This window comes from Silene latifolia, chromosome 1 (assembly GCF_048544455.1).
Source record: "Silene latifolia isolate original U9 population chromosome 1, ASM4854445v1, whole genome shotgun sequence".
Taxonomy (NCBI): Eukaryota; Viridiplantae; Streptophyta; class Magnoliopsida; order Caryophyllales; family Caryophyllaceae; genus Silene; species Silene latifolia.
In genome coordinates, this window is record NC_133526.1 from 172,060,854 (window position 1) to 172,132,942 (window position 72,089).

The following is a 72,089-nucleotide window of genomic DNA, read 5'->3' on the forward strand; positions in this document are numbered from 1 at the left end:
GTGTCTTATTTTGCATATGCTATTATAGACTATAGTGACATAATGTATCACACCAATACTTGAAAAAGACGTTTTTCACTAAATTATTGGGAAACCTCTCTTTCGTGACCCCCTAAACTTTCACTAATAAACCTTGCATGATATTCATACATGGGATTTACGATGTTAAGCGGTATCATACGATATCATACGAATTTACGTGTTTTCGTATGATTCCATAGCATAGTGTATTAAACTCCGATTAAAAGCAGTGACAAAATCCACTAAAATAGACTCCTCGAAACACACACACTACTTTGGTAATGTTCTCTTCCTCCTCTGGACCGTTGAACAATTAAACAAACTTCCAGCAAACCCTAACTCAAAATTCCACAACAATGGCGAAAACAAGAAGAATCGCCATAGCTTCAGACTATCAGCAAACTAGAGAGCAAAGGATTAAGCAAAACCGTGACCGTTTCCAGAAACTTGGCATTGTTGATCTCTGTCTTAAACTCAAGCCTAAGCGTCCTCCTAAACCTTTCAAATCCCCCTCTCTGGGCCCCACTCAACCCAGCCGTCGTTCCTCCAGGTTACACTTTACTGTTGTTTAATTAGCTTTTTGTCCATTATTTGCAGGGGCGGACCTAGAAATGAAAATTTTGGGTGCAAATTTTCCTCGTATTTTTTTAGAATTATGCTAAAGTCGGACTTTTGTTGCAAAACTCGATAATTTTAACTATTTTTGGGAGTTGGGTTGCGAGTGTAACCCTTTGCTACTTGCTAGCTCTTTGTGAGAGGTCTGTCTGAAGTGACGGATTTTGTCCGTCTTCAATGAGAATTTGTGGTATTAATGAGTATTTGGATTTTTTTGTTAATGTGATGTTTCATTACCCCAATTTTATCGTCCCCTTTTTACTTTAGAAGGATTTAAGAAAAAGTGATAAACTACATACTCTAATGTGGTGGAGACGGTGTTAATTTGAGGGGTAATATTGGATGTTGAAACATTTTCCTTACTCGTGATTTGTATTCACTCCGTCCCAGTCTATTTTTTCGCATTTTTATTCTTTGTGAGGGATTTTAAAATCGAAGTCAAACGAATGATTGAGAGAGAGAGGAGTCAGTTATCATTCATTTGATTGATTTTCGTTTATAATGGATTATGGGTATTTTACAGTCGTGATAACTGCATATAACTGCATAATTAAAACTATTCACTTGAAGATGTTGATTGTTCTGTTGGCAATCTTTTCTCTCGTTTCTTTTAATTTGGAAATGGTAATTGTTCCGTCTTATTGATTTAGCTTAATTTACTGTTAAATAGACTGCAAAATCCTCCACCTGTTCCGAAAAGAAGCAGGGACATTGTATTAGAAGAGGGAACAAAGCCGGCCGAGGACCCTAACAAGCCCAAGAGGCCACTTAGTGCCTTCTTTGTTTTCATGTAATTTTCGCTTTGTTGCTCTACTATCCCTCTTATTGGTTAACTGTCGTGTGCTTAGTTTCATTGCTGTGATTCTGATGGTTGTTGTTTTGTCTATATTAGGGAGGATTTCCGAGTTCAGTATCAGCAGATACACCCCGATAACAAATCTGTTGCTGCCGTGAGTCCCATTTCATTCTTGAATTGACACATGATTTTAATGTGATCTATTATTTGTAAAATGTGTACAGCTTTTGTTAACCAGATCGGTCTTTTGTTTATAGGCTGGGAAAGCCGGTGGAGTTAAATGGAGGTCAATGTCTGATGCTGTAAGTCTTATAGCTGTTGCTTGTATTTCGGAATTTGCTGTTGTGCATTCAACTGAAACACTTGTATACTGATTTGTGTTGTGTGTTTTCTAACTTTAAGGAAAAGGTGCCGTACGTTGAAGAAGTGGAGAAACGGAAGGCCGACTATGAAAGAATTATGAGTGCTTACAAAAAGAGACTGGTGCATTGCCCTTTGAACTTGGTGCTCTTATGCTTTTGGAAGTTTGTAGCTCGAAGTGTTTATGATTGTGTTAAAAACGATTTGGAATGTGTTGAAAATGTAGGCTGAAGGTTCTCAAGATGAGCGTGAAGACGAGGCAGACAAATCCAAGTTTGAGGTTAATGATGAGGATGTAGAGTATAACAGTGGCAAGGTAAATAAACTTTTGAATGTCGCACCCCAATTACAAATCTATTGCTATTGTGAGTCCCGTTCATTCTTGAATTTGCAGATGATGTGAATTTGATCTATTATTTGTTAAATGTGTACAGCTTACGTTAACTAGATTGGTCTTTTGTTTATAGGTTTGCAAAGCCGGTGGAGAGGAATGGAGGTCAATGTCTGATGCTGTAAGTTTTGTAGCTATTGCTTAAATTTCGCAATCTGCTGTTTTGCATTCAACTGAAACACCTGTACTGGTTTGTGTTATGTGCTTTAGGAAACGGCGCCTTGCATTGAAAAAGAGGAGAAAAGGAAAGCTGAGTATGAAAAAACCATGAGTGCTTAACTGACTGATTATATCATATTAGAGACTTTTGCTAGTTGGGTAATTAGATATGTTTTATTGATTTAGCTTAATTTACTGTTGAATAGACTGCAACATGGTCCACCTGATTCGCCCGTGAAGCCTAAGAAAGATAAAACAAAAAGAAGCAGCGATATTATGTTAGAAGAGGGGGCAAAGCCGGAGTTTGATATTGAGAAGCATGATAAGTTGTTGGGGAACACGGAGATACCCTCAATATTTTCCATGAACAGGTAGGCTGAAGATGGTACCAAAATTTATGATTTTTGACTCAAACATGTTTTGCTTGTAATTTAGTCATTGTTTAGTCTTATGATCTATTTGATCTATTTTTTACTTCGATTTTCAAAACCTACAAGTTTAACTCGACTTTTGCATTATGTTTCACTCCCCATTTGTTTTTCACTTTTCTTTTTCTATATTTTCACATTTTTTAGGTGTGTGATCACCCATGGACGGTTCTAAGGATGATTCATGTCAGTCAACCGCAAATCATTTCGGGATTAAGGCTCTGTTGTTGTTGTTGTTGTTGTTGTTACTCTTCTACCATAGCAACTTCACAGCTCTTTACATGCCAAATCAATGATTCGAAAAATTGGGGTAGATTGGAAACCCGAGATTTTGCTTTTGATCTTTTGAGTACTTGTTCTTTATAAGTTGACCTCTTAAATTTAGAGTGACAGTTGTATTATTCTGATGATGCTATATGCACTTTTAATGCAAGATCTGTCTATAATCTGTCTTGTATGACGATTGATTTCGGAAATTTTATTCAGGCTTTCTGTGAAAAAAGGTGCTGCTAAGAAGGGGAGGACAGCCAAGCACCGTAAGAAGCCCAAGAGGCCACCTAGTGCCTTCTTTGTTTTCATGTAATTTTCGCTTTGTTGGTCCACTATTCTCCTTATTGGTTTACTGTCATGCCCTTAGTTTCCTTGCTGCGACTCTTATGTTTGTTGTTTTGTTTATATTAGGGAGGATTTTCGAGTTCAGTATAAGCAAAAACACCCCGATAACAAATTTATTGCTACTGTGAGTCCCGTTCATTCTTGAATTTGCAGATTATTTGAATTTGTTCTATTATTTGTTAAATGTGACAGCTTTTGTTAACCAGATCGGTCTTTTGTTTATAGTTTGCGAAAGCCGCTGGAGAGAAATGGAAGTCAATGTCTGATGCTGTAAGTTTAGTGGCTATTGCTTAAATTTCGTAATTTTCTGTTGTGCAGCCGAGTGAAACTCTTGTATACTGATTTGTGTTGTGTGTTTTCTAACTTTAAGGAAAAGGCGCCTTATGTTGAAGAAGTGGAGAAAAGGAAGGCCGACTATGAAAAAAACACGAGTGCTTACAAAAAGAGACGGGTACATAAGTACATTGCCCTTTGAACTTGGTGCTCTTGTGCTTTTGGAAGTTTGTAGCTCGAAGTGTTTATGATTGTGTTAAAAACGATCTGGAATGTGTTGAAAATGTAGGATGAAGGTTCTCAAGATGAGCATGAAGACGAGGCAGACAAATCCAAGTCTGAGGTTAATGATGAGGAGGTAGATTATAACAGTGGCAAGGTAAATAAACTTTTGAATGTCGCACCCCCTTTACAAATCTATTGCTATTGTGAGTCCCGTTCATTCTTGAATTTGCAGATGATGTGAATTTGATCTATTATTTGTTAAATGTGTACAGCTTATGTTAACTAGATTGATCTTTTGTTTATAGGTTTGGAAAGCTGGTGGAGAGAAATGGAGGTCAATGTCTGATGCTGTAAGTTTTGTAGCTATTGCTTAAATTTCGCAATTTGCTGTTTTGCATTCAACTGAAACACCTGTACTGGTTTGTGTTATGTGTTTTAGGAAAAGGCGCCTTACATTGAAAAAGCGGAGGAAAGGAAAGCTGAGTATGAAAAAACCACGAGTGCTTAACTGACTGATTATATCATATTAGAGACTTTTGCTAGTTGGGTAATTAGATATGTTTTATTGATTTAGCTTAATTTACTGTTGAATAGACTGCAAAATGGTCCACCTGTTTCGCCCGTGAAGCCTAAGGAAGATAAAGCGAAAAGAAGCAGGGATATTATGTTAGAAGAGGGTGCAAAGCCGGAGTTTGATATTGAGGAGCATGATAAGTTGTTGGGGACCACGGAGATACCCTCAATATTTTCCGTGAACAGGTATGCTGAAGATGGTACCAAAATTTATGATTTTTGACTCAAACATGTTTTGCTTGTAATTTAGTCATTGTTTAGACTTTTGATCTATTTTTTACTTTGATTTTCAAAACCTACAAGTTTAACTTGCATTTTGCATTATGTTTCACTCCCCATTTGCTTTTCACTTTTCTTTTTCTATTTTTTCACATTTTTGAGGTGTGTGATCACCCATGGACGGTTCTAAGGATGATTTATGTCAGTCGACCCCAAATCATTTTGGGATTAAGGCTCTGTTGTTGTTGTTGCTTTTCTACTATAGCAACTTCACGGCTCTTTACATGCCAAATCAATGATTCGAAAAATTGGGGTAGATTGGAAACCCGGGATTGATTGCTTTTGATCTTTTGGGTGTGTTTGGATAGCAAAAGTGGAGGGAAAGGGAGGGGAGGGGGAAGGAGGAAAGGGAAAGGGAAAGAAGGGTAGGGGAGGGGGAATGGAGTGTGGTGTTTTGATACAATTTCCCTCAAAATCTTGCCTATTGTGGAGAGATTTTGTTTAGGCTTGGAGGAGGGAAATTCGATCCCTCCAAATCTCTCCCCCTCCATTTCCCTCCACCCTAATTCCCTATCCAAACAAGGGATTTTAAATCCTCTATTCTCCCTCCCTTTCTTTTCACTCCAAATCCCTCAATCCAACCACACCCTAGGGTGTGTAAGGTGTGTTTGGATAGCAAAAGTGGAGGGAAAGGGAGGGGAGGGGAAAGGAGGAAAGGGAAAGGGAGAGAAGGGGAGGGGGAAGGAGGAAAGGGAAAGGGAGAGAAGGGGAGGGGAGGAGGAATGGGGGGTGATTGTTTGGATACGATTTCCCTCCAAATCTTGCCTATTGTAGAGAGATTTTGATTAGGCTTGGAGGAGGGAAACTGAATCCCTTCAAATCTCTCCCCCTCCATTTCTCTCCATCCTCATTTGCTATCCAAACAAGGGAATCTAAATCCCCTACTCTCCCTCCCTTTCTTTTCCCTCCAAATTTCTCAATCCAAACACACCCTTAGAGTACTTGTTCTTTATAAGTTGACCTCTTAAATTTAGAGTGACAGTTGTATTATTCTGATGATGCTATATGCACTTTTAATGCAAGATCTGTCTATAATCTGTCGTGTATGACGATTGATTTCGGAAATTTTGTTCAGGCTTTCTGTGAAAAAAGGTGCTCCTAAGAAGAGGACAGCCAAGCACCGTAAGAAGCCCAAGAGGCCACCTGGTGCCTTCTTTGTTTTCATGTAATTTTCGCTTTGTTGATCCACTATTCTCCTTATTGGTTTACTGTCATGCCCTTAGTTTCCTTGCTGTGACTCTTATGTTTGTTGTTTTGTCAATATTAGGGAAGATTTCCGAGTTCAGCATAAGCAGAAACACCCCGATAACAAATCTATTGCTACTGTGAGTCCCCTTCATTCTTGAATTTGCAGATTATTTGAATTTGTTCTATTATTTGTAAATTGTGACAGCTTTTGTTAACCAGATCGGTCTTTTGTTTATAGTTTGCGAAAGCCGCTGGAGAGAAATGGAAATCAATGTCTGATGCTGTAAGTTTAGTGGCTATTGCTTAAATTTCGTAATTTTTTGTTGTGCAGCCGAGTGAAACTCTTGTATACTGATTTGTGTTGTGTGTTTTCTAACTTTAAGGAAAAGGCGCCTTATGTTGAAGAAGTGAAGAAAAGGAAGGCCGACTATGAAAAAAACATGAGGGCTTACAAAAAGAGACGGGTACATAAGTACATTGCCTTTTGAACTTTGTGGTCTTGTGCTTTTGGAAGTTTGTAGCTCAAAGTGTGTATGATTGTGCTAAAAACGATCTGTATTCTGTAATGTGTTGATAATGATCTGTAATGTGTTGATAATGTAGGCTGAAGAATCTCAAGATGAGCGAGAAGACGAGTCAGACAAATCCGGGTCTGAGGTTAATGATGAGGATGAGGATGATGACAGTGGCAAGGTGAATAAAATTTTTGATCGTAATCAGTTGTTTTTTCATTCGAAGCTTTTCTCAAATGCGCTGGTGTCTAATTGTACCTTGATTGATGATTTGAAGGAGGTCGAGAATGATGACTAGGCTTGCCGATGCACATAACAACAGGACGATTAAGGCTTTTCAAGTGGTTCATTTTGCAGTATGATCCTCGGATTATAGGGAGTTCCACATTATCAAAGCTTATTTATCCAAGTGATTTGTATGTTCTTACAACATTCAGTCCCGCAATTCTGATCATATTTTCTACCTAAATTGGAGATATTGCCAAAGTAAAGCGTTAGCATAATGCAGGGATTGGAGGCTGTCTAAGATGCTTACTACTCTGTTGTCTTCTAAATGTTCTAATATATGCCTAGAGACCTTTGTTTTTGACATCAATATCAAGGGAAGAGTATGGATCATTTTTGGTTATTGACTTATTGTTATTGAGGAAAATGCCAGTGTTCTCCGGGAGAACGTCCTCTCTACGCTCAAAGAAGAATGGCCAAATGAAAATGAGAAGGATGGCCCTGCTTTGAGTGTAAGGAGGACGTTCTCCCAGTGAACACAATTATTTCTCTTTTATTGGATGCCAAGTGGTCAATAATTGACGTGAAAGATCAGACCATTACAAGCATTCCTAATATAGAATGATAAACAAATGATATGAGCGGAAAATAGAATAGATTAACAAATAATCGGTGATGGAGCGAGGAGGAGCTATCAGGAACGCTCTACATGGTAACCCTGTGTTTTTTCAGATTCTACGTGGTAACCTTACCTTTTCAAAACACACACATGGTAACTCTCTACTCTATTATTACACATCAACCTGACCCTGAACTTGTATTCCGTCAATTTTTCCGTTAAGTAGTTAACGGAAAGTGACATGGAGGATTTAATTTTGAGTTTTTTCTACATGGTAACCTTGTGTTTTAAAAAAAAATCTATACTATAACCCTATTTTTGTTCAAAACACACACGCTTAAAAACATACTCATTCAATTAATCATTTTTCTCTCATTTCACTTGATTAACCTATTTGCTTTTGATACGCTCATGCTTGGGGAGTTGGGGCATGTTAACGAATTGTTTCCACCTCCTTCTACTTGATATTATAAATTTCATTATTCAGGTTGTTTCCAACGCCCGAACGATTGATCATTTGCCTCTTTGTGTTAGAGGCCTAGTCATTTGGTCAAAGTCCCTCAGTCAACGAATGGACGAGTTATAAAGAGGGAGACTAACTTATTCACCTATTAAACAAAAGGAGATATACAAAGTGACTAAGTGAGCTACCCGAAGAAAAAATAATTCTATCAAACACATTCCTCCGATATCCGTCATATAAACGAGTATTGAAATATCTTCTTTTGATATTGAAAAAGCCTTTAACAAGATCCTCTAAATTTTAAAGTAGGAAACCCCCAAGGAGCGAAAGGAAGGAGATTTGGTCATTCAATGGGTGATATTTGCCATTTTTAGTGTAATCGAGTGACAATGAGAGAAAGATGATTAATTGAATAAGTATGTTTTAAGTTTGCGTGTTTTGTACAAAAAATAGGGTTAACGTGTAGAATTTTTTAAAACACGGGTTACTATGTAGAAAAAATCAAAATTATATCTGTCATGTCACTTTCTGTTAGCTACTTAACGGAAAAGTTAACGGAATACAAGTTTAGGGTCATGCTAATATGTATTAATAGAGTAGAGGGTTACCATGTGTGTGTTTTGAAAATGTAAGGTTACCATGTAGAATCTGAAAAACACAGGGTTATCATATAGAAAAACTTTTTTTTTTAATATCATTACTCGCTCATACAGTAAGTGGATTATACATCTGATGTACTACCACCAATTATATAGTTTCTGAGCATTATAATAAAGTTTTTTAGTTTTGTTTTAAAAATTATGAGTTTTACTATAAAGTTTTTGAGTTCATTGACTTAAACATTAAATTCAAAAAATTACAATAAAAGCTCAAAAATATTCATATAAACTTGGTTAAATTTGATTTTTGACAGAAAAAAAATAAAATCTAACTTATAAACTTTAATAGGCTCAGAAAAAATTGACATATGCTCAAAACCAAATAAAGTTTAAGATAATAAGCTCAGAAGAAATACACATTATACTCAAAAAACTATAAAATCTAAGGTAATACATTCGATGTATATTCCTTTTTCTCATCGCTCATACTCATTATTGAAAATTTATCATCTCCCGTCCCTGAATGGATGGAGTAGTATTTGTCAAGTTTGGGCAAGTAGTTGAATTGGGTAAGCATCTGCATCGGGCCTCTTTGCTCCTTGAGCTAATGACTAGTAGTAGCAAAATTAGTGGGCCTCATTCATAAATTAATTAAAAAGTTATATGGCCCGTTTACAATTAAATTGAGGCAATAAAGGTTTAGCTTAAATGCGTGGTAGACGATTATACGTCCTCACGTTATTTATTCCCTTATCTAAATATGGGCAATTCTGTCATTTCACTACAAACATAGTCATTTTGGAGACTTTAGGCAGTAGATGAAGGAAACGTGTAGGCCTTGTGTTTTAGCAAAGTTGGGGGTATTTTCGTAATTGTATATCTCATTGTATCCTTTCTTGATCTGATTCTTTGGTAGTATTAATTACGATTAATATTTTAAACAAAATATCTTAACAACCGATTTTCACTACCTCTTCTCTAAACACGTGCATCCATGAGAGTTGAAGTCAAGGATTAAGTGGCACACCTCTTGGTCTATTGATAAGGTTAACTTGTGGATTGCGGTAAATTAGTTTTATTGCTCGTGAAATTTACGAAATTGTATGGAGTTTAGGTTTGTTTCACATGAATCTATCATAATTATACGATGAATGAGGATGAAGGCCATAATTCGATAGTATACACATTTTGTTATTTCACTTTTTTCGCTGATTTAATTTTGCTTATATAATGAACTTTGAGCAAATGTGAGTAGTATGATCTATTAGGGTTTTGAGGAGACTTTGAATTGTACAAACTAGTTTAATTTCCGGTGAAAATTACGGGACTTCTCTAGCTTTTCTTTAATGGTTATTGAATCATGTTAAAGGCGCTGTTTGGTAAACAGCATATTAGCCAATTTTTAGCATATTCAAGAGTTTTAGCATGTTTGACCAATCAATATGCTAATTTTAGTGTTTTGAACAAAGATATTCAAAACAAAGATATTTGGGGTCAATATGCTGTTTTACAATATGCTGCTTACCCAAGCATATTGGTTAGCATATTGTAAAATAGGAAATTTTTCTTCATTTTACAAAGAAAAGTAAAAATCTACTAATCGTAATCTGTCAATTACCAAACACTCAAATTAATTCTGCTAATTATAATATGCTAGTCAAACCTTCTAATAAAATCTGCTTTTGCAATCTGCTTATGCTGAAATTAATCCGATGTTTACCAAACAGGGCATTTATTATTTTTCATTTGGCGGTTGTAGTGAGTAATATCGTTTTTGCTCGACATCTCTATAATACTTTTCTTAGTTTACAACTTTACTAAAATGATAATATTATGAAAGTAGTAGGTAGTATACTAGTATTACCATAATTGTAAGTTTGGAAATAATTAATGATATTTAATCAATAAAATATTTTTCCCACAATTCCTCTTAACCGTTTAATCAAATGAAAAAAATAAATAAATGGGATGGGTATAATAGATAAAATCATATAGATATTCATGAAATATTCTCACGTTAAAAATTCGAAATTAAAAGACATGTTACACGAGTAAAGTAAAGAATAAGGACCCAAACTTTGGATTAAACTAGCTATAAGGACCCGAATTATTTTTAGGAAGATTTAAGGACCTCAAATCCTCTTTCCGTTAAATTTAACGGATGTTGTTGGCACTTTGTTAATTTGCATGGTTGTCTTTGTCTTTTGTGTTTCTTTTGTATTTTTCTAATTGATTTTCATGTTTATTTTAGTGCTACTTCAGTACTTTGTTCGTTCCGTGCCATTTATCTCGTTTTGACGAATTATTTGTAATTGCACAATTTTCATTTTGACTATGTACTCCGTTTTTATTAGTATATCGTCTTATTTTATTGGTAATTTCACTTAATCAAAGAGAATAATAGTTATGTTATAAAAAAAAAAGCAATTCCACATAATCAAAGAGAATAATAGTTTTGTCATTATGTTTTTCCACCTTAATTTTTTTCCCAATTGATAAATTATTTTTGGTATTTGATCTCATTAATTTCTTTTACTTGTTAATTTTATCTAGCATATATATTGTAATGAGTTTTATCAAATGTTTCAATACATAACATAAAATTTTTTTTGGTACCAATGCTATTTTAAGAAAAAAACATTATATTTATAGATTGTCGATAAATTAAAATAGCGATTTTAGCTTTAAAAAAATTGTCTATAAAAGTCGAACCCCCATTAGCGAAGTTCTAGAAACGCAACTGGGTATGGATAGGGAGAAGTCTATATCCGCCATCACCCCGTTCCAATGACACTACTATCATTAGCTTCGTGTCAAAATAAAAACGCATTTACAATAAAATACATATGTAGTGACATTATTATCTTAATTATTTTATAGTTTCAAATTATTTCCTCACATTAAAATACAAGGGTAAGACATATAAAAAGTAATGGATAATCATTCTAAAATTTATAAATAACATAATAAAGTCTGAAATTCTAGATTTATTGTGAAGTGTACGGGATTTATACTTATCAATTAGTCTCACTATAGACAGATATATCCGTTTAAAGTGAAAGACGAATCAAATATGTTTAAAGTGGTGACATTTTTGGGCCCACCATGTAACTTGTTGCTTGTCTTTATGTTAAAGTGGGTGGATATTTGACCCATCTATAATTATAGAAGGACATCTCCCGTCTATGAAGATGCAAAAGTAAAACACAAAAGACAAAGATAACCACATGCAAATGAAACAAAGGTGCTATAAACATCCGTTAAATTTGACGGAAAGAGAATTTGGGGTTCCTTAAAACTCCCTAAAAATAACTCAGGTCCTTATAGCTAGTTTAATCCAAAATTTAGGTCCTTCTACTTTACTTTACTCCATGTTACACTTTTAACCGAGTTCGTTAAAAATATAAGAGACTACTATACTTATAAATTACACTAAACTTATTTTGGTCGATACATTTGTAATCTATTGTAATTAATACAATCCAAACAAATGCACTACACATTGTCAATTATGAATACATTAAAAATTTCACAAAAACATTCTATGAATATTAAAAATGTGAGACTAAAAAACTAATATTATAATTTGGTTAAGATACTAGAGTTTGTTCACCAAAGCTTGACCTCTCTCCACCACAATAGATAGTCATATTCGATCATCGGCGATATCGATCAAATGACTTTATCAACATTCAACAACGCCAGGAACGAATTATACAATAAATGCTTGTCATATTCTTCTATTTTCTTCTATTTTTCCTCTTATCTCTTCAACGGAAAGCTTTGAAAAATCTAATAGAATATGTAAATTAAATATTCTAGTAATGAAATGGAATAAATTATAAAAAAGAGATAATTAACAAACAATTTTTTTTTGCTAAGAATATGTTAGAGTTCTTATCAATTGATCTCCTTTTATACCTAAAATTTGTTGAATTTTCATAATTGTAGAATATGAAAGTTTTGCTTTAAAGGTAAATAAATATTGTGATTATGGGGTCAAGTAATGTTAGAGAGATGAAAGTTTATATAAGATGGATGATTACTACTTTGTCTTTCCGTGTTCTGTTTTTATTTTATTTTTTAATCTACCGTGTAATTATATTCCGCCATGTATCGTTCTATTAGCTAATCAATCTAGCGTTTTTATGTTATTATATATATGACTCTTCATTTGGGCCATGTTTTAACTCCACCCATTATTTCACTTAAAAATATGTGGACAATGGGTTTAATGTTTTGGAAAAATGAATCAATTATCGATAAATAGCTGAAAATTTGAAGAGTTAGGGACTTGAAATATAAAAGTAGTATTGATTATGCCCCATAATTAATTAGTTATAAGATTACAAAAATGTTATAAAACACATCATTCCAAGAGATTCTAAGACTGGCACGTGTCACAATATGATAGTCAAGCTAAGCTTTTTATGTTATTATATAGATTAGGTTGGTTTAATTAGTTGTTTGTTGTCATTTTTTTGAAGTTATTACTTCCAAGTTGTTATGTATTAAGTGTTAGGTATAATTGCTTTTTGTGATAATACATTCAACTAACTTATTGAAGGACTTGGCCTTTAAATCGACTCATAGAATCGCGCAAACTCAATAGGAAATGGTAACGAGTTGTGAGAGTTCGGTAGTCAGTTCAACTGATCTGAATTTAAAGGAGTTAGACTAAAATAAATTGAATTGAATTGGGTTAAACTGAACTGAAATAAGGCTTCGTTCCTTTTGACTCAGTTTCAGCCCATTTCAGTTCAGTTTAGCTTTATTCAGTTCAGTTTAATTTAGCTCAACTTTGTTCGGTTTAGTTCAGCTCATCTCTTCACAAATTCTCTCTTATTTTGGTTTAGTTCATCTTCATTAAGTCTAGTTCAATTCAACTCTTTTCAGCCGAAAAGAATAGGGCCTAAGAGTTAATTAGTGAAGAGATGAACTAAACTGAATAAAGTTGAATTGAAATGAATAAACTGAAATTAAGTCCAAAAAATGGGGCCTTAATTAACTAAACTCAAACCCCTAAAATCTCCGACCTACCATAGGCTACATACTCTATTTACCCTAACTACCTAGATTGGGTTCATCTTTGGGGCGTTTGGTTCAAAAGGTCAGAATAGATTAGAATGAAAGAACATAATATGGGGGAATGGTTTTAGAACCCGATTCGAAGTATTTATTATTTGATTCACTCTAGAATGTATGGAGGAGGAAATGAAGTTAGAAACTTGAAGGGGAAGATAGATATTGATTCCAAGGAGTTTTTAACTCCATTCCAAAATGCCCAACCAAACACTAGAATCACCCAAATTCATTTCATTTCATTCTAACACCCCTTTAGTTCATTTGACATTGGATTCGTAACAAATATTTCTATCAGTTTCATTTTTGTTGAAACAATATAGGTTATATAGCAACCAAATATGGTTTAAAAGTTAGGTTTGCAGAAAATAAGACAATTATAATGACACTAGCGATTTTTTTTCCATATAAGATGTTAGGTGGAATTATTATTTATAAGGCACATAAAATTTCGAATTATTTATTTTAAATGTATTTTCCTATAAGTATTCCTTTATCGGCTTTAAAATACCTGAAATACCTGACAAAATATGAAAATTATACGGTTTGTGATATACGTAAACCTCTCGAATTAAAATTAATTCTTTCAAAGTAGGAGTAATAATGATTCATGATTTAAGGGTGACAAATGAGATATATATGGAGCATTTATTTGTGTATCAGTAGCAGAAAAATTAGAATCATAATGAATCATAGCTTTAAAATGATGAAAATACGAAAACATAAATATTTTTAAAAGAGTTAAAATAATAAAAGATGTAAATGTATTTATAAAATAAAGTAGCCTAAAAAACATATTTTTTTAGTACGATTTTTACTCAATACAGTACTCGTTGTCTATTAATCCATATTTTTTATTTGCATTCCCGTAACTAAAAAATGTAATGTACTATATCAAAGAAAAAGAATTGGCCATGAGAATTTCGTTTTCAAGCCTGGTGGTTAACCCATGAGAATTTCGAGGAATTTGTGAACAAGAGCTAAGAAGGTACTTTCAACAACCGCCTAGATCACTTATCTCATAAATTACAAGCTTGGAACTTTGAGGTATTCAGGGATATCTTTAAGCAAAAGAGAAGTTTGATGGCGCGTATAGAGGGATGCCAGCGGGAGTTATCCCTGACTAGGAGGAGCAATTTAATAAAACTCGAGTCTCGCCTAAGAAAGGAATTGGACGATGTTCTGGCCCGCGAAGAAATTCTTTGGTATCAAAAATCGAGATTAGACTTTATCAAAGATGGAGATCGCAATACCGCCTACTTCCATGTTAGTACCCTTGTAAGGCGATGGAGAAATAGAATCACTACTCTTAAGAATGATAACAATGAGTGGACTGATGATCCTACTATGGTGAAGAAAATTATGGTCGACTATTTTAAGAAGCTCTATACTGAGGAACTGTGTCCAGGAGCTAACGAGCTCATCCTCTGGCACTTGTTATAAGAGTTTAACAATAGGGACTGGGATTGACTAACTAAATATTATAGTAAGGCGGAAATTTTGAACATTGTCAATCGTATGGGAGCGCTTAAGGCACCGGGCCCGAATGGATTTCAGGCTTTGTTCTATCAAAAGAATTGAACTCTAAATGAATTATCTCTCTGCGATATGGTTATTATAGCTCTCGAAGGGAAGGGTATGCCAGAAGGTTTGAATGACACTCATCTCTTACTAATGCCAAAGGTGGACTCCCCCGAACTTATTACTCAATTCCGACCTATTAGTCTTTATAATGCTGCTTACAAGATTATTAGTAAGACATTAGCAAACAAGATTAAGAAAGTCCTTCCACATGTCATTTCTGAAACTCAAAGCGGATTTGTCCCAGGCCGTCAAATTACGGATAATATTGTTATCTTCCAAGAGGCGATACACTCCATGCGTAAGAAGACTGGACGAAATGGAATAATGGCAATAAAAATCGACCTGAAAAAAGTCTATGATAGGTTTCGATGGAGTTTTATTCGAGATACTCTACAGGAATGAACTTCCCGGGTCTTTTAATTGACGTAGTAATAGAGTGTGTTAGTTCTGCACGAATGAGAATTCTCTGGAATGGAGAGCCCACAGAGCAGTTTATTCCTGAAGGAAATGTAGATTCATGTACATACTAACATACTCATATATGTCGAAATTAATTTGTCATAAAATTAAATGTGGATTTTATGCATGCAAACAATATAAAAATAGAGGAGAAATCATGTCCTTACATTGGTGATTTCGGTTTAATGGGCACAAGAGAGATCACCTTTCTCTCTTGTTCTTGAGCTTTCCCTTATGGAAGAACAAAGATCCAAGTATAGGATCTCTCCTTAGGATTAATACCCAAAGCTTTCTCTTAATTTAATTAATATTACAAGAACTAGTATAATATTAATTAGTAGAAAATTGAACCAAAATATTTATAAAACACTTAATTATTTCGGTTTTTATGAGAGAAGAAGAGGAGGATTTTTATTCTCTCTAGAATTGTATTTTTGGATGATGGAATGAATAATCAATGCACTAAAACATTTTAGTGTTATTAGGTAAAATTATAGGAAAAACAATGATGGTTTTGCCTTCTCAAAACCGGGTGGAAGGGGCCTTTTGGGTGAGCCAATGCATGCAAGTGTTGTTCTTTACAATACACAATAGGCTTGCATGGCTAGGAAATAAGGTAATCATTGTGTTTACCATTATCTTAATAAAACACAATATTAGCCCATTTCTTCCCCTAATTTCGGCATACATGGATAACAAGTGATCCATTTTATTTTTGTCAATTGTAAATATGTCACATGTCATATGTGACATAAATTTGTTATGTAATTTTTAACATATTAAAAATCAACGTATTATCAAAAATACGTCACATACAAAAATCGACTTAGTAATATCATAATTACTTGTGCCAAAATATTTTACCATTTATAAATCACAACAGATTGTATTTATAATAATTCATTCAATTTCGATTGTTTCTTTAAACATTAATTTCATCCGAGTAATGATACAATTCAATTACTCGACTGCGTACCTCATTTAATCACATTTCAATTTGATACGTAAATTTTACTTCCAAAAATCGTCTGTCAATTTTCAAGTAATTTAATTAACTCGTAACATTATACGATTAATTAAATAACCAATTAAGAGTGTTGCCCTATAGGTATGACCTAGGGGTCAATCGATCACCACCGTCGCACGACGAAAGTAATGTCAAACTCTAGTCACCAATCATTACCGATATATGTTGACCAGTTGATAGTAACAAAATTACTTCCCAATTGTATTCTTTAAAATGAGATTTAAACATGTGATCATCATGATCAACAGTCGTGATCGCATTATTGTCGGAGGACACATATTCCAACAATCTCTCACTTGTCCTCGACAAGTGTGCGTCACCAATTCTCTTGTCCTATTACTATCTCCAACTCAATGCAAGGTGTCTTTCAGGTCGTACTTGCAAGTGATCATATCGAGAGTGGTTTCCTCCGGAGAATAAGCGATTCTTAGGACTTATCTATCATAGATACTTTCCGAGCGTGGCCACGCATTTCGATTCATTACTCCTCGAGTGGCCCCGAGATATTGTTATAACCCCGACTAGGGGTGGACAATTCCTATCGCACTCATTCCCTTCGACTAGCCACAGCCATCATAACCCAAAATATGCCCATTTGACCCCATTTACGAAGGTCGTAGTAACACAAATCAAAGTTAATCCAAACGTGCCATCTTAGGCGAATAGTCTTTAGTCAAAAGAATCGACTCATTTGAATACTATAGTAGCTCTCGCCACGACCAGGCTATATAAATTTGCCAGAACTCTATAAGCGGTCATTAGGCCCGACAAAATGTTCCTAACAGTCTGCCTATGTGATCGACTAGTCATCTCACATGACTCTATGGCACTTGAACTTGCCATCAATCGCATCACACTCTAGTCACTTCGAGACGTCACCTCATATAAGTAACTATGGGCCAAAACAATGTTAATCCATGTTCACTTTAACGGGGTTCAATTGTCTCTACAACCCGTTTGGATATAACAATGTGCAAGGTGAGTTAATAATAACTCAAACGACAAATGTCGACATCACACTCGGGTAGTCAATATCATATTACAACCTTGTGATGTATATCATAAGTGTAAACACTTATTGATTGCAATAGAAGTTTAACATCCCATGTGTCCATGTGTTCCAACTTCTTACACTTGCAATTTCCTTCACATTCATGTTCTCTCTCATAGCATGAATCTTACCAAGTACACATCAAGGTTCCCGACCTCGGTTTTGGTTCTTTAACTTGAAATTACTTTCTTATCGATTATCTCATAACGAACGAATTTGTGATGAATGATATAACTTGTACTGATCAAGTACTCCATCCACACACAATGCACTAGGTATATGTTTTGTAGAATCTTGTAACAATTGACAAGATTATTTATCTTAGCACTTCTCACAAGTCCTAGCTTAACTAGGAAAGATTATTCTTTGAATAACCTCTTATTCAACCAAGCATCTTTCCAAAACTTCTCATTTCTCTTTCTAGGCTTGAAAGATTTGGGATTCTCATAAATCCTTATATGTGCTCGGATTTTCTACAATATGTGTAACCTCTTAACACACAATGGAACATTCCGTCAAGCACCGAAATCGTTCATCGGATTCTACTTGAGAATTCATGACGTTTCTATTATGGCTCACAAATCAATCATCATGCTCTTACGCATACGATTCATAATTGGACATGTACATGATTATTCTAATGGCGGAAACATTAGTTACTAATAATCATGAGATCAACCGTTTATAGGTTAAATGAACGACCATGACTGCTAATGGCAATTCCATTTTCATTTACATGAATAACCTACGTGAATGTTGATACGATGTGTATCTCTTAATACTAATCCAACATCCCTTGATGCAATTGGATTCATCATTATCCATTTTCATCCAGAATTGAAAACTCAAAAGCTTCTTTATGAAAGAAGATATTAGCTCGTCATTCTTTAATGAGTAATGAGTTTTATACATTCAAGGATGATAGCTCCCACTAAATTCCATGTCTTCACATGAGAATTTCCTAACTTCCACTCAATTCTACACATTTCGAAATTGACTTCTCAATCGAAATTTATTCAAGAATTGAAATATAAATCGCATTGCCAAGTTATTAGGATAAAACCATATATGTTCCCATCATATCCTTTCAAAATACCTATTTTGAAGTGGTCTCATCTTAACCTTACGTAAAGAGATTTTAAATCTCCAACACACTCATGTCATAATGATGTGTAGTAATGTCATTTTCAAATATAAACAATATTTAGAATACGTCCTTCGCAAATACCCTTTTGGAAGGAGGTTTAACCATTTCATAGTGAGGTTAAGCAATGACATTTGCGTGGTTAAAACTTTGGCCATTCGAAGATATCGGTATATCATTCTTTGCAATTCGATCATAACTAGTATGTAACTTTGATTCATTTAGGCTCTTAAGTAAATCTCAAGGTTGAAACTATTGGTCAAATGTTTCATAAACTTAGTCAAAAACTTGTTAAGACTTTACATTAGTCATTTTCTTCCAAAACTTTCTTTTGGTCTCCTCGTGTAGTTATCTTGAGAATATACTCTTATGTTTACTGCACTTGGTCTCTTTAGTCATATAGAATTAACTTGAGACCATAGATCTCATCTATTCGGCATACTATGTAAATAGATATACCTTCATTCAAATCATTTTCTCTTGCGTAGATCTTCATTTACACAAGTACACAATTTTATCTTGCCTTGTGTGTTGTGTCCTCATTTTTCTCCCACTCTATCTTTAGAATAAATACACTAAACATTCAAAGATAGCATATGAGACACAAATTAATGATGTTGAAGTATAAGGAGAACTATCTCATAGATAGACTAATAGTTATTGATTTCATATGTGTACTTGGTGATTGACATACCTTTAAGAGAGTTCATAGACTCAAAATCGCTTCATAAATGATCATACACAAGCCTTAAGCATGTGGACATATAATGAAACCCGTCATTATATTTGTCTATTAGATCACTTTAAGTGAATAATCTTATGTTTCAAAACGCAAGCATTTTAAAGATGAAATTTAGAACATTAAAAGGATAAATGATAAAACGGGTGACTTGGGTTGCAAACCAAGTCACCATCATCCAAAATACAACTCATTATCCAAAATACTTTTCCATGTCGAACACGGAAACTTAAAGTTCTAAAATCCAAAACATTACTTAAAATAAGACAATGAAAAACAAAGCTCCATAAAAGCTATCCTTAGCTTCTCCATGGTTTCTCATGCTTGTTTTTCTTTTCCCTTGTCTTTGCTTGGTGGAGGCCCTATTTACAATAAAAAGGGAGATACATTATCACAACTTTGCATCATAATACCATAGTTGAATTAGAAACATAAAAGAAGGTTAGTCATTTACCTACTGGAGTGATTTTTCCAGCTTTGATATCACCAAGGTATTTGGAACAATTTCTTTTCCAATGTCCCATGCCATTACAATAATGGCATTTATCAAGAGGACCCTTCTTGACTTTGGATGTGCTAGTTTCACAAGACTTAGCTTTGGTGAATGTGGGAGCTTGCTTTTTACCCTTCCTTCCACTCTTCTTGAATTTCCCTTTACTCATAGTGCTTATGTTAAGCACATCCTTGGGAGGGTTCACATTTAACCCCATGTCCCTCTCGGCTTGCACAAGTAACTTGTGCAACTCCTCAAGAGACACATCCTTGTCTTGCATGTTGAAATTCACCCGGAATTGCCTATATGCCTTGACTTTGGACAAGGAGTGTAGAATCCTATCTACGATGAGTTCTTTGGGGATTTCAACCTTTTGAATTTTCAAGGTCTCGACAAGCTCCATGAGTTTGAGCACATGAGGGCTAACCTTTTGACCCTCTTTGAAGTCGAGATCAAAGAATGCCGCGGCCGCCTCATATTGGACGATGCGCGGAGTTTGTGAAAACATGGTCACAAGTTTGGAGTAAATCTCATTAGCATTGCCCATTTTAAAGGCTCTCATTTGGAGGTCCGCCTCCATCGCAAATATTAACATTTTTCATTGCGGCGGACTCCTTTTGGTAAGCCTCATATGCTTCCCTAGTGGCCGCGGTGGACCTAGTGGAGGGTTCGGGTGGAGAGGCCTCGGTAAGGTAACGAAGCTTGTCGTCACCTTCGGCGGCTAATTTGAGTTGGGCATCCCATTCGGAGAAATTTGACCCATTCTTTTCAAGTTTACATCGATCCATAAAGGATCGGAGCCAAGACGAACTAGCGAGAGGTGTGGCATTAGGAGTTGGTGTTGGTGTTGCCATTTGTTATGAAAAAGAAGTGGTCTACAAAACAAAATATAAGGAGTAAAACAATTGTCGTTTTAATAATACTCGTAAAAAATGTATGATTTAAACAAGTTTTATGCATTTTTCTAGTGACCTCTACCCAACTAGATAAATGATTCCAAGACCCAAATTCATATCGACTTAGGCACGGTGGGGCCGATACATTCTTTATCAATATAACTCGGTGGATTAACGTTTAATCGATTCTACTTTTAGAACTCTTGGTCGATAATATTACATTAACAATTATCTTTAGCCCAAAACACACCGACAAGGGCACGGTGGGGCCGATACATCCCTTATCAAATACTTTTGTTGAGTTCAATCCAAATTTCGAATAAATGTGTCCATGATCCAAACCCACATTAACTTGGGCACGGTGTGGCCGATACATCCCTTATCAACATGAATTCGGTGGATTAACATTCATCACCCACTTCCCCTACGTAACAAGGTTTGTACCCGGTGGGCCAGCGCACTCCCTCGCGAAATAGGTTTTCATGGTTTCTACTATTTGGTAAGGCTATGTCTCAATTAATTGTTTTAGCGAGAGGTCATGTCAATTTATTATCTATCACGTTTTAAGTGAACTAAAGCGGTGAACTACGATAATTTTAATTGACACGGTCGATAAACTCGATAAAATAACAATGCATGTTTAGTTATGGCGATTTAGCGATGCATGTGACATAAAATAAAATGCAAGCATAAAAATAAATAAATCCTAGTATGGCCTTCCTAAAATAGAAAAACTATTTAACTATTACATATTCGGAAACCAACTCCATTGGTCCCTTGAACTTCGATTTTTGGCACGCATCTCGAGGTAACACCGTCTTTATGTATCGCCATTCTTGAAGAAATCCGTCTTTGGGAACTCCGGAATGAATAAAATTACATAATAAATTATATAATTTCCTATTATACATTTGTAACTAAAATAAAATAAATCTATTAAATTACAGAACGGTGATACGAGATCACAATAAAATTACAACCGAATCGATATTCCCATACATTTCGGGAAATACCAATTAAATCTAAGGCCATACTAAGTAAAATTACATAATTCAAAATTACATAAATTAAAATTATGACAATCATAAAGAAAAATGCAGCATTATAATATGTATGAACATGCTCAATTTTATGCTAAATCGCCTTTTAATTAGCCAATATCGTATATTACTCGGTTTTTACGGATTTGCGTGATTTCAACATTTTATAATCACAAAAATACATAAACTCATATTTATGCATAAGTTAATTACCCTAACCTCTTAGGACTCAAAATTTAGTCTTCACTAATAATTTGACCATAATTAACCCATATTTACAAAATTGTTCATAAATGGACCAAAATTACAAAAATAAGCTATTAAACTTCAAATAAATCACAAAATTTCAAATAAATTCAAAATTTGAAATTTAAATTCATGAACATTCTGGAAAATACCATGACACTCATAATGTTCAAAATCTTAGGTTAAAAATTTCGAAATTTTTCCGGAAAAACAATGTTGCGGTTTATCGATTTTTAATAAAATAATCATAAAAACATGGAAAAATTATTTCCATTAACTTTTCAATTTTAGATAATGATAATAAAGTACAACATTAGACGTTTTTCCTAAGTCATAGATTATGTTTTATTAATTTTCCACTAATAATGTCACTATTTATGCTATTTTTCTTCAAAAATTCATAAATCATGCAAAAAGACTTCTTTATAGCCAATTATTTTACACACATCTTGTAAAATTGCATGTGACAACATATTAATTTTCTATGACCAGATTCGAAATTTAACTCATATTAACCTATTTTTCACCTAAATCCGAATTTAATAATGAAAAAATCATTTTTCGAGCATAACAAGTCCAAAAATTATGAAATTTAACAGGTTATCTCAAAATAATATATGTGACAACATATCCAAAAATCAACTAAAAATTCGAAGTATAGCTAATTTTAGACCAAAAATGACATTTTTACTCATAAAATCACATTTAAATGCCATTATTGTAAATTATGAACAATAAAAATCCGAAAAATTAACCAAAATATCCTAAAACATTTTAGGACCAGAAATATTAACATGCATGGATTAATTTCGTGATATCTCATAATAACACAAATTTTTTACAAGTTTTATTTGTTATTCTTATAACTCGGAAAAACTTTTAACCGATTTGCATGCAAACAACCGTGGCTCTTGATACCGATTGAAGGAAATGTAGATTCATGTACATACTAACATACTCATATATGTCGAAATTAATTTGTCATAAAATTAAATGTGGATTTTATGCATGCAAACAATATAAAAATAGAGGAGAAATCATGTCCTTACATTGGTAATTTCGGTTTAATGGGCACAAGAGAGATCACCTTTCTCTCTTGTTCTTGAGCTTTCCCTTATGGAAGAACAAAGATCCAAGTATAGGATCTCTCCTTAGGATTAATACCCAAAGCTTTCTCTTAATTTAATTAATATTACAAGAACTAGTATAATATTAATTAGTAGAAAATTGAACCAAAATATTTATAAAACACTTAATTATTTCGGTTTTTATGAGAGAAGAAGAGGAGGATTTTTATTCTCTCTAGAATTGTATTTTTGGATGATGGAATGAATAATCAATGCACTAAAACATTTTAGTGTTATTAGGTAAAATTATAGGAAAAACAATGATGGTTTTGCCTTCTCAAAACCGGGTGGAAGGGGCCTTTTGGGTGAGCCAATGCATGCAAGTGTTGTTCTTTACAATACACAATAGGCTTGCATGGCTAGGAAATAAGGTAATCATTGTGTTTACCATTATCTTAATAAAACACAATATTAGCCCATTTCTTCCCCTAATTTCGGCATACATGGATAACAAGTGATCCATTTTATTTTTGTCAATTGTAAATATGTCACATGTCATATGTGACATAAATTTGTTATGTAATTTTTAACATATTAAAAATCAACGTATTATCAAAAATACGTCACATACAAAAATCGACTTAGTAATATCATAATTACTTGTGCCAAAATATTTTACCATTTATAAATCACAACAGATTGTATTTATAATAATTCATTCAATTTCGATTGTTTCTTTAAACATTAATTTCATCCGAGTAATGATACAATTCAATTACTCAGACCGTACCTCATTTAATCACATTTCAATTTGATACGTAAATTTTACTTCCAAAAATCGTCTGTCAATTTTCAAGTAATTTAATTAACTCGTAACATTATACGATTAATTAAATAACCAATTAAGAGTGTTGCCCTATAGGTATGACCTAGGGGGTCAACTGATCACCACCGTCGCACGACAGTAATGTCAAACTCTAGTCAGCCAATCATTACCGATATATGTTGACCAGTTGACAGTAACAAAATTACTTCCCAATTGTATTCTTTAAAATGAGATTTAAACATGTGATCATCATGATCAACAGTCGTGATCGCATTATTGTCGGAGGACACATATTCCAACAATTCCCTCCCGTTCGGCAAGGTGATCCCTTATCGTCATATCTTTTTGTTATGTGTCTTGAGAAGCTGCAACAAGCAATCGATCAAGAAGTTCGTAACAAAAATTGGAAACCAATTATCCTATGCCGAAATGGACCCAATATTACTAACCTCTTCTTTGCGGATGATATGAGCCTCTTTGGGGGAAGCGACGGAGGAGGAAGCTTTAGTTATGAGGTACGTTCTTGATAATTTTTGCAAAGCATCCGGGGAGAAAGTTAGCGAAGCAAAGTCGAGGGTGTTCTTCTCGGCTAATACCGAACAAAATACTAGAGTAGTTGTTAGTAATACCCTTGGCTTTGAGGAAACAGAGGATCTAGGAACGTACCTTGGCATGCCCACTATTAATGGGCGTGTTAATCGACAAACCTTTGCGCACCTCGAGGAGAAAGTCAATAAACAACTCGCTGGTTGGTCGTCTAAAAGACTCTCCTTAGCAGGATGACACACTTCGGTGCAATTGACTTTGAGTACTATAGCTAATTATAGTATGCAATCGGCGAAAATTCCAAGATCCGTTTGTAACTCCATTGACAGAAAATCGCGTCGTTTTCTTTGGGGTGGCGATGAGAACAAAAAAATCTATCCATCTTATTTATTGGGAGAATATACAAAAACCAAAGTCTTTAGGCGGTTTGGGAATTATATCGGCTAGACAAGCTAATACGGCTTTTCTAACTAAACTTGGGTGGAGGGTTCTGACCGAACCGGCCAGTCTTTGGTCGAGGGTCCTCCGGGCTAAATATTGCAACAATTGTATTGATATCAATATTTTTCAACCAAAAAATAATATCTCTAATGTTTGGGCAGGTATAACGTCACAAACTCGTACTATCGTTAGAGGATCTGCAACGACGATAGAAAATGGGCGACAGACTTTGTTTTGGGATCATGCCTGGGTTTATGGAGATTGTCTGAGTGGCCATATTATCGATCCTATTCCAGCTGACATTCTTGGATCAACGGTGAGTGATATGTGGTGTGAGAGTTCGGGATGGAAATGAGATTTGTTTTCTAATTTCTTGCCACGGCTAATTCCCCTAAAAATTGCGTCCATCTCGTTAACTAATGATCCGGACCAATATGACACGTTGTACTGGCAAGGGACATCATCGGGAAGTTCTCGGTTTAAACGACTCTCGCTTATATCAGAGGATTGGACTATAGGGTAGGAGCTGAATCGACTTTGTGGCGGGTTATCTGGAAGCTACCCGTTCAGCAGAGAGTACGCATGTTCATTTGGTTGGCAGCTCATGAAAGACTCATGGTTAATGTAAATCGGGTCGTAAGAATTATGGGTGAGGATATCCAATTTGTCAGAGGTGCAATGAAGAAGAGGAAACGACCGATCACCTATTATAGTCCTGCCCTATTTCGAAACAGATTTGGGACATAATTGGTATTGATACTTCGTGTGGATCGTTCTACAACCCGTCCTTCACCGATTGGATACAAAAAAATGCAAGCAACGAGGTAATTACATTCGAACCAGATTGACCGATTTTTTTTGCTTTTGCATGTTGGTGGATATGGAAATGGAGGAACAATATAGTGTTTGGGCGCAATAATGAGAACCTAACTCACCCACGGGCATTCTTGTATCAGCAATTTGAAACTACTAAAAAAGCTTTCGATAGGTTTGACATATTCATCCTGCAACCTGGAGTTATTAGGGAGGAGACATATATTCGGTGGAGCCCTCCGCCCCGTGGATGGACTTTACTTAACACGGATGGAGCGTCAAAAGGTAACCCCAGGATAGTTGGGGGTGGCGGCATCTTTAGAGATGAAACGGGAAATTTATTACAGCTTATTACTTCTCTTGTGGTGTTTGCACTTCTATGAAAGCAGAATTGCTCATGCTTCAAACGGGACTTGAAAGAGCGAAGAGTCTTGGGTTAACAAGGGTACTTGTTCAAATGAATAACGCCCCCGGTATCAAACTCGTCATGGAAGATCAGCTATTAAGCAATAACTTGAAATTTATCATCAAACGGTGCAAAGATCTTATACATGAGTCGCATTGGGTAGTAAAGCTGGACCATATCTATAGGGAAGCTAATAGGGCGGCAGATTTATTAGCAAACTATGGAGTTACATCAAGTACCATTCCTACTCATCTAGAGGATCCGTCTGTCGAGTTACGTCTTATCCTCCGGGATGAAATTTTTTGGGCCAGCTATTCCCCGTGTAATAGCTAGGTAGTTTCTCTTTCGGGGCTGTGCCCCTCATTCGTAACAAAAAAAAAAACCACAAAATGGGAAACTGCATAGTTTTTTTTGTTGCGCAAATAGGAACTTACATAGTACCCCCTCCTAGTCGCTCATTTCTTCCCTCTTTCTTTATTCATGCTAGTCAGATTTTCTTTTCCCTTTCCTTTTTTTTTTGAATGTTTAATGTGGTCCAAATTTAATTGTCTGTGGGGTCAAGTGTTTTGTGTGGTTCAAAATCAATTCTTTATTTCTTGTGCAAAGTGAAAGGGAGAAGAAATGAGTGACTATGAGGGAGTACTATATATCACATTATCACCCAACATGCCATCACCAAGTGCAGCCACCACCCCGTGGCGTACACCTACCCATGACCCCACCGTTGCATCTTCGCCTTACACCGGCTACTCCATAAATGGGGTTTGATTTAGCCCGGTAAAAATGACCAAACCCGACACCCGGATTCAATACCCGAACCTGAGATGCCCCAGCCTAGTATAACCTGGTCCAAATTTTTATTATTACAAATAATTATTATTCACAAATAACTTGGTAATAATTGACCCGAAAATAATCTGAATCCGAAATAATCTGGTTGACCTGAAGTCTATAGACTTTAAATGTCCCGATCTGAGATTGACCTAACCTAAATTCGACTCAATTGACCTGTTTAATTAGGTTATACAAACAATTGATAGGAACAAGAAAATTAGGGATATTAATTAAGAAGGAAAATGAGAGAAGTAGAACAAAAATGTACTGCATTGAATAAACACAAATTCTCATTGAAGATGGACACTATTCGTCACAAACTGAAGACGGATAATGCAAGCGGGGGGAAATGGATACCCCACTTACTATCCCACTTTCATTTGTGAGAGAGTCACTATCCGTTTTCAGCTTATCACAGCAAAATCAATTAGTCTTGCTGAAGACGGGTCGGAGCAAGTGACGGATAATGTCACTCACAAAACGAATAGGGGGGACAGGGTGGGGGCACCCCATGTATTTCCCTCTCTCCTCTGTTTGGGTTATTTGTAAGGGAAAATAGTATCCGTCACTCCAAAGTGATGGATACGTGCCGTCACAAATGAGATTTTGTGCAGCAAAATTAACACCCACAATTATTTTGAAAAGAATCCAAAAGAAAGAACCGTTGGGGAGAAACAAACACAAGAAACAACCCCAACCAATAGAAAACGAGAAATGCATAAGGAGAAGATAGCTGAAGTGTCACAAAAATTTCAAAAACCCGCCTAAAATCACAAAACCAAATAAAGGAGAAAGATATTTTAGTTAGACAAGAGTTTCAAATTACCCACAACACCCTTATACGCTCCCTCTTTTATTCCCCCTTCACTCCTTCACCCCTTCACAAATCTCAACCCCTCCCTCTCTTTCTCTCCTCATCGCATCCTCTCTCCTTTCTCTCAAACCCTAACCCTATTTTTCTCGTAATTTCCCTAACTCTCTCTCCTCTTTTTTCCTCCTTCTCGCGATATTTCGCTTGATTTTGTCGATTTTTCTGCTTATTTTTGTTGATTTTTGGTGTTTGATTGATTTTTTCGGTGTTTTTGTTGCAGTAGTTATAATGAAGGGAGGAAAATCTAAGGCGGATACTAAAGGCGACGGCAGGTTAATTTCTTCTCCGATTTCCTTCGTCGTTTTACTTTTCGATCGCTGTTTATTTAGTTTTGTAATTTTGATTGCGGATTTAAGTTCTGTTTAATTTCGGAAGTAATATTTGTAGCAATTTGCAAATATTTGTGATTTTTAGGTTTTATGTTAATATTATGATAATTTTTGTATTAATCGATTTTGAGCATGTTTTGCCTGCAATAGCGCTATTGTTTAGCGTTTCGGAAAATTTGTGGAGGTTTTCATGCGTAGTCTTTTCTTTGTTAGGCGTTATGTAGTATAGTAAGTATACTTGCGGAATCTGATTCGGTTCACTAAAAGCTCGTCTGTATAAATTACAGATCTAAAGTTGCTTTTTGTTAATTTTTGTTTTTTCTATTGTTTGATTTTGTAATTTTCATCGACGGATTTAGGTTTATATTTTTTTTCTGTATGTAATTGATTATTATCGTAGTTTTGCTTTTGTAAATTATTTTCATTGTTGTAGTTTAACTGTTTTCATCAGCGGATTTTTGTGTGTGTTGAATTAATATCCGGAGTATGTGCTTAGAAATGGACTGTATTAATTTATGAGATAATTTACGTTTCTGTTTATATTAGGTGCTTTTTTTCACTTAAATGATTGTCGAGCATGTTTTGACTGTATTTACAGTCAATTTGTCTAGGTCTACTTGCGTATGGCTTTTGGTTTAGGCGTTACTAAGTTCATTTGCTGAATCTGTTTTGGCTCACTAATCATTGAAAAATGTTCGAAGTTTGGATAAATTACAGATCTGATGTGATTTATCTAAAATTTTTTATTGTTGAGCATAGTATTCTAGCATATGTTTGCCGTTATTGATTCAGCTATCATTTCTGTATAAATAATGAGATTCAGTTTTGTATGCTTTTGGTATCAATTCATCGATTCGGCACACATGATACTTTTATCTTACATTTGACATAGGAGTATCTTGTATGCCGAATTGATGAATTGGAAGATTGTAGTGAATCAATTAGTGTAGTAGTGATGAATTTGAATGATTGTTATATTATGACTTTTAGTGATGATGCTTTTTTTTATATTAAATATTTGGTCATAAGTTATCTTGTATAGCGATTGATTTGAATTTTTTTGGTTAGGCTTGCTGTTAAGAAAGGTGCTGCTGCTAAGAAGGGGAAGCCAGCCAAGGACCCTAACAAGCCCAAGAGGCCACCAAGTGCCTTCTTTGTTTTCATGTAATCTTCGCTTTGTTGGTCAATTATTCTCCTTATTGGTTAACTGTCATGTGCTTAGTTTCCTTGCTGTGATTCTGATGATTGTTGTTTTGTCTATATTAGGGAGGATTTCCGAGTCCAGTACAAGCAGAAACACCCCAACAACAAATCTGTTGCTATTGTAAGCACTGTCTATGCTTGAGTTTGCAGATTTGAATTTGATCTCAACAATGTCGAGTGTAGCTTTGTTTAACTTGGTAATTTTAACGTCTATCTATAGGTTGGGAAAGCTGGTGGAGAGAAATGGAAGTCACTGTCTGATGCTGTAAGTTCTGTCGCTATTGCTTAATTTCGATGTAAGAAGTTGGGGCATTTAACCAAAACGCTTGTATACTGATGTTTGTTCTTTCCAACTTATAGGATAAGGCGCCTTATGTTCAAAAGGCAGAGAAAAGGAAGGTTGAGTACGAGAAAAATATGACTGCCTACAACAAGAAATTGGTACGTTGTTGGGAACCGTGTGTTATTTAAATACTGTAACTCACAAGGTGTTCATTACTTTTATGATTGGCGCTATTGACATTGATAATCTGTTAAAATTTGTAGGCTGGAGGTCCGGAGGAAGAGCCTGAAGAGGAGTCGGACAAATCCAAGTCTGAGGTTAATGATGAGGATGATGATGACGACGACAGTGGCGAGGTAATTGAACTTGATCGTGTTTCAGTCTAACTTTTCGGATAATACTCTATTGGATTGTGTTTCTGTCCAGTTTTTCCGATATGATCAATTGAGTTTAATTGGAAGTTATCTGATTGTTCAGGAGGACGAGGATGATGACTAGGAACTGTTGTTGAAGGTACAGAGATGAAGTTGGATAGACACTTTGCAGTGTAAAAAAGTGCTTTCCAAACATAGAAATCATCAGTCTTATCGTATTTTGACTTAAATTTAGCCGTTGGCCACCTCATGCTTGTAGAACTAGTAGTGATTTACGGAGTACTAATTACTTGTTTTAAGCTTAAATATGATGATTAATGTTGCTTTGTTTAGTGGAATTTTAATAGCCTAGTTCCCTTTGTTAACTCTCTATGTCGTCGTTCCTCAATCCATTTGTTTTTAGTCGTCCGTTTTTCTTTGTGATGATGCCTCAATCTTTTTGATTCGTTGTCAACTTATTGGTAATGTGGTGTTCATTTAGATGATAGTGGATTACATCGATCTATTGAAGAATGGGGCAGGTGAATTTTTCTGGTCGTTTGCATAGAATTTTATACTAGGCTGAGTGTTTTCGAGCCGCCTTCTAAAATTTCATGCCTTACGATACTAATATTAAGCCTTTGTTCTTTTCATTATGGAAAATCGTTATCGACACGTATGAGATTATAGCTTGTGAATGCCTAACATTTTGAAACAAAGTTAAAATTGATCGTCCGTTTTAATCATTTCCATTTCAAATGGAAGATAGACTTGATATTTTGAGAAATTCTTGCGCCCACATTAGGGTGAATGTATATGACAACCATGATAAAACGTTAAAATCAGGAATCTTCAGGGATATCTCCTCTGTTTTTCCAATGCTGGCTCCTTCGATTGTTGACAAAAATCCTATGATTGAGTGATATAAGAAATTGTCCATTTATCGATCCAAAAACACAAAACTATTACGACCAATGAGAATAAGTCCAGAATTAGAATTAGATCGTTACAAGGCATAGAAAAAAAAAACTGAACTTATATTAAAAAACGAGATTTGAAATTGAAATTGAGAGATGTAGGGAGGTCACCGGGACCGGGTAGGGGTAGATGTGTACTTCCTCACATCTAAGGGTGTTAATGAGACGAGACAGCTCGCGAGCAATTAGAGCTCGGCTCGTTTGAGCTTAACAAGTCAAGCCGAGCTAACATTGGTTCGGCTCGAAAAGCTCGTGAGCGGCTCGAACTTGTGTAATGAGATAAGATATTACGCATATTTTATAAAAATTTCTTGTCACGATTACACATAACAAAAAAATGTGTCATTGATTCTCCCATATTTGAATATTGAAAAAAAACGAAAATTTAGAAATTATATATAGGCTTGAGTTGAGCCTGAATTCGCATTAAAGCTCACAAGCTTGATAACGATTAACGAGCACGGTTTTTTCAAGCTCGGGTAAACTCGAGATCGAGCTCGAGTTTTACTTTATGAGCACAAGCCGACCAAGGACAAGCTCAGACTCAATTCATTAACACCCCTAGACTCGCATTCGTACTCGCCAAGCGAAACTTAACAATGTCATTCCCACAGCCACTTCCACTCCTCAACGGTACAGCCACTTCCACTCCTCAACGGGCAGAAGTCTAAATTAGAGTGGTATAAGTAACAACATTTTCCCTCTTTTTTTGAGAGAGATGAGAGGATAACAATCAAATTTGTTAATTTTATGTGTGTTTTATGTTATTTTCATCTTCATATCGAGCCATTTGTCCTAAATTACTTGGGATTTCAGATAGGCTATGAATCTTACTAATGATAGTATGTACAAACAAGTTATTTTTGCTGTTAGATTATGACGGGAATAATACCGTAAAACTTACATCGTTTCAGGAATTACAGCTTTCAGAAACTAACAACATTATGTAAAACAATAGTTTTAACCATAGATAAACCAGCACTTAATCTATACTATCACTAACTGTTAAAAAAGAAACTATACATTCACCCTAATGTGGAAATCTTCTCCATTAGCAAAGGACATAACCCAATTAAGCTTTGATTTTGTACCGAGTAACTGACGGGTTAGACTGGCCTGTCTGAAAGCACGAACAAGTCCGGAGGAAACAAGCTTTCACTCTTCAACATCATCTAGAAGCATAGCATGAGGCCACTACTAGTTCTACAAGCATAGCATGAGGCCACCGGCTATTACCCATAGACGATGCCCTCAATATATCTTGATGGTTCAAGGGCATTCAATCCAGTTAAGCAGCATAAATATAATGTTCCATCTACATTTAGAATTGGGACACGGAGCTCCTCTTTTGTAGTTTTGCCTGCCAGATTTACAAAGTTAACTTTGAACATACATTGAATTAATTGAAGATTGAATAGTTTGAAAAGCAAATCACACCTTTGATTTAGTTGTTCGCCAGCCTCCTGAATTGGTCTGCGGAGATTGATATGCATATTTATCAATAGAATTTATATTGATAGTCTGGGTAGGGCTTGAGCCATTATTGATCGGTAAATCCTACACGCAGCATCAGATGTTAGTAATTTCCTTCATTTTCCCCAAATAATGAACAGATTTTAGACAGAGATTGAAAATCATTGATGAATAAAATACATGATTTTGCATCGCACAAACTTATGGAGACGTAAGCAGCTTCAAAAGAACACATTATTTCATGTTGAACTTTAGAACATAGCCAATTACGTTTTTAATCAGTCTCCAATCATATGAGAGACTTGTATGCATACAGATACACTAGTATAGAACCAACCATTTAATGTCATGTTTGTCATTTGGTAAGTTACTGGCTTTATTGTATACAAGACTCATTGCATATTAATCAAGCGCGAGGACCCATTTAACTTTAAATCCTACTCTATACACATTAACCCACCGAAAAAACAAATTAAAGAAAAAGCACTCCGATTATATGGGTCAATCTCATAATAATCATATCATGCGGTGTTTCATATGACAATTTATGTTGCATTTTACAGTCTTGGAAGTTACAACAGCTGACACAAAAGTAATTGAGACGGATTCAGACATTCAGTTATCAGTATATACCTTGCCTTCCTGTCCTCTGGCAGTGTTGAATGACAAACGATCATAATAAAAGAGCACCTGCAAAAATGGTAAAAAGAAAACCGTTCAAAGGATGGTACATAAGAGAGCAAAAAAAGAGGGAGACTGAATACTATTCAGATTCCAGAACGCTTAAATCATGGTGATTGCTTCTTATAGCCAGTCAGACAATCAAAGGTTTGAAATCTTTACCTTGTCGATAAGATGGAAATTTGAAGCGTTTGTAGCCATGATCTGTACTCCAAGACAATGACCAGGAGGGGAGCAGAAGGGGCAGAAGATTGTATTGTACACACAGCCATCTTCTTGGGACCAGATTCCCTGTCCTGGAATATCTTTATTATTACTATTGCATACACGTGGATCAACTGATAAATTGTCAACTACCAGAACTGGCAAAGCAGTTGGTGCCGACTGCATAGATGGTTGCAGTTTACATTCTGCAAGAGAAGTCAAGAACCTTTTTGACAACGAAATCGAGGAACACTTGACATATGAATTGTTTTCACCAATGCCCAAAGAGTTTCTGCAGAGTGAACAAGAAATTTGTAACCGCTGGTCCAAAAGCAGGCCAGCAGACAAAGAACTAGCACCAATCTTAGCCGTAGAATGTTCTAGAAGACTAAGTTCACATTTTGAGAAATGCATTGACTCAGATAATTTAGCTCTTTGACTCGAAATGCCATTTTCAGATGAATACTTCATCAATCTATTATCCTGAATTTCTTCTGTAGTCGCCATATCAAATTTCATTTCCTGCATCAAGTTTATCCCTGGTGGATTAACTACTGCTCTCCTTTTCTGGGCATGAGAATTAACACTCAAATTTACAGATGACTCCTTTTCCATTGTTAACCCTTTGGTGTGTTCTCTAGTTTTCCTTTCCGGTGTGATATCAGAGCATGTCGTTACTGAAGCAGACTGCCCATGCGTCAAGGATGTATAATTTACTGGAAGAAACTCTGTTGAATTTTGAATTATGGTGCAATGAGAATTGTCATCGATCATGGATGCTTCAGGACTAGCTATGTCACAGTTTCTGCCTATAGGAGTCTCTTGAACAACAGAAAGTTCCAGCTCATGATCCAACACAGCCATTCCTGGAGTTTCCCTGGACCTGAAAATAGAAGGAGAATATAAGTGCACACACTAGAATGACACAGACCAAAAGGCGTGTCAGCAACCTCAGTATAAAGCCGCACCTCAAGCGGGTTAGTGCTGAGATCCACCATACCAGAGGATGGTTAGGTGGCCTCCATACAAACAAACAAATATCTTTAGTGAGTAAAAATAAATTGAAGGGAGAAGTTAAAAATTTGATTGCTCGACAAAATTAAACATCCACTCGGTAAGCCTTAAATCAGAAGATATAAATGAATAACCAAGACATCGTAGTTTCACCTGAACTCTTCCCTGCTATAACAATTTGTGGCAATCTCATTCTGGCTATCCATGTCTTTCGGGTGGACTGACGATGGTTCCTGGAGTTCTGAGCTGCTTTCAGGTCCAACTGAGTGAGAAAGTCTAGCAGTCAGCATATTGCCCAAGATTGTCCTCATTCCACCAACTTGAGATTTAGCCAGCTTCTGACTCTCCTGTTTCAGATATCTTTTGACTAAATTATCAGGAGGAATATTTTCCGAATCTAGTACAGGTTCTTGCAGCAAATTAGCATTTCCAATCCTGGCCTGAAAATTGCAAAATTTAGCAGTGATAAACAGCAAAAAGAACAACACATGGAAACATGCCAAAACATTAAAATGGAGCGTCCAGTAAAACCTTAATTTTACTGAAGAAGGTTTGCAGCTCTTCAACTGATGTCTCAAAATTATCATATGTCCTGACTGATTTCCTTAGCCACTTTGAGATATGAACCATATTTCTTTCCTCACGGAATCGTTCATCTGCATAGGAGAAGAATATTGGGTTTCAAATACTTACATTGTAAGAGGAGTTGTTTGTAAGTACCAGAATTCTACAAAATTAGGAATCAGGAGGTGTCATCTGGGTCTATCACATGTAGTGTGAGTAGCAGTCGGTGAAGTGGGAATTCTTGATGTCGACAGTTAAACAAGCCCTCAAAACACAAATAACATATGGTAGCAATAGTTTATCATGGTGGGCTACTTAGCTGGTCAAACGCTGTATCCCAGTTTTGGGCGTGATCATCTTTCTTGTGCCCGAACAACAAAAGGAAACTACCTGATTACATTCTTTTAGAAGCTATGTAATACCAAGACGAAGAAGTAATAATCTTGGAAGCTCAGTATTTTTTTGGTTCTTAGGTCAATAAAAATGAAAGAGAGTGCCTTATACACAATGTTTTTTTTTTTGCCAACAGTTATGTATTTTTAAAATAAATGTTTGGGTAGTAATTCCTCCTCTGTGAATTCTAAAGATGGCATTCAAAACCCGACGAGAAAAAAATAATGGACCATTGTGTAACACCGTGTCTTGCTAGTTGCACCTTAAGCATGAGGTGCACCTAAATACCTTGAGCCTTCCGCATAAGCGCACTCGGAGAGAGTTTATTTAAACAAAGATATAGGAGTGAAGTCCAATGACATTACTAACAGAGTAAGCTTGCATCTTAACACATTTAAAGGGAAACAAGAGAAAGAACACGTGCTTTACAAGGATATACCCATATGATATAACAATCTTCAAAGCCACCTTTAGCACTATTTTGAAGAGTTTCGTAGCGCTCATGAATAAGAGATAAATATGCTTTCATGCGAAAATAAAAATAGTCACTTCTGGGTTGAATAGGCTAATGAAACTTTTGGCAGCTGCAGTACGAAATTGAACATCTTAGTATTTTTAGTGTAACAATACCTATCTAGCTTTCAAACAAGAGACAACATGCAGGAAGTGAAAGTTACACCATAAAGCGAAAAGGAATAGATTGGGTAAAAGAAAACAAAGAGAATATAAAGAAACGGCATAGCAGTGTGCCTCAGGCAGTCAGGTACCCTAGTATTTTTAGTGGTTGTGCTAAACGAGGGCTTTTTAAGTAAGCGTATGATAGCTTATATTTAGATATTTTCCTGGTGTGTCAGCTGTCAAAAATGGATGCATAAAGCGTGATCCACTGAACTTACTATAGACTGAGAGAGCGCATAATTATTGTAATAGAGAGATTAGTTCATCATTTGAAGACACACATTTTACGGTGTTGATCAGGTAGTCAGGTATGCGAAATATAAAGCAAAAATTAGACATACTAATTATTCTTTTAGCTTATTGTTACGAGTTCCTATTTCTGGTTTACCCACATGTGAGTGTCCATCAGGACGGAGTTCACTAGTTTACAAACCAAAGGGGCTATTCCTCCTTATCGCCAATTGGTATTACGATGGAACCTCCTTGAGCTTATGCAGTGGACTCTCTCTCCTCCTTGTGGGTGCGACCCAGACTCGTTTTTGTGATTTCACACTTTAAAACCATTAACAATGGCACTGAACAGTTAGCACTCCATAAATAATGAGAAAGGATATTTCTGATTACCTAAGAAGATGACGGCCCCATAGTCACTGCTATGACGTATACATCTACCTGTCACCATGAATATCAAACAATTTAATATGGTATCCTAATAAATCAATAAAAACAGATAACCAAGAGGCAAACACATTTTTTATGGGACAATGCAAAAGGCTTTTGGGCACGGTATTAAACTTTTAAATGTCAGACAATACGCACATACTGACCAAGATGAAAATGATTTTAAGCTTCCTACATCAAAATTTTCTATCATGTAAATAACCTGTCAAAAAGACAAAAAAACAACTAATAGTTGACTACCGCAGGTGATACATGGCCGATATTTGTACGCACCAAAGCATGCCACCTTAGTTCACAAGCACACAATTTAAATACCATGCTTTGAGCATCACTTTGACAGTTATCTTTCTACTTCTTCCCAAACTTGGTAGACATAAGACGTGAATTGTGATTCCATGGGATGACAACAAGGCATTGTGATCCCATGGATTAAGAGGCATTGCATGGCGAACATTATTTTATATAAAAATGCAAATAGCACACTTTTTACAACATATTGTGTGGACGAATTTGTTTAAGCATCACCATTTCCAGATGGTGCAATAAGATGCCATGCAAAATTGTAGATTAAGGTGTCCCTTTGCTGATATCAAATGGGGAATAATTTCTAGTTGGAGGAACTGATTTATAGATCAATATCATACCATGGTTGGTTGTCAAATTTTCATGTCTTCAGAATTTCTAAAAATCATCTTCAGTAAATATATAATTTCATGCAGGTTATAGAGAATCTCTTTACAGAGGAAAAGAAAATAAAGCAGTGCACTGCCGAAAGTCTTCGGTAATGCTTTTGAAGACAATGAGAAAGCGACACTAAAGAGTAAGAAAATGTCAGGTATAAGTTTATAGCAAAATTTGGAAAAGAACAGTCTGAGAAAGCGCCTTCTGTACAACTCCTAAAACAAGTAAAACACAAAGTCCACCAAGCAAGAACTCAATGAGCACCAAAAACGAAATGCAGTTCCATCATTCAAATCATTACAATTCAGAATGGGCATCATTACTATAAGGCATACAAACTAAAGAGTTGTTCATAATTAGTTCATATAGACATTATCAAGAATCCAAAATATGCAGAGTGAAAAAGGAAAGTCGCTAAGATATTACTCGTGAAAAACAATGGTGTGAATACATACCTGCAGCCTGATTTAGTGCTCGAAAGGCTTGGTGGCAATACCACTCACTCCCACTAAGAAGATTCTTGGCAAGTTTGTACATATCATTATATTTCTTTTTCTCTGCAACATGCAAATCGTTTCTGCAAGGATATCCAATTGAAGATGTCATCCAAGAGCTACATATAGCAGTTCAATTTAATAAAGATATAGGAAATGGACAATACTTACATGTTCGGAAAGGGAATACCGACTATTATCTGAAACTGGTTAAGAAACTAACATTCTTAAAATGAGCAATATTTTCTTTAATCACAAAAAGTATTAACTGCTGCTATTTAACATAGATGAGCTAAAATAGTTAAAAGTGTGACTAAGATCATCACTATATAAAAATATAGAACGCCCCAAAAGGATACTACTGCACGGGCATTTTCATCTGAAAAGTCGATTCCCTCAGAAACCTGTAAACACAAATTCAAAATCCAGTTATTTATGGTATTAAATGACTAAATGATCAATAGATATTGCGAAAAAGCAAGCATGCAATTGTGACGAGAGTGGAGAGCCCATGATATAAAAATGCGGTATCAGTTGTAATTGCAGAAGTGGTTGCAAAATCTGTGTTGGAATGTCACATAGGTAACCAACGGGTTTCAAAACTGTTTATCAGATGCGTTAAATTTTTGCTTAATCTCAAGATATGAATTTTAAGTTGATACTATTCTATAACTGTAGTCTGTAGTCTATCGTCTCTCTTTTATGACTTGTATGTTTACAGATTCATTCATCATTTGCAAATACACAAGTTTCCCAATATTTTTGCAAAAAAAAGGATACGACATATAGTGGTTGAACTGAAATTATCCACGCTTTTCTCCAGGTGTGACACATCAGGAAAAAAATGTAACGGCTTGGAATTCCATTACATAACGTAGTAGGAGCACTTTATTATTATGGAAGAGCCCATATTGTGTGTGCATGAGTATGACAGGAAAAAACTATAGAACTTGACCTCAAAAGATACACTTGTAGCTGAAATTCTGTAGATATGTGATACAAAGTAAAACCTAAAGAGATAGAGGTTGCTTCCACAAAGCTCACTTTCGATATAAATATGCCATCATTAGAAAGAATAAACTAACTAAAGGTTGTCTTCAATGGAATTTAGCCATTTGAGCAACTGCTAATTTCGGGGATAGGACACTAGGAGGCCCCTTGTTCTGTCGTTTGAGTAAAAAAAAAAAATCATTAAAGCAACAACATAATGAGATCACCAACTCTTTGGACGCATGATCAGCAAAGTAACCAGCCCAAAAAGTTCTGAAGATGATTACAGAATTAAAAAAAAAAAAAAAAAAAAAAAAAAAAAAAAGCTCAGCTAAGGTGCTTACTAAGCTATTTAGCTTACATTTTGACCTTTGTAAGCATTTAACCTTTCCAGGTCTTAGTTACCACTCTAAGCAAAAAGCATAATCAATCTAAGCAGGTCTAGACCAGGTTAAATGTAGCTTGTATGAACTGCAGTTACTAGAAAGTCCACTATTAAAAATGTAATGCCAAGTAAAGGAAATAGGAAAATGAGGTTGAGAACAACTAAATGAGTATGCATTAGGAAACGGTAGTTTCACACCTTCCCTCGGCAAACTGCAAGAAATGCGGCTCCTCCGCACATATCTTGTGAGTCGGTGTCTTTACAGCAATTGGGATCTACTTTTTTGGCTTTTTTCCTCTTTCCGAGAGTTGGCTTATTTACTCCACGAATTGAACTGTAATAACCTTTAAGTTCAGTCTCTAAATCCTCCTGACTTCCTCCTCTGGGTTCTGCAAAGCACAGAATATCAAAATTTTGGAACATTATCACTTTGTAAACATTTTTGAGAAAAACATCCAGATTGTAAGACAGTATATATATAGTTATATACATATAATTAAATTAAGGGGAGAAGCCTCATGCTCAATAAGTTGGCACCTCCTATCAAATCGAAATGCACACTATCTTACCAACATATAGGGGCTTTCTTGCATTAAGCCGAGACCACTGCCCGGTCTCATGCCACCTTTTACATAGTTTATCCATCAGCTTATAACTTGGGAAAAACACAAGTGAGCCACCAGGGATAACACTGAACAGCTCCTCCAATGATTTCCCAACCGCGTCCTTCAAAATAGTTTACATGGAGAGTCAGCCATTATATATTGCATTAAAATGTTTTTTGGGGGCGGAGGCTTCAAGTACCTGAAAGGCAAATACATCAGCTGTTCTATAACTGGCATTCAAGGGATAGTCACGTGGACCTGTCGAAATTACTGATGCCCAAACCTGTATAAAATTATCGCTGTTAGCTTATACTCCATAAGATACAAGATTACAAGCCAGTATAGGTAGAAAATGGAGCCTCATGCAACTACAAAAAAAAAAAATATATCTCTACCTGAGATTCAACATCAATTACATGAGGAGCCTCTAGTTGCGTACCAAAAGGGATGCCAAGTTCCGATGAAAACGAATGCATTGGCGAAAGGGTCCTGATAAGAAAAATGGAGAAACATAAAAGAATTAGTATCCTTCAATAACTGAAGTCTTAAAAATTACGGGCTAATACCATATCAAAATTCAAGACTAGAAAACATGCCAATACAGATAAAAATAAATTCAATGGCATGTGGTCTTTGCTTTAATAAATACTATTGACACTATGGCTTCCGTTCTAATATTACAAGACTTGATGAACTAGCAGAGCTGCATCTGAGTACACGGACCAAAAAAAAAGGTAAAAAAGCGGTCCAAATGCTTCTGAAAAAAAAAAAACTATCCTCTTTGACGGGCAAGGTTAGGGAGGGTGAAATAAGTTAAAACTGTTTTACTCACTTATGTCACAACAGCAAATGGCTGGGCTGTTTCTCCAACAAAAACGCAGCAATTATAGGCTACTTCACAACAAAATAGAAACCTTAACAGTTGATTCATCTAACTATAAAACCCTAACACCAAATAATAATGATTCGCTAGTTCAACTAAGAATAGACATACTCTGATAGACTAAGCACAATTCATCAACACTAAGCATCATTGATCATTGGAAACTACAATCAAGTAGAGGAACTGATCGTCTGTCGACTACTATTACTACAGGAAGGAAGCTAAAGAAATTAAAGAGCCAATCAAAGATTAACCTCATGTACAAGCATTTACCTACCCAGATGTTAAGATTACTGACATTGACAGCTCAGAAATATCTCTGAATATAACAGCTGGGCTCAAGCACCACAAACTGAAGGAAAGTGTCCAGCCACCCAACGTGTTTGCTGCAGTATAGCGATAGCATTAACCTATCAATTGACAGACTACGGTAACATAATATGGTAATATATTTGAGTTATAAAGTCGAAAGTGTACAGAGAGTAGATGAAGATTATAAGTTAACCAATAGTTCCTCCGATTCAGAAACACCTTTTAATTTTTCATATTGGGTTGAACCAAAAGACAATACTACCCGTCATTTCCTTCGTGGAGTCTCCAATTATTTGGAATTTTACTTTGTTGTCCTCAATAATCTCATCGAACCCTTGCAATGATATTTTAGTAATTTTTTGTTTTTTATTTCCATATTTCCAATGGAGCCAAAGATTAGTTACTCTTTGATTCAGAATTATGGAATAAATCAAAATGGAGTGATTGCACTTCTCTCCCTTGTGAAGTAGGGGTCATCCGATGCAATTCTCGACGCAATTTTCATCTTGGACCATTAGGAAACAGACTCTTTGTGTTGCTAACACAAGGGTAAGGCTGCATACATCCGGCCTCCCCCACCCCCAATTGAGGCACTGGGGAATGTTATTGTTGTGTTTGTTTATCTTTCAAAAGGACTATTTGCATTAGCATAATTTGGTTGATGCTTCTTAAATATTGCGTTAAACTGAAAAGGGAAGGTATCTCTGCAATGGAGGAAGTAACAAAGTAGGTTCATCTCATCTGACACATAATGTTGAATAAAAGCAGAAAGAGCAGGTTTGCTTGCTACATTTAAAAGGCAAAGGAAAAATCACTTATTTGAATATAACTACTTGAAAAAAGATATTACTCAAGAGTAGATATTCATAGACATTCATAAATAAGAAAATCATAAACAATGAGGTTGGTGTCCGTATACCAGGACACATGGGTTGAAGACTTGAAGGAATGGCAAAAGTAATCACGCTTCAAAAAATCAAACACCTTCAACTGTACATTTATACATACAGAACAGCATATTTGCAAACTCACCAGTGGGTTTTTTCATAAATCGTTGCACAACCAGTTGGTAATCATGTGAATGAATCCCATTTCCCTTGAAAAAATAACTTAGTGAGCAGAAAATGCCTGCAATAAGAACAGCAATGACATAAGAGGAGCTAAGCTGACAATTCGGCCAAAAAACTCAAACTATTACATGGAAAGCAATTACCTTCCAAAGTGATTGCTGCCATGCCACTTAAATGAGGCATGCCTGACTCGCTGTCTGATGCAGCTTTTATGGCCTGACCAAAAAGGGAAGATGTAAGAATGCCTTATAACAAGGCAGACCTGAAAACTTAGAAGATACAAGTACCTTAACGGCACACTCTTGCAGAATAGGGAAACACTGTTGTGATATGTTTGCTTCCTGAAGCTCCCTTAGAGCTTTATCACCTGTCCAACTAAGATTACAATACATACAATCAAAATCAAAATCAAAAGAACAACTTGATACCTGAATAGGTAAACCTATACCAAATTAAAACGTAAGAGAGAGATAATACTGCCAGAACGTATGTTAATATGAAGAACCCAGTCAGTCCGTTACTACTGTTTAAGAGCTGTGACTGTCACCTCACAGCACAAAGCCAAAGTGAGCAGAAGTGGGGAGGATAAAGTTTTGGATCATTAAATTCTAGCTTGAACAAGAGGAAAGTAAGTCAAAGCTTAACAGTTTACCACAGATGTAGCAAAATAGGTTCAATGCTGATGAGTATATGGCCACAAGCCCATGATAAACATATATGCAACAGCATTCATGTACACAAGAAAAACAAGTCAACACTCACTTTGATCAATTTAAATAGCCAATAATAATATCCTAACATGAAGTTTATAGCCTAAAAAAAATAGCTCTGAGGTACAATTTTATTTTTTTGAGGGAAGAGGTACAATTTTATTTAACCAAGCTTTTACACATGCTAAAGTTTTCAGCTTCGCTTAAAGCAATGCACGTGACAGAAGCATAAGCAGTCTTTTGAGCTGAAACTTGGGCCTATGAAGACTATTAATAGTTTATAATGTTTCATCTAAATGGTATGGACAACCGCAGATGTTAAACTCATATAAAGGGTCTTCTTTCTTGTCATTAAGCTATGTAATCACCAAAATTTCATCAATATAGTCCATGTGTATCCAGTGGTCAGCGTCATTCATTGTTGGTTGTTAAGGTTCCATACAGTAGATGTGAAGGAATATCTTTCTTCAACCTCCTTATAACATCTCTCTACTACGTTGAGCTTATCCAAATAGTGTTTCGACTTTTCTTTCTCCTATCCCCTCCTACCCCCAACCCTTTGTCTTCAGCATCCCTTTCCTTTACCTCTCTTTTTGGTGACCAATCAGAAAGGATAGATTATAATCTATACTTAAATAAATGACATTAAGTTAGAAAGAATCGCTGTTATTTACATAAAAAGGTGAACGCTGAGAAAATCGTGAAGACTAGAGGACTAGTTACCTCAAATATTATAAGCAAACTAACAGGTGAAGCATGGAAAACACGATGGGTGAAATGTTGATCAAATAGTCAACTGAGTTATACCAAATAAAGTAGAACACTGACTATCGAATGAGGGATTAGAAAATTCAAGCATTGTTTAGAGGGGAACCATAAATCATAACTTAATAAGTCAAGATCACCCTTATTTACCCACCATTTAACAAACATCAAACTAAAAAGAACTGTTTTCAGTGACTCAAAAACTAAATCAGCGAAACGGCCAACAACAATTAAAGCAAAAACTGAAAATAATGCCAGGGTACTTGGTCAAAAGAACGTACTCACCATGAAAAATAGTGCTGAAACTCACGCTTTTCTAAGGAATCTTTTCGGTTGTACATCCAGGTTATGATACCCTTCAAAATTCAGCTCATGTCATTAATAGAGAATGGTGATTGAGTAGTCAAGTGCAATACAACAAAACTAGAGGTATAACTAAGCCCATCGAAGCTCAGCACGGTGTCACGGTTTAACTGCGTTTGAGATGAGCTTTGACTGAGCCGATTTCAGAGATTGTTGAGGAGGACCAACTCATCTAGACTCATAGACAAAACAAACGCCTGCTTATGTGAAAAATAAATAAATAAATAAATAAATCACCTGCACCATCTCAAACAAAGGTTGATAAATCAATGCATCCGATCCACAGAGTTGGCCTAGCTCCATCTGCAGTTCTATCATGTATGCAAGCATAAGAACACTTCGTTATGAAAATAAATAATATCTAATTCTGATGTACTTACTTTGAAAAGCATCTTCATCAACATCCACACTACCAGCGTCACGCGACATGTCCTCTATATTACTGTCAAATGTCAGCAAATACATTGATTACGGCTCAAATAATCTAAGTTGGTAACACTCTCTAGTCTCTACTAAATGGTCTATACCCAGAATAACATTGCCTTCAAATCTTCCTGACATATGCTAACTTGCCACGCTGAAACCATTAAAAACGGTGCAAATAAGGTGATAACAAGTGAAATATGGCAAAACACATGCGGTAAAAACTCCACAGGGCTTTTAGATCTTTCATTTCCATATTGACGGATTTTTCTGTTAGTGACTTCATTCTTCAACAGGTTGAAAGATCGGGAGCAATTACATCACCTTCACCTCCCAAAAAAACTAAACCTTAACATGGACTGACTCACATTTTGTCAACTTCAACTTGAAAGACACAAGATACATATTCAGAAATGTACAACAGTAGACCAGAAAGGATAGCTGATTAGGAAATATGAGACGTACTGTGCTTCATCAAGAATGAGAACAGCTCCCTTAATATCCACTTCCATTGCTCTCCGAATAACTGGATTAATGATATAACTATATGGACAAAATACGATATGTGCATCATCAGCCATTGATCGTGCTGCGAAATATGAGCAACCTGAAAAAGCCGAGACATAGCACTAATTTTTCAGTTTGACACAAGTATCTTTGATAAAAGTGTAAGCAATCAGGACAGCATAAAACAACAGGATCACTAATGGACTAGCCTTTTACTGTCTTCCCAACTTTTACAAGATCTTCAATATCATGGGCTTCATTGCAACCTCCTTTCTGAACAGACGGATGACATTTTACTTTGTGTGCATTTCTGGATTGAAGTGAAGAAATCAAGATAAAGCTAATACTAATAAAGAGAGACAAAACAAAATAAATGATCCAGGCTGACCAACTTACTTGAAATGTGGACATCCATTTTCCTTATCCTCAAGAAGTAATTTGCTGAAAATAATTGCAGAACTCCTTAGAATAAAAAACTATTGATTGCAAAAGTACCAGCGGTTTAGGTTAAAGAAATTTCACCATTCTTCATCTATATTTTCAGTTTTGCGTACACTTGCATTTGTGCAATAATGTTTCCTTGACGCCTGGAAAGACAATAGTTAAAGATGAAGCAAGCACAGTAATTTCAATTTTCGAATTAAAGCACAACTTTTCTCTTTAATGCAAAACAAACAAGATCTAAAAAACTCAGGATACACACACACACACACACGCACACACGCACACACACACATATGAAAAAACTTTCATGTTAACGAAAAAACGAACTAGAAAGTAGATCAACTTGCAATCTGAGACAAATATGGCAATGATAATAAGGAGAAGGCAAGATGAAATTAGCCAATGTTCAGTGTTCAATGTAATGGCGAAAGCCATATTCAATGAGAACTAGGCGTAACAAAATGAATTTTTGGAATTCAACCTACCAAAACAGCCATTGGGACTCTGTAAGTAGTCTTCCGGTACTCACGTATCACTTGAGAGATCTGAGAATGAGTCCTCCTGCCAGAAAAAAGACGGCAGATACAGATATTTAGAGTTTAGTTGAATAAACTGATATGGGTGTTCTTGTAGATCCAAAGCTGTAACTTTGATGAAGATACAGGGAACTGGGAAGCAAGTTCAGAGTAAGCAAATGTTTACATCCTTTACTTGAACGGACATCGATCTTTCTTGTTTACTTCAACATATATTTTTTCTTCAGAATAGGCTGTCGGTAGTTAGCTTTGCAACTTGTTAGCCTCTAGTATTCAATCATTATGAACAAGTTCTGGCAACAACTAATTGGTCGATGAAAAAAATGTACGGGTGTCCATCTGCTCAGACTAGATACTTTCAATATAGTTACATTTTATTCTTCAATTTAGGGCCACTTCTTTCTCTGTAGGCTATTCAGAGAAAGCTTAAAGGTGTCTTACAGAATAATAAATAGGCCCATGAAAAAGTGTGCAGACATTATGGCATGCTAAACTCACTATCCATATAACAAGTTACAGGTTAACCAGTAGTCTGATTGTTGTTAAAAATGACAACAAAACAAGGGACATCAGTCAACTCTTTGATGACCCACGAGGTACAGTAGAGGATGGTTAAACTAAACACGCAATTCAATGAGGAAAGAAAGATTGGCTGACACACCAACATCTGAAATATTAGAACCATTGGCCTCTTGATGCAGCAATCAATGTTATCAAGAGACTATTCTGCCAAGACTGGCAAAGGAATATAAACCAAATAACCAACAACCGCAGTTGCTAAAGATAAAACTTAGGAAGATAGTTAAGAAGTCTTGATTATGTGAGAATCTGAGAATTACCGTTCATCACCATTTTGGTGAAGTAAAAACAAATAGTGTTGGATATATAAGCATTAAAGTGGAATTCACTTTATCTATTTGGTGGTAAATAGCAAATAGAGCAAAATGACAGTCGGCTGCCCTATGAAATTCAAAGCCAAAGAACTTCAGCACTTACGAAGCATAAAAAATAGTAGGCACCACTTTCTTCTTTTGACCTTTGTCATTTGTTGAAGACGGAGATGCATCTGGTGTAAGAGTCTCTGCAACAACAAAAAATGGCAACCTAACATGTCAAAATCTGCACTCCTGCTTCACAAAGGATAACATACATGATCGTCAAGTTCATAAACAACATATCTAAAAAAGGCCACGGGCTCTAATGGGAGTGCTGATATATTCAAAGAGTCAAACCGACAGACCTTAACACAACCACTTAATTAATAAAGTGTATTTCTCGAACCAGACAAATATGTCTCAGAAAATTCATAAAAAAAATCCACTTAATAAATCGCAAACTTAATAAGCATTTTTGTGTGCATGGCATATCCTTTTCATTTTCTATATATGTGAAGTCAAATAATCCCAGAATCATTCATGGGGTTTGGAAATTGAAATATATGATGGCATTGAGCAAAAATGGCTCATCAATACGGTTACGCTTCTTATATTATAAAATAGTAGTCAATCATTGCAATACTCGACATGATGTTCTTCACACGCAGTAATAAACTTTATTCACGCTTTCAAATTTTTAGTAAACCGCTAAGATTGTGTATAGTTGCACTCTCTTAGTACGGCATAGGAAAGAGCCTATGAGATACCGGGGTTTTATTGCTGCATTTTACCCTCTTTGGCCTTCTTAAGGTCATATTTTGGCCCAAAACATATCAAAATTATTGGTTTCTAAAGTTATTTACTTATATGTAACTTTGGATCACAAACAAAAACCCTAAATGCACATATACCCCCTTCTAGATCAGTAAAAGCCTAAATTTGGACGCAAAACTTCTTCAATCCTGCCACAAGTAAAAATAAACTGAAAATAGATAAGTCCATCAGGATGACTAAATCCCACCTTGGAGCAGCTACATCATAAACAACAGTACATATCATGCGACGAATATGCTTACAAACATTAAAACTCATTCTGCCATTTATTTTATTTAGACCGTAAAAAAGAAGCTAAATTTCTATGCAAAAGATCTCTGATTTAAAAACCCGCCTATCAAAATGATAATATATAAATCAAGCACAAAATCAACAACTCCACAAAATGCAAGTAAACCTCTTCCATTCCACTGGTCACACCATCAATCCTAATTCCAAATTTCTTCGACAAATTACTCAAGTTAGGGGTCAGCAATAAAGAAAACAAGACGGGGAACTGAAAACCGTCAAAATGCACGCCAAAAAACCGCACCACCAATCATAACTCCAACCAAATAAACTCGAAACATATACCTCTTCCGAATCACTAAAACCCAAAACTTGGAAGCACAATTCCTTTCATCCCGCCTTAATCTATCAACGGAACTACAAAGACGGATATTTCATAGCATGCAACCAAAATGCTTAGAGCAAGAACTACTACCACTACCTAGAGGCTTGATCAACATAAATCATCCTTTAAAACAGTCACTGAATAATTGCATTGCTCCATTATTTTAATTAATAGCATAAAAAAGACCCCAAATTTGCACACAAACAATCAGCAATTACAAAAATAATCATAAAAATTAGGGTTTGCAATTACAAACCAGAAAGCTGGGAATCCTCAGCAATAAATCCACCACCATGATTAATCGGATCAACCAAAGCTCTAGGATCAGGTTTCGACAACGACGACACCGGATTATCCTTCCGGTGTCGCTGCCACGCGAGCGCGGAACAAAGTAGAGAAAGAGACTTTCCAGTACCAGTAGGCGACTCAAGAAGCGCGTGGCAGTGACCGTCACGGCTGGCCCGGTCAAGTGTAGATATGACCCGACCCATGAAGGCTAATTGAGTCCCGTACGGCTTGTATGGAAACTCCACCGGTATTCCTCCGATGTGGTACACTTTCGGACTCGGTTTCGTGTTTGGATTGTCCGGTTGAGGTTGCGGTTGCGGTTGCGAGATCGGTTTTCGACCCATTTTGGAATTTCAGGTTGATGGAGGGTTGGGAGGTGTGGAGAAATGGAGGGTTGGTTGGGGAAAATGGGGGAAGAAGGGAAAGGTGATTAGGCGGGAAATGGAAGATTAGGGTTTGAAATTGATTAAAAGGGTGAAGTTGGGTTAATTGTGGCGCCAATATCTTGCAAGCTTGTTGTGGACGTCTCGCCGAATTAAACCCGGCTAGGACGGAGGGGGGTGAAATAGAGAAAAATGATTACGCATCGGATGTAATACCTTATATCTTTTTAGTTTTTGAGTTTATATGTATTTTTTTTGAGCATTTAAAATTTATAAGGTCTATAATAATTTTTTGATGGCAAAACTCAAATTTAATTGAATTTAGAAGTATAGTTTTTGAGCAATGTTGTATTTTTTTCGCTTAATGTTTAAATGGATGAGCTCAAAAACTTTATACTAAAAACTCATATTTTTTAAAATAAAATTCAAAAAATTTATCATAAAACTCAGAAAGTAAAAAATCAAGATGTATTACCTCTGATGTACAATCTATGTACCGGGGTGAAATATACTCCCGCTCGATTAGTGTCAAACATTTGATTATCTACGATTAAAATACTTTTAATAGAAACTCAAAATAAAAATGATAAAGAGGATAATAGTATAACATCCACCGTAATAAATAATTATTAGAAATGTCGAATAATAGTTGATATGATTTGAATTTTATCGACATCAAAATAGTGGTGAATCTACGGAGCTAGCAGAGGCGCTTGTTAACCGTCAGAAATTTCAAAGTTTTTATTTACTCCCTTTGTCTCTAGTTTACACTTCTTTTATTTTGTTAGGGAGAAATAAAGTAGGTGTAAACTATTGATTGGGACGGAGGGAGTAAAATGATTTTTTTCTAATTTTCCTTCAACCAGTACTCTCTCGACTTTGCTGAGATTTTTTGCCCCCGTCGAGATCAATTTCTGACTTCACACATTGCATCAAAATGGTCCTTACGGCTTGCGATGACGGAATTCGGAGTGACTTGAACTCTTGCTTGTAATGGGAAAAAAAGGATTGTATTTCAGATGTACTACCCAAAACTTAATGAGTTTTTAATTGTTTAGACTTTATTATTAAGTTTCGGGAGTTTCTAGTTGTTTAGACTTTATTATTAAGTTTCGGGTTGTTACTATACGTGACAAATAAACAAATCGAGTACGTGTTCGTGTTACATGTAAACAAGTCACTAACCCTTCAACCCAACCCCGACCAATTAAATACCGGGTTGTGTTCATGTCGACTCACTTACATAAATGAGTCATCAAGCCTCAACGGTTCAACTCAATCCATAAATTTCGTGTCCTGTTTTCGTGTCATGTCAATATTTAGAACGTTTAAATATAATTATATGATAGGGGATCAAGAAAAAATAAGATTAACTTAGTAAAGAGGTCATTCGTGTCGGATTCGTATTTTTTTGTTTCACCAAAAATTGGGAGAGACGATCTCTTACTAAGTTATTGAGAGACCAATCTTCCGTGCCCATTTATTTGTTGTTCGTAACCTTGTTATTATTGATCATGACATAATAATTTCGTATCTATTTACATAATAATTGTAGGTTTTTTTTTTGTCAAACACAACCTTTAATTTTTTTTTTTTCCAAACACCACCTTTAAAAAAAAAGTTTGTAAAATACAACCTTTAATTCTTCCCATATGTGCCCCTGTAGTTTTCGCTTTTCCCAACTATACCCTTGCGTCTCACACTTTCCCAATTGTACCCTTAAACTTAGTTAGTTATTCCCATCGGTAACCAATCTACCCAAGACCGTCTATTTTCTCGTTAAGTGCTAACATGGAATTGCCAACATGGCTTTTCCTTTCCTTTTTTTTCTTTATTCCCCCCATTTTATTCAATATTTCCCTCCATAACTTTCCTCATTACTTCCCATGTATAATCTACTAATCCCTCAATTTTATTTCATTAATTTCCCTTAATTCGGACAACAATTATGAATAATTAAGAAAAAAAAAAGAGGGTGAAGGATCCGGACAACAATTATGAATAATTAAGGGGGAAAAAAGGAGGGTGAAGGATTTTGAGGATTAATGAAGTAAAATTGAGGGATTAGTAGATTATATAGGGGAAGTAATTGAGGGAAATATTGAATAAAATGGGGGGAATAAAGAAAAAAAAAAGGAAAAATCATGTTGACAATTCCATGTTGGCACTTAACGGCAAAACTGACGGTTTAGGGTAGATTGGCTACAGATGGGAATAACTAACTAAGTTTAAGGGTACAATTGGGAAAGTGCCAGACGCAGGGGTACAGTTGGGAAAAGTGAAAATCACAGGGGCACAGATGGGAAAAACCCTAGATTTTTTGTTGTTAAACACGACTTTTTGGCTGAAAGACTTAACATTTTGCAATGGGGTAACTTTCAATCGATATTTGCGATAATAAATGATGTCGATTTGAGGTGTTCTTCGACTCGTTGGAAATGTGGAAATACAAGATTTCCATGGGTTATCAACATGATGGTCGAAGGTGGTCTTATATGGGGTCTATTGCTATGTAAAGTAGGGCTGGTCGGAGAGATTAGCGGGTGGTCGGGGATTTTTAGTGGGTCTTTTAATGAGGTTATGATGTTTTGTTTGGTCTGAAATTTGGTATGTAGGCAGCGGGGAGTGCAAGGTAGGTCTTAGTTGTGTTGTTTGCGGTGGTGGTTGTTGGTTACAAGTGGTGGTTCGAGGGGAGTTAATTTGGAGGTAAAAAAACATCGTAAATTATTTTCGCAGTACACTTTTTACTCATTAGAGTACATTTTATCATTTTCTTTCCATTTGCTACCCCTAATTGAAATAACAATTAACCTAATTCTCTCTATTGGTTCTCCTCCATCTTCTTAAAAATAATCAAATCTTTTCAATTACGGCAGAAATTTAAGTGTAACCAATTTAATCCGTTCATTTCATTACTATTAGTCTATTAATCAAAATCAATGTTTTTCATTCAAACTTTTTACGTGTTTTATAATTAATCCTTGGTTCTTGTAACAATTAATTTGGGTTTGTGTTATTTGGCGGTGGAGGGGTGGCTGCCTGCGATAGAGGACGGCGGGAGTGGAGGCTTTCGAAAGTGACGCCGGCAAGAAAGGGGGATGAGTGAGGTCGGTGGCCGACAAGAAGCAGAAGATGGAGATCGATTTCGGCGACGGTTGTTAGCTGTGAACATGACTGAGGGGGAGGGTAGTTACAAGGGGATGACGATATTTAACGGCATGGGAGGGGCGGTATCAAAGGAGGTCCGGTGGACAGTACATAGTGGGTGGTCAAGGGAGAGGTGGTGGTGGTGGTAGGTTGAAGTCGGTGGCTGGCGGTTAGGTAGTGTGTTTGAGAGTTGGTTTTTTTTTTTTTTTTTTTTTCTATTTTTCGCCCGATGTAGTACACTTTCTAATGAGGGATAAATGAGAGGGGTAGTATGGTCAAAAGTGTACTTTGACGAGTAAAATGTGTACTGCGAAAATCAGCACCCAAAAACATTCAAAAGAATGTCTAAGTAGGATTTTTTTTTTGGGTCAATTCACTCACCTTAAACCACCAGTTACAACAAACAACCACCAAAAACAACACAACTACGACCTACCTTACACTTCCTTCTATCTATATACCAAATTTCAGATCAAATAAAACATCCTAACCCCATTAAAGATCCACGAAAAACCCTATGACCACTCGCTTTAGAGTTAGCCTCTCCAACCAGTTTTACTTTACACATCAATAGACCCCACATAAGGTTACCTTTGACCATCGTATTGATAACCCCTGAAAAGCTTTTATTTCCACCTTTCCAACGAGTCCGAGAATACCTCAAACCAACATCGTTTGCTATCTCAAACATCGACTGAAAGTTACCCAATTGCAAAATGTTAAGTCTTTCGGCCAAAAAGTCATGTTTGACAACAAAATTTTTATTAAAGGTTGTGTTTTACAAACTTTTTTTTAAAGGTGGTGTTTGAATTTTTTTTTAAAGGCTGTGCTTGACAAAAAACCCATAATTATATTTATTTTATCTTTAATTGTGATTTGTACCTATTTTATTACCTCCCTCTAGTATCATTTATTTATTGAAATTGTAAAATAGTTTCTCAATAAACTTACGCAAATTCTTGTTTCAGACCACCATTTTTCGTTTGAAATTTTACACAGACATATATGACCATTTTATGGTTAAATGTAACCATAATGATATAGCTAGTGTGATAATTTATTTTTTAATAGTTGTCACATTTATTTGTGGAATGGTTTACTCTCAGACCGTCTCTCCGAAAACTTAGTGGTCGTGTTTTTGTGCGGTGGAAGCGTGGAACAAACATGGACACTCTTTGCGAAGCCCAAAAATTGAGTAAATTAACTAACTTCTTCTAATCTCTGGTCGACTACTCAACTTCTTCCCTGTAAATCTGTAATTCACTTCTCCAAATCTGTCGCCGTTCTGCTAATTTTCTGCAAATCATTTGGTGAGCTTCTACAATTAATTAATTAATTAATTCAGTCTTCTATTTCTCCTTTTTCTGGAAAAATGTCTTCCCCTATTTGTAAATTAGGGTTTCGATTTCAACTTCAATTGCAATTTAATTCCCGTTATTTTTGCAATTCTGCTAGATTTAAGATTACTGCTATTGATGGTGATCCTTACGCTCGTAAGTTTATGGCGTCTGTTAGGGAACAATGTCAATTACGGTTTCCTAATCTCCAAATTCCCCTAAATCTCTTCTATCAAATGATGTCTCTCGCGTATCGACCGTCGATTATTGATTTTAATCGGTTATTAGCGGCAATGCTCAAACTCAAACGACTACAGCCTCACTCTACAGTCATTTCTCTCTATTCGCATCTCGAGTTATCCGGTAGACGGCCCGATTCTCATTCCATGGCCATCCTCGCTAATTGTTACTGCCATTTAGGCCGTGTTGATTTCGGGTTTTCTCTCATTGCTAAGTCCCTTAAGCTTGGGTATCCCCTGGAGTCTAATCTAGGTTTGTTTAACACCTTAATTAACGGCCTTGTGCACAATAACCAACTTCTACAAGCTGTTGAGTTGTTGGACGTAGCTGTTGTTAAGCTAGGCATTCAGCCAGATACAGTTACCTATGGTACCGTGGTGAAAGGTCTTTGCGAGATTGGGGACTATGCCGACGTTCTCCACCTCCTCCGGCAAATGAAGTCTCGCCCCTCTTGTTGTAAGCCTGACATTGTCATATACAATACTGTTATCCATAGTCTCTGCAGAGATAAGCTCTTAAACGAGGCCCTGTACGTCTTTTCAGCCATGAGAACCGAGGGCATCAATCCAGATGTGATCACCTATGACACATTGATTCGAGGAATGTTCAATCTAGGTCGTAATGTGGAGGCTAAGGAAATGTTGGTTGAGATGATTGATAGCAACATTGCACCCGATGTTTCCATTTATAACATGTTGATTCACATACATTGTAAGGACACTATGATTGATGAAGCACAAGCCCTTGTAGAGATAATGACTGAACAAGGTCTCGCTCCTGATGTACTTACTTATAATGCTTTATTGGATGGGTATTGCTTATGCGGCCAAATGGACAAGGCAAGAGAGGTTTTTGATTTAATGGTACAGACTCATTGCCAACCTGACGTTGTGACTTATAGTACTCTGATCAATGGATACGTTAAACTTGAAAGCATTGACAAAGCCCATGACATATTTCAAGAAATGATTGCGCAAGGGATTGCCCCCGATGTGGTGGTCTATAGCACTCTGATAGATGGATTGTGTAAATCTAATAGGATCCCACTGGCACGTCAGCTCTTCAATGACATGCAAATCTATGGAATAAAGCCAGATGTTTGCACTTATGGTTCCTTATTAGACGGGCTATGTAAAAATGCACAGCTTGATGAAGTGAAGGCATTGCTTAAGGAGATGGAGTCTAATGGAGTTACTCCTGATATTGTCATCTACACTATCTTAATTGACAATTTATGTGAGGTTGGTGAGGTTAAATATGCTGAAATCTTTGTCTCTGATCTCTTATCAAAGGGTGCTCTACTCGATCGTAAAACTTATACGACAATGATTAAGGGGTATTGCAAAACAGGTCTTATGAATACAGCTGTTAAGCTCCTTAACAAAATGAAGCAAGTTGGATGCCCTCCTGATGATGTCACCTACAATACACTTATCCAAGGATTCATTATCAAAAACGATATGCGAAATGCATTATTTTTCCGAGATATAATGGTTAACAAGGGTTTTAAGGCTGATGCTAAGACTATTTCTTTGTTTCGTAACCATTTATAGCATGATAAACCAGAGAGTTTCCCCAGAAGATGATAAATTGTGGAGTTGAAGATTCATGATTTGGTCAACTATGAGTTGGCTTGGTGGGCTATGTAAGAGTGCACAACTTGATGAGGCAGTGGCATTCCTCAAGGAGAGGAGATGGAGTCTAACGAAGTTGCTCCTAATACATTTGTGTCTACATTTATTCAAGTGCAATGTTGTCTGCCTGTATCATGATCAAACGAGGCCAAGTCGCCAACCGTACAGTACAGAAGATTTTTCCTAATGTTGACCTTCAACTGGCAGTATTTAGGGGTTTGAGTTTTTCTTGTTCGCTGCACAAACCAGAAAACCAGATGAGTGATCCTCATTCTCTAGGTTTTGACCCCCTTGAAGTTGTTGAAGAAGGATGATAATGATGCAAAGACTGCAAAGAGCTTCAGTGTATACATGTCTTCAATGGGTTTGGACTTTATGTTCATTCTCACTCTTCTCTCGTAATTCTCGCTGTAAGTATGCCATAAAACTTCACCGACAAACCATTCAATTCTTTTGTCCCCCTTGGGCCATCATAATAAGGACTGCCTTTATCTGTATTTCCATAATTGCTGATGGTTTATTTTGTTTGATGACGTGATCCCACTCTAGTTGGCGTCATCAAGATTGCCATGTGATAGGAGTTTTGGTCTGCGCGCTTTGTTTCGTTATACCCAGCAGTTTAAAACTTTTGATGTTATAGACATCACCTCTCAATGGTGTGTTGGTATTTATTTTATCCAATGCATGTATAGCAACTATTTAACCATACATATTACATAAAATTCCTATTGGCTATTGCCAGTGGGGTTTATACTATACATCTTATAGTGTCACATAAAAAGACCGTTTGACTGGTTCTGCAATGAAAAATATTGAGAAAACCCAGTATCAGTCTCATCTTTGTTGCCAGCCTTGTCACAATATAGACTCATAATTGGAAATGATTGTGATGTTTACCCTTTACACTGCGTCAACATACATTGTTAAAGTTCTACCCAAAAGTTAGGTTTGAATCAGGCTCTACAGTTTTGCAGTCGTGCTCATAGTTTCTCCCTTTTTATATTGTATCCCCTCTTTACATACGCATTACACAATAAATGCACCACGAGTCGACCAAATTGTGTGTCAGGAATCTCAGGATGGATAGTTTTGTCATGGAGATAACTGGTTGCAGTTATTATTTATGCTTTCAAATTTAGTTTTATGTGTGAATTTGTACATTCTCAATGGTGAATGTATTTTCGTGTCAGATGGGTAATTAATATGGTTTGCCAGGTTTTGTGGGGATGGACAAAAATACTAGCTCTGCTACTGACTTTGTTTCTTCTAATCTGTATCTTAGTGAGAAAGTAATTATTGTGTAACAAAAATATCTCTGATCTCTCTCGTTATTGATTTAAGACATAATATCTATTTCTTGTGTGTATATGAAACAGAAATAGCACCTCTGATTCTAAGAGAGTTCGTCAAACACATGACTCCATCAAGAGAACTATTACATCGTTATATTTTAGTCCAAGTTGGCGAACCTGGCCTACTCGGTATCCGTTACTCCAGGGAAGAAAGATTGGCGATGGCCAATTTCAAGGTACTCCGGGGTCTACTGTCCCAAAATACCGTGAAACGAAGAAGGTAACTGATAAATGTGATGTATTTAGCTTTCTAGTTTTGATGTTATAATTGTTAATTGCAAGAGACCTGGTTGAGTTAACCAAAATCTGCATTAGATTTTTGTTGGCATGTTTGTTTCGAGTCGAAGAGATGGTATTAAGGAGGTGGTTGACATGAATGTGGTGGAAGAAGGTAATGATGATGACTGATGAGATATGGTGGTTTACGCGGCCGGTGATTGTTTATTTCTCATCATGTTTCCTTAGTCGGAAGAGACGGTATTGGGGATGCGGTTGACATGAAGCCATTTTTTTGGCTGTACATACAATAGTTGGCATATTGATTATATCTTGTTAAAACATATTTTCAGGTCAATCAAATGATACTGAGTATAGCATAAATAATTCTGTCTTTTGTTTTTTGTAAAAAAAAATGAGACTTATCCATCGAAATGAAGTATATATATTATGAGGATAATAATCAAGCTCACGTTATGTTTGGGTATTACTTTAAAACTAGGTTAGACCCCGTGCATTAAATGCACGTCTTATAGAGTTATTTTTATTACTACTAAATTACATACTCCGTATATAAAAGTGATATCTCATTAGTTGTTCATTTTTCTCATCAATGCATTTTGCTTTGAGAAAGAAAAAGTTGAAACTGAAAATTAATTAAGAGAATTGAGTAACATGTTGAAGTGTATTTTTGATGAAAAATATTTTTTTATACCGCAAATCTAATGATTCCAATTTATAAATTTTCTCAATTTTTTTGCCTCGAAAGTAATTAAAATGGTTTATAATTTTGTATTATACCTAGTATGAGTCAAATTATTCTCAAATAATAGCACCAGTAAAATATTCAGTAATTCATAGTTTGATACAATTTTTTTTTAATATTTAAATTAATAAGATTATAGATTAGAGTTAGTTAAAAAAATATAATTTGATGAAAAGATTAATTTTAATGAAAAGATAATAATTAAATGAAATAAATTATTATAATTATTAGCTTCCTTACTTAGTTAATGTATACATATAATTACTATTAGCTACCCTATTTAGAAAGATGCTTTTTGGAGGGAAAATTTGTGAGGATGCTTATTCATTTAGTAGATAGGGGATTAACTTCAGTTTTTTTTTTTTTTCCTAATTTGTACATATGTAACATGTAAGATCTAGTCTACCAAGGATCTTGACTAATCACCTCCCACTTGAGCAAGACTTCTCTCATTATTGACCTAATCTCCCGGATCTTGTTCAAAGACCCTGTGGCGAGGTTGACAATGGTGAGGACACACTCTTATTTTCCTACCCGAGTATCCAAGTCCCAAGATACTGAACAAGTAGAAATCATGATGCTATGCTCTTGGTCCTCTCATAGCTCTACAAAGACTACCCAAAAACATAGATATCCCTATTTTCCCGAATACATTCCGTAAATCTGAGAGCATCTCAATGGCGTCCCAGCTGTTCAGCGATATGCAAATTTGTGGAATAAAACCAAACGTCTGCACTTACGGTTCTTTATTAGGCGGGCTATGTAAAAATGCACGACTTGTTGAGGCGGTGACATTGCTTGGGGAGATAGAGTCTAATGGAGTTGCTCCTAATATTGTCATCCTACAATATCTCAATTGGCAGCTTGTGTGTGGCACACCAAGTTAAAAATGCCGAAAACCTAGTTTCTGAACTCATATCCTAGGGTTTGGTACCAAATCTTACACAATATAAATATAAATATATACAGTAATATATAATGATCAAAGGCCTTTGTATAAAGGATCTTATGACTGAAGCTATAGAGCTCCTAAGCAAAATAAGGCAAAACGGATGCTCTCCTGATAGTATCACTTGCAATACAATTATCCGAGGATTCATTGTCAATGGGATTTGCAAAATGCGTTATGTTACCGTGATAAAATGGTTAAGGAGGGCTTTGAAGCTGATGCTAGCACTCTTTCGTTGTTCCGTTACCATTTATCTCATGTTAACTTAAAGTTTCTCCAAAAGTTTCTCAATTGACGACTTGATGATAACACTCGGGAATTTGGTGCCAAAATATTAAAAGACTGTCCTCAATCCTCATGGTAATTGTTTAAAATATTCTGTTTTTTCTATTTTCATACGATGCACCAGCTAGTGTTGGCTGGCACTTGGCAGATACATTACAAAACCACATTAATTGTTAGAGGTAAAGAATATGTTTCACTGCGTCATGCGTTCTTTTTTTGGGTCCTTATTAGGACTTCCCTCTTTTGTCTTAATATGTTTCATTGATGTTCTGTGCTGGTCTTGTTGTATTTGAAAGGATAATTTTCGTTGATGTTATGGGCTACTAGTGCAATGGATTTTTGAAGTCATTCTTGTATTCAGTTGCGACTTGTGAGTCACAGTAACGGCGTAAGGCTGTCTTCGTGAACTTCCGCACAAGCCTGTGTTAGTTGTTATTCTTAATAGGCCGAGTGGATATACCTGTTGTACTCAAAAGAGGTTACGAAGGTTCGATCCTTTGGGGCTGTTCACAGGAGTGGGGTGCTACTACTCTAACCTTAACTTTCCAGCCACCTAACAAAGTAATCGCTCTCTTAAGTTTTGAAATTGCTGTGAGTTAGCCGTCGTAGGTTAATATTATTCTGATTGTGTTATGTACTTATGTACATGTCTTTATTCCTTTATACAATTATATCCGACGTATCACCCACCATAACCGTCGTTTGGGTATCACTGTCGCAGAATGTAGTGTCCTCGTTATTTTTGTCAGAAGGAATGTTGTGTCAGTAATGACCTGTACTAAAATTAAAGTGTCCAATTACCATAGATGAGAAATGTATCAGCATCACATACTAATTTCCGATGGTGAAATTTCTGCTGTCACCTTATTATTTGTCGCGAAGAACAGGTTCATTGAACAATTATTGTTGAGCTTTAAAACCATCACCTTTGATGGATCCTCAAAAGCAGCTTTATTCTTCAATATACAACGACATTTGACCATCTGAATTGGGCAGGTAATCAGAGGTGGCTGTCATAATATGATTATTCTTCATATCTAGTCTACTGAAGAAACATTCAATAGCTCAATCCAAAAAGAGAAACGAGGCCAGAAATTTGAGGCTAAGGAAGAGATTTTCAATGAAAATGGGAGTATTTTGTTAGAAAAACCGATAGCTTTGAGCCAAGAGCCAGACACGGGAGCAGGACATCTAATAATTTTATCCAAGGAAGAGCTCAAGAATGCTTAAAATGACTATGATCTTGATCTCTTTGTTGGCAGTAAACCGTGGGAGTATTGTCTACAGTGCTACCCTCTATGACAGGATGGTAGCCATCAAAACCTCTTAAGAGTGCGGTATAAATCCGGAGCTGATTGATCTCTTCTTTACGGATGGATGTGTCCATAAAATGGTTTCTGCGGCTTGCCTTGACGTGTGGCAAAGAGAGGAGTGGCCGACTACGATGAGTGTTGTTGGTGAGCTGTGGCAAATACAAGATCAGGACAGTAAAAGAAGAGGAAGCAGTGTTAAATGAGGTAAACTGAAAGAGCAATCTTTGAAGGATATTGCTCTGCAAAAGGCAAGAGGTAATTAGTACTCCTCTTTCCCTACCTATAGTTTATGACTTTATGTATTTCATTTTGCCATTTTGGTCTGTCTAGCCAGTAGTTTATGTTTCCTTTTTAGGCATGTTTTGTGTGGTAAAGAATGAGTTGCATGTGTGTATGTTAAAAATTGGCCAAAGCGCAAGCATAGACTATTGACGGGTATGTTACCATCTTTAGAAGCTTTTGCATAATATGGAACTCATCTCAAGACTCTGCTCAGTACTTCATTTCATTTTTATACTATAATCATAAATTTTGTCCATTTTTTTTTCTTTCTAATTACACCGTATAGTATTGTATGTAGTAAGAGCAAGTGGTTTATGAAGAATTTACTCCATTCGTCCCACTATAATCATCTTACTTTCCTTTCTAAATTGTCTCATAATCCAATACGGAGTATAATATTATCACTACTTTTGAGGGCTACTTCATCCTTTTTTTCTTCTCTTTACTTTTATCATGTCACTCAACTAATTGTTTTCCATAACACAACTAAGAATATGAAATTGATAGGGAGGAAGTATTATAACAAAGGTCGTGTTTAATAAACTTAAGCATAGCATATTTTTCTTTGGGGAGAATGAGTACGGGACTCCTTATCCTACATGCATGTGTTTACATAGAAAACCGATCCAACAACAAACATAAACTATGACTAAGCAAATAATTCTTTCTGTTAGCCCATTTTAATTATTTGGGCACAAAGTATTTGATTGCTGATTAGTTTTCTGCTAGGAACATTTGTGTAATTCTTTCTTTCATGCTTGTGGATAATACCTTTTTTTACCATATCTTATTTATTCACAGGGAATCAGATGCTATGTCTTCATTTCCACTGAACACTTGGTGAAACATATATGCTATACATTAGAAAAAGGCAATCAAAATGTACGTCATTCATAGCGTTTCTGCATTTCCGTTCTAAACTTGAAAGTTTGTCTTGACATTGTACAAATAAGACCATTTATGGATTTTGGAACACCGAAACTGGAAACAAGATCGGTCAATTATGAATTATGATCCACATGCCTGTACACCATCATTGCTAATTTGCTATTAATATTATTCATTATTCAACTAAATTTACAGCTTCTTCCTAGACTTTTTACTGTGAGTATCCTCTGATATTTTGGTCCAATTCATAGTATTTGGTCTCTTTCAAACAGCTTGCTCTTAGCCACATCCAAGAAGCGAGAACAATACAACTTAAATTCTGTCAGTCAAAGACATCGAAGAATGCACAAACAAGCCTTGATGCTCCTCTTGCCAATTCTTGTAGTGGATCGTCTACAGAGGAACGGTAGGCGATCAACTTTTGGTGAACAAGGACCTTTGTGGAGTTAAGTTTGTTCCAAAGTTGGCTGATATGATACTTATGAACCATGCTAATATCAGTATATCACAAAGCTCTTTGGTTGTTGCCTTGAGACCGATATACCCATACCGGTGTATGAATTCCTACCAAACGGAGGCATGTTTCATCATTTACAAGGTGCTTTTAATCCTTCAAACTGGTGTCATCGCCTGAGGATTGCAATGGATATTTGTTTATGCTCTCTCTTATATGCATAATCTTTTCAGTTGACCGAAATGTTAAGTCGAAAAGCGTCCTACTTGATAATCTGTCCCATACCAAGTTATCAAATTTGGAAGTTGGTGACTGAAGTAGCACCAAAGGTGACGGCAAGATCTGAATTGGGCTTTGTTGAGTCTTTGTTTCAGCAGCGAAGAGAGATGCATGATGGAGATGATAGATGACTTACTGTTAGGGTGTGTTTGGATTGAGAGAATTGAAGGAAAGGGAGGGGAGGGAAATGGAGGGTTTCAATTTCCTTTGTTTGGTTACAATATGTGGGAGGGAAATGGAAGGGGATGGAAATGAGAGGATTTAATTTCCCTTCTTTAGATCAAACTAGAATCTTTCCATCATTGGCAAGATTTGGAAGGAAAACTTTCTCCTTCCAAATTGAGTGTGGTTTGCCAAATACTCCAGCAATATGGCAAGGGTATAATTGCCTATGCATTGAAATTAGCTTCACACTCTTTGTCCTCCTCCAATGCATAAATAAGCTTCCTCCTCCTTTCTCCCCCTCCCTTTCCCTCTACTTATTTTGCTATCCAAACAACCCCCTTCCATTCCCCCTCCCTTTCCTTTCCTTTCCTTTCCTTCCCTTCCCTTTACCTTCCCTCCATCCCCCTCCCCTCCCTTTCCTTCCCAATTTGCTATCCAAACACACCCTTAGGGTGTGTTTGGATTGAGTGATTTGGAGGGAAAAGAAAGGGAGGGAGAGTATGGGATTTAAACTCTCTTGTTTGGATAGCAAATAAGGGTGGAGGGAAATGGAGGGGGGGAGATTTGGAGGGATACATTTTCCCTCCTCCAAGGCATATCAAAATCTCTCCACAATCGGCAAGATTTGGAAGGAAATTGTATCCAAACACCCACTCCCCATTTGCCCTCCCCTTCCCTTACCTCCCTTTCTCTTCCCTCCTTCCTCCTCCCCTCCCTTTCCCTCCACTTTTGCTATCCAAACACACCCTTAGAGGGAAAGAGAGGGGAGGGGAAAGGAAAGTGAAAGAAGAGAAGGGGAGGGGGAATGGGGAGTGGGTGTTTGGATATAATTTTCCTCCAAATCTTGCCTATTATGGAGAGATTTTGATTAGGCTTGGAGGAGGAAAATTGAATCTCTCCAAATCACTCCCCCTCCATTTCCCTCCACCCTCATTTGTTATCCAAACAAAGGATTTTAAATCCACTACTCTCCCTCCCTTTCTTTTTCCTCCAAATCTTTCAATCCAAACACATTAGATTCCATCACGTTCCAAAATGTGATAACCCGCTTCACAAGAGTATTGGTCATAAACACAGGTTGTTTGAAACTGTATCCAAATTGAAATCATTTACTCTGTTTTACCTTGAATGTTGTTGCTCTTTTGTTTAAAGCCCTTGGATTAGTTTAAACCAGTCATTTTATGGGTTATTTTTTCCCCACTGTAAAAATACACAAATATACGGATTTCTGATACGTAAATTAGATCACAGAACAGGTCATACTAATGCTATCGAGCTTTGTTGGATGACTGACAGTCACCAAGCAGCATATTCTTTTGTTCGCATTGGATTTATGCAATGATCATAGAATGTTGGGATTGTATTCATATTGCTCGATCGAATTATTAAATTAGATAAAATTAAACAAAAACATTAAATATTAAAATTCAAACATTAAAATAACCTAAACATTATACTCCATTTAGTAGTAACAAATAGCAAACTAATAGACTATTTCCGAGTAATATAATACCTACTACAATCCCCATAAAATCGCGCCCCGCCGCCTATGTTAGTCTGTAGTTCCGTACCAGGCAGTAGCAACAAAAATACAATAATTAACTACAACTAGTCTTGCCTTCTCTGTCTTAAACAAGAATTTGCAAATTGATTAACACCATAACACTATTTAATACTACCATTAACAACATAATAACATTAATTAATTAACCTATAAATAAATATTATTAAAAGGCTAGACATTAAACGCCACATAGACAAATGTGACATGGCAACAATTAATTGTGACGTGGCTTAAAAAAAAAGTCCACGTGGAAATACTAGCATAGTAGTACACATGAAAAAAAAAATTATCAATTCCACATTTAAAAGTTACTCTCATAATTAACGGTAAAAAAACTAAATTTAGATAATTTTAATTTCATAGGATAATAATAATAATAATCTATAAATATAATTAAAAAGTAAGCCAAACTATCAACCATCAACTATATGTCTTATTTTAATTTCATAAGATAATTTATAAGCCACTCTCATGCAAACCAACATTACATTTCTCCTTGATCCATATTTATGTATGTAAAATCAATAACTCTATAATCTAAATACAAAATCTATATCTATAACTTAAAGGCATGCTAAATTACCTATCATAATCTATATGTCATATATATACAATAATATAAAAAGGTTACCTTGAGCATATGTATAAGACATGCGACAGCGTAGAATCACTAAGAAACTTTCATTTGATAATATGTGACTAATTAATAATATTCATTCATAGAATTAAGATAGAATACTTATTATCACGTTTATGACTCCTTATTCATCTCTAACTCTTCATTTTCTCTTTAACTCTTCCTTTTCCTTTTTGATGATTTCTTTCTCCCCCTAAAATTTAACTTCTTATTTGATGCTAAGTTAATATAAGTAACCTTCAAAAAAAAAAGTTAATATAAGTAAAGTCTTTAAAATAAGCACTTTTATTTTTGTCCTCTTTTTCTAACCTTTTGGCATATTCATATGTTATTGAAACTTTCCATTGCATATAATTTTTATTAATCATTTGCATTTGTGAAAAAAATAAAGTTATATCATATATAAGATTTGTGTTTTATTTGGTATTGTTTAAATAACTTTTATTGATGCCAATTTGTATTTCTCACCTTGATTTATTTTTGCAGATGGAATTGTACAATTTTCTTAATATTGCAAAGTTGGATTGTGCAGTTAATTACGTTATACATAAGGTATGTTCTACGAGTTTTGTTTGTGTAATTTATATAAGCCTATTGTAAAATGCACAGTTTATTGTAATTTATCCACTAATATCGCTTTGTGGTAGATTTATTTTATACTATCTTTATGTAAACCCTCTTACAAGATTAATTGAGTTATCGTTAAATGTATGTTTGTTTCTTATTCTATTTTTGTAGGTGATGCTTCCTTTGTTTCTCATAATATTAACATAGCGTGTTAAAAAAAAACTACATGGGAAATGTGTAGGCGACAGAAGGATTAGTTGAACAAAAACTTGATATCCGTCCTTGAACCATGTTCTAATGATATTAAAACTTATTTGGTACGTAATTGTCTCACTTGATATAAAAATAAAACATTTTTAGTTTTTAATTCGAATTTAGAGGATCTTAATAAATTGTTTTTTTTATAACTCTGTTTTTGTAAAAAAAAAAAATACAATATAGTTAAAAAGCTACTTAAAACATCTAGTTTTAATTCACATGTCATTTTTATATTGGTTAATATTAAGGCTACATCAGACTTATTTATTAAAATTCTTCATAAGATTTACTAATATTTTTTGATGGAAATCATAATACCGATCATGATTTAAATTATAAAAATTAATTAACAATTTACTCTCATCATTTAAATCGTACAATTTGTCCATCTAACTCTTCATTAACCATAGAGATAGTAGTTAAAAGGTCTTATATGTAGTAAATAAAAGTCTAATAATTTGGATTATAAAGCTACTAATAATATTTTTTAGTGGAAACCAGAAGATCATGTACTAAATTACAAAAAATAAATTAAGAATTTACTCTCATTATTTAAATTTTAAATCGTAAAATTTATCCATATAATTCTTCATTAGTAATAAAGATAGTATCTAAAAGGTCTTATATGTGGTAAATGAAAAATCCAATAACTTAGATTATAAAGCTTCACAATTTCTCATATTGTTACTTTTGATTTATTTCAAAACCATCTTAAATATTGTAATTAGCACACTTGCGAAAAAGTGAAAAATAAGGTGTATATGTGCATGTGATTCAAACGTTTATAGTCTTCTTAAAAGTACTCCATATTTCTATCTTTTAAAGTTTTAAAAGTTTAAACGTTTAATAAGTTGTATAGTTAGTTTTATAATTAAGATGATACTTATTTAATTTTAATTTTAATTTTAACTATCTCAATTTGCAAATTATTGATTGTGAGGAGGCTATTAAAAAGTGGAAATTACATGTTTGGATCTAAATGTGAAAAACGAAAACATATTTTTTACTCTTTTAGTTGGCTTACAAAGCATCACCATTCATCATCGGCGAGATTCTCTATTTTACATGTATATTTTTGATAAAAAGTATAGATTTTGAGGAAAAGTTAAATTAATAGTATCTATTTAACTTTCTTAAAAAACCTTATCAGATATGTAACCGCGATCTTGGAGTGCTTTGTTTATCGACCTAACGACGCAGCCGTTTTTAGCTTAATTATTTATGACGTACATCATAAATATATAAAAATAACTAATTGTAAAAAAATTAAACAAATATTTATAGTTATAAAATTAGCTACATTAAATTATTTTATATTTTACTTAAAGATGGACATCAACAAAAGCAAATAAATAGGACAAATAGAACAAGTCCGCGATTTTCGCGGGTACAAAACTAGTTATAATTTATTAATTAAGGGTGTTTAATTGGGAGGTTTGGAATGAAATAGAATGAATTCTAGTTATTTGGTTGGCGTGTTTTGGAATGAAGTTAGAATCCTGATAGATTCTCATTCCACCCCAAACCCTTGAAATCCCATAGCTACCTCCTCCCCAGAATTCAAACTCTATTCCTTCATATTTATTTTTTTAATGAACCAAACATGTTTTGGAAGGTATGGAATTGGAGCCTCATATATATTGTAACACCCCCGCACACCAGAACGCCTTACCAAGGACCATTCCAGTGTATGGCGGTGTCACCATCTCGGTTTCCCGAGGAGGTAGATCAAAGTAGACAATAAAAGAACAAACTTATATTATTAATATGTTTCATACAATACAACTCAATACAAAGTCTTTATAACGAAAGTACAACTACAACTATCCTGACTCCACATCTCTAAACTGGTAGCGTGATGACTCGATCCCTCCAATCCTAGCAGCCACAATCAACAATACCTGCTAAACCAACTGCTCACCATCCCCGAATGGATCACCGCAGGTTTTACAAAACAACAACAACGGGGTCAGTACTGACTAATCAAATGTAAGACAGAATAACAAAGTGAGCAGCTGATCATTCTCTATCCCAGTCTCACGACCTCGCACAGTAACCGACTACACCCCGAAGGGTGTAGCCCTGCCAGATTACCCATCGCAACAGATAATCCTCGCCGCCAGTGGGTGACCGCAGCCCATCCCACCTAGTCCAGCTCATCAACGAGCGACTAACAATCCCTGTCCCTTAATGTGCACATCCCCTCCCGTGGCGGGTTCCACGGAGGGCGAACTAGGGTGTGAAGTCACTCCCGCAAGTGACTCCACCACCATCACAACACACACAACCTCACAGCTGTCACAACACCACAACAACACCACCGTCACCACTACACCAATACTCTGATGATCAGCAGATAACAATCATACACAGTACAATCACAATCTTAAATCAATTAACAGTAAACTGAGTAGGGAAACCCTACCTCATCGCAAAGCATGTAAGACTTCCATTTACAGCCACGCACGACTCCAATAAGCATCCTAACAATGATAACCATCTCCTATTACACGACTATACTCAAAGAATCACTCAAAATAACACAAGGCAGAAACTTACCTAACCTTACACATCGGCGGTGACATAGACGACCACCACACACGTCATCCTTCCCCAGCGAATCCCGTCCTTCCCATGGTGGAGGTTTAGGCTAAAGCATTAGAGTGTGAAGATATGGGGTGATAGGAGAGAGAGATAGGCTAGGGTTATAGAAAGAGAAACTGTCGAGGAAATGAGAAAATGAAATGAATCTCGCGAACTTGCGTTTATATTAACGTGTCGACAGCAGCCATACTCGGTCGAGTACGGGAGTACTCGGACGAGTAGGCTCTACTCGGTCGAGTATGGGTGATACTCGGCCGAGTAGCCTCAGCTAGGTCGAGTAAACAATCCTATAAAACTCATGTTACAATCCTGATCCCTCACCCATTCATCCCTAAGGTATGTTTGGTCAACAAGATCGGTCAACAGTGTTCTTAAATATCCTGGGTATTACAGTCTTCCCCCCTTAAAAAGAACTTCGTCCCCGAAGTTCAGCCCGCACGCCACTCCCCTCAGGGTTACGCATCGTGACACAACCACTTACACCAAAACGCACTACTCACACTACTCACACCAACCTGACATCACCGTCATACCACACTACCCAAACAACAATCACCTATCACAGCTACTCTTCCAAACAATACTAATCACCAACTTTCACATATACTTACGGAAATTAATGAATTCCTATGCATCCTTTTGTTAAAAACGACCCAACGAATTGCAGCCATACACAAATGCAAAACAACAACCATACTCAAATGCAAAACAATACTAAAAAACAATACTAACCACCACATATCACATAAATTGAATTAAGACACCCGTGCAAAGACACCCGTGCAAAGTACAACCTTCATACTACTTGAGTACAACATGGATACAACTTCAAGGAAACATAAATGAGATTCCGAATACTAACATGCCTAACATACATGTGATTCCAAATATCATAGGTCTAACATACATGTGATTCCAAATATCATAGATATATAGGTATAATTAAATCCGTATTTCAGGTATAACTAAATACTTATTTCCGCGACATTACTCTTCCCCTCTTAAAGGAACTTCGTCCCCGAAGTTCACCACTAGTCACTTCTCGTGCCCAAAGCCAACATACACACGACATTACTCATAAACTCTTGTAGCACAACTTATTTTAAGACATTACACTCTTGTGACTTGTAAAGTCAAAATATTTCAACAACTAAGTAGTATATAAAAATAAAAATTATGGGGTTAACACAAGATAGCAGCTTAATTCATGACCAGCTGGGGCGGTTATAACCGTCACCAAACACATCCACGCATAAGACTGGTAACAGTTACAACACTGTATGGTATTGTATTATCTTTCTACATTATTTAAAGACTCGGGTATTCCTCCCCTGGACAACTAAATTCCTGGATACCAACCAATGTTACATAATAAAACATTCATAAATTAATAGGTTATCTCAACAATCATGCACTTGCGACAGAATCATAATCGATCTTATTGTATAAATTGGCAAAATAAGGACCAACCAACCCCTCATACAATTATTCACTTAACTCATGCAATTCACATTGCTATTATAATCAGTGTTCCTATGTCAGCAATAATCGGCCGAGTATGGAGCGCTACTCGGTCGAGTAAGCTTTACTCGGCCGAGTATATTTGTAAACTCGGCCGAGTAAGCACTACACGGTCGAGTAGTACCTATACTCGGTCGAGTTATGACAGCCAGAGAGCGTTTTGACGACATCTCCTAGAGCATTCACAGTCAACCTGCATCAAACTCTTCCCAGCAATATCAAACACGGCTAGTCTCTAATATAACGAAATCTAACTCGTCTCCACACAATAACTAAAATAGTTGACGGCCTTAAGGCCGAGTACAGTCATCCAACAGTAGATAATAAATCCCGAAAACAACATCCAAACTAGAAGTACTAAATCCAACACAAACGAAATAAATCCAACATCAAAGAAATCAAACCAAACAGCCTAACAACATAAGGTCAATAACGAGGACCCTCCTCCATGTCATCATCACCACCTGCGCCAGAAGTACCTGCACCTGAACTCCCCGCTCCTGGAAAGCCTGCTGCTGCTGAGTAATCCCCTCCTAGCTGACTGCTAGAGTTGGCTCCCCACGGTCCCGCAAGGTAACCAAACTCAGTCTCCTCCGGGGGTCTCCAGTAACTCGGGTCAACTCCATAGCTGTGGAATACTCCTGTATCCACTCCCGGTCCCTTCCACCAGACAGGTTGTGCTAGCTGTGTACCTATGCCCTGGTTAAGGGTCATCTCATGCAGGTTGCTGTAGATACCTCGTTTCTGCACCTCCCGCAAACCACCCGGTGATGATTGGGCCGCATGTTTGATACGCGGAACGATTTGTGACAGTTCGTAAGATTATCGTCAAGTGATTGCTCAAATATTAAATGTCGACCTCTTAGTTGTCATCTACGTCCCGATACGGTCGTTTTGGCAGTAATTAGAGTACATTCGGAGTCCGGGTCAAAAACCGTCTCCATTTTCTGATAACTGTTAAATCCCGAGTCGGAATATTCTGGAATGTTCCGGATATTTCTATTCCATATTTCATGAATTCTATCTTTTGGCAAATAATATCCCGTAATATTCATAAGATAATCGAATTATTTCCGTCCTACCATAACTCAAACGCGGAAATCTTTCTTCAGCAGGAGGAAACCTCCTGGGAATAGACGCACAGTCCGCGCCTCTTCCAAGAGCCGCATGGGTCGCCGCGCCTTTTCCCAGTGCCCTTCTTTGCATGTCTTACGTATCTTTTTCATATCTTTCCGAGATTCACTTCCAAAGAGTCTCCGAAACCCTAATTCCGTCGTGTGATTAGTATAAATAGGAGCTTTCGTTCCTCATATTTCTCACGCGAGTGTCCGCCCTTCTCTTCTCCCTTTGCATTCTAGACTTTGTTCTTACTAATTGGCGCCTACGTGCTTGAACTTTCGACCACGTAAGCTCGGATCCTTCCGGGTACCAGCCTCTCCGTTGCATGGCCGACCAATTTGACCAACTCCACATCAATCAATTTAATTAATCAATCGTTTTCCTCTTACGAGGGCACTCTCTTTGCATTCGCGTCGAGCATTCACTAGTCGATATCTTAGTTCATCTCGTTTCGTCAACATGTAAGTCTGAGGGTGTATAATCCTTATTTATTTACTGTATTTTATTTATCGTATCACCATTGTAAGATTTATGTCGAAAACACCATTAAAACCGATTTCTAAAACCGTGCTTTAAAACTCGCTTTTTTGCGGATTTCCGTGAGAGGACGTCGAGAAAAGACGCAGAATCGCGCGCCTCTTCGAAGGAGCGCAGTTCCTGCTGCGCCTCTTCGTGAGGCTGCCGCAGTTCCTGCTTCTTTTCTTCCTCCTCGTCCTCTGTAATTCGCTTCCTTTTTATTTGTTATTTGTTCGTCCGTTAATTCTTTGATATAATCGTCACTGATAATTCACATGTATATTGTATCATATGATTCATCATTCATTAGCATGTCTTAATCGTCATAAATCCGACTTAAATCCCTTGTAATTCATATTTGCGGGTTTTCGTCACTAAATTCAAACCCGGATTTTAGAGATTCAATTTGTTCATATTGAGTTTCTGGAATTCGCCATTGATATAATTTTCATCTGTTTATTCGCATGTTCGTCGCGTATTCGTTGTATATCCGTCGTATTTAGCCTAATTGACTTATTTCAATAGAGGACTCATTAATATTTTCATCATTATCTCATGTAAATAATTCGTTTGCATCCGTCTCATTCATGTTTTTCTTTGTTTTTATGACCATCATTCACATGTAATTAACCGTTAATCACTTTCATCCGAGTAAATATTACCAATCAATCATTAAATTCATCAATTCAAATTAACGATTTGCGTTCGGCCACAGCCTGACGAACTCACCCTTGGAACAGACGCAAAGAATCGCGCGCCTCTTCCGCAGGGCGCGATCTCTTGCGCTGTTCGAGATGATTTCTGTCCCTGAACTCCGTTTCTGCCTTGACGTAGTTTAATTAGTTTACGTATTAATCAACTACTAATCGTATTATCACTTCTGTTCTGTCCGTAATTCCTTCTTTTATTTCTTTTTCTCAAATTATCCGTTTTAAAGGTATTTTCGACATAAATCGCCTATTCCGTTGTAATTAATGTAATTTTTATTATTGTATTTTTATAGTTATTGTATCCCTTTCATTGTTTGTATGTTTTCACATGTAAATCAACATTAAATCCAACTTCGACCCAATTGTTTGCTAAATTATATGTCAAC

The 72,089-nt window shown here is 36.0% G+C and overlaps 3 protein-coding genes across 16 annotated transcripts; 2 read left to right on the top strand and 1 right to left on the bottom strand.

The window, feature by feature from the left end:
• The first annotated feature begins 260 nt into the window (after positions 1-260).
• Positions 261-30,500, top strand: LOC141611738 (high mobility group B protein 3-like). Of its 8 annotated transcripts, XM_074430352.1 has the most exons (23): positions 261-571; positions 1,307-1,426; positions 1,529-1,586; positions 1,690-1,734; positions 1,835-1,915; positions 2,019-2,108; positions 2,260-2,304; positions 2,394-2,437; positions 2,549-2,713; positions 3,257-3,349; positions 3,452-3,509; positions 3,611-3,655; positions 3,756-3,836; positions 3,948-4,037; positions 4,189-4,233; positions 4,323-4,366; positions 4,478-4,642; positions 5,811-5,900; positions 6,003-6,060; positions 6,162-6,206; positions 6,307-6,387; positions 6,527-6,616; positions 6,713-6,797. In XM_074430352.1, the coding sequence occupies exons 1-23, from the start codon at positions 378-380 to the stop codon at positions 6,731-6,733; spliced, it is 1,848 nt and encodes a 615-aa protein (XP_074286453.1). In that variant the 5' UTR covers positions 261-377; the 3' UTR covers positions 6,734-6,797. The 8 variants fall into 8 exon arrangements, 7 of the variants coding, with proteins under 7 accessions (XP_074286453.1, XP_074286464.1, XP_074286470.1 ...); XR_012528721.1 differs by lacking the exons at positions 6,003-6,060; positions 6,162-6,206; positions 6,307-6,387; positions 6,527-6,616; positions 6,713-6,797 and having other exon boundaries at positions 4,323-4,383; positions 5,811-5,862; XM_074430363.1 differs by lacking the exons at positions 3,452-3,509; positions 3,611-3,655; positions 3,756-3,836; ... (8 more) ...; positions 6,527-6,616; positions 6,713-6,797 and adding exons at positions 29,502-29,559; positions 29,659-29,703; positions 29,799-29,879; positions 29,985-30,077; positions 30,199-30,500.
• A 1,789-nt stretch (positions 30,501-32,289) lies between these two features.
• On the bottom strand, positions 32,290-49,020 carry LOC141611789 (uncharacterized). Of its 2 annotated transcripts, none has more exons than XM_074430424.1 (28): positions 48,486-49,020; positions 46,904-46,988; positions 45,857-45,932; positions 45,450-45,514; positions 45,324-45,368; positions 45,137-45,237; positions 44,886-45,027; positions 44,378-44,439; positions 44,235-44,308; positions 43,920-43,990; positions 42,447-42,534; positions 42,303-42,375; positions 42,122-42,217; positions 41,055-41,163; positions 40,290-40,383; positions 40,094-40,177; positions 39,859-40,015; positions 39,488-39,678; positions 38,274-38,318; positions 38,086-38,114; positions 37,876-37,997; positions 36,683-36,730; positions 34,955-35,079; positions 34,577-34,863; positions 33,368-34,292; positions 33,158-33,214; positions 32,489-32,608; positions 32,290-32,411 (listed from the first exon to the last, which is right to left on the bottom strand). In XM_074430424.1, exons 1-28 carry the CDS (start codon positions 48,859-48,861, stop codon positions 32,373-32,375), a joined length of 3,786 nt encoding a protein of 1,261 aa, XP_074286525.1. In that variant the 5' UTR covers positions 48,862-49,020; the 3' UTR covers positions 32,290-32,372. The 2 variants fall into 2 exon arrangements, with proteins under 2 accessions (XP_074286525.1, XP_074286532.1); XM_074430431.1 differs by lacking the exon at positions 48,486-49,020 and adding an exon at positions 47,148-47,252.
• Positions 49,021-53,185: 4,165 nt separating this feature from the next.
• LOC141611801 (uncharacterized) lies at positions 53,186-62,000 on the top strand. 6 transcript variants are annotated; one of them, XM_074430451.1, is made up of 6 exons: positions 53,186-53,357; positions 53,503-55,668; positions 56,635-56,830; positions 59,823-60,394; positions 61,223-61,303; positions 61,582-62,000. In XM_074430451.1, exon 2 carries the CDS (start codon positions 53,549-53,551, stop codon positions 55,175-55,177), a length of 1,629 nt encoding a protein of 542 aa, XP_074286552.1. In that variant the 5' UTR covers positions 53,186-53,357; positions 53,503-53,548; the 3' UTR covers positions 55,178-55,668; positions 56,635-56,830; positions 59,823-60,394; positions 61,223-61,303; positions 61,582-62,000. The 6 variants fall into 6 exon arrangements, with proteins under 6 accessions (XP_074286552.1, XP_074286559.1, XP_074286544.1 ...); XM_074430458.1 differs by having other exon boundaries at positions 53,563-55,668; XM_074430443.1 differs by having other exon boundaries at positions 53,186-55,668.
• The last annotated feature ends 10,089 nt before the right edge of the window (positions 62,001-72,089 follow it).

Bases quoted from the DNA above. Each gene is read 5' to 3' on its own strand.
- LOC141611738 (XM_074430352.1), top strand. From the start codon at position 378: ATGGCGAAAACAAGAAGAATCGCCATAGCTTCAGACTATCAGCAAACT. The intron at 4,367-4,477 runs GTATGAAAAAAC...ACTGTTGAATAG, and splicing joins GCGGAGGAAAGGAAAGCTGA to ACTGCAAAATGGTCCACCTG. The intron at 6,388-6,526 runs GTACATAAGTAC...TTGATAATGTAG, and splicing joins GGGCTTACAAAAAGAGACGG to GCTGAAGAATCTCAAGATGA.
- LOC141611789 (XM_074430424.1), bottom strand. From the start codon at position 48,861: ATGGGTCGAAAACCGATCTCGCAACCGCAACCGCAACCTCAACCGGAC. The intron at 45,238-45,323 runs GTAAGTTGGTCA...ACTTCAATCCAG, and splicing joins AATGGATGTCCACATTTCAA to AAATGCACACAAAGTAAAAT. The intron at 41,164-42,121 runs GTGAGTTTGCAA...GCTATACTGCAG, and splicing joins ATTTATGAAAAAACCCACTG to CAAACACGTTGGGTGGCTGG.
- LOC141611801 (XM_074430443.1), top strand. From the start codon at position 53,420: ATGTCTTCCCCTATTTGTAAATTAGGGTTTCGATTTCAACTTCAATTG.